At 34.3% G+C, this 72,089-nt stretch overlaps 4 protein-coding genes, 1 non-coding gene and 1 pseudogene across 6 annotated transcripts; 3 read left to right on the forward strand and 3 right to left on the reverse strand.

The window, feature by feature from the left end:
* Nucleotides 1-2,460: 2,460 nt before the first annotated feature.
* LOC126673735 (fimbrin-1-like) lies at nt 2,461-8,644 on the forward strand. The gene is made up of 15 exons (XM_050367980.2): nt 2,461-2,729; nt 3,011-3,286; nt 3,378-3,548; nt 3,697-3,935; nt 4,035-4,206; nt 4,288-4,326; nt 4,520-4,588; nt 4,694-4,810; nt 5,160-5,371; nt 5,867-6,022; nt 6,649-6,848; nt 7,351-7,508; nt 7,603-7,699; nt 7,854-7,945; nt 8,106-8,644. Exons 2-15 carry the CDS (start codon nt 3,200-3,202, stop codon nt 8,385-8,387), a joined length of 2,091 nt encoding a protein of 696 aa, XP_050223937.1. The 5' UTR covers nt 2,461-2,729; nt 3,011-3,199; the 3' UTR covers nt 8,388-8,644.
* An 814-nt stretch (nt 8,645-9,458) lies between these two features.
* Nucleotides 9,459-10,795, reverse strand: LOC126675426 (protein ALP1-like; annotated as a pseudogene).
* Nucleotides 10,796-11,181: 386 nt separating this feature from the next.
* On the reverse strand, nt 11,182-12,256 carry LOC126672636 (glutathione S-transferase T3-like). The gene is made up of 2 exons (XM_050366589.1): nt 11,414-12,256; nt 11,182-11,298 (listed from the first exon to the last, which is right to left on the reverse strand). The coding sequence occupies exons 1-2, from the start codon at nt 12,254-12,256 to the stop codon at nt 11,182-11,184; spliced, it is 960 nt and encodes a 319-aa protein (XP_050222546.1).
* A 13,707-nt stretch (nt 12,257-25,963) lies between these two features.
* LOC126675979 (small nucleolar RNA R71) lies at nt 25,964-26,070 on the forward strand. The gene has a single exon (XR_007640158.1). It is a non-coding gene; the product is annotated as a small nucleolar RNA R71 (small nucleolar RNA).
* Nucleotides 26,071-30,040: 3,970 nt separating this feature from the next.
* On the forward strand, nt 30,041-40,632 carry LOC126673744 (protein IQ-DOMAIN 5). Of its 2 annotated transcripts, none has more exons than XM_050367995.2 (8): nt 30,041-30,155; nt 30,490-30,595; nt 31,286-31,405; nt 31,766-32,011; nt 34,038-34,262; nt 38,896-39,009; nt 39,708-40,182; nt 40,374-40,632. In XM_050367995.2, exons 3-8 carry the CDS (start codon nt 31,322-31,324, stop codon nt 40,484-40,486), a joined length of 1,257 nt encoding a protein of 418 aa, XP_050223952.1. In that variant the 5' UTR covers nt 30,041-30,155; nt 30,490-30,595; nt 31,286-31,321; the 3' UTR covers nt 40,487-40,632. The 2 variants fall into 2 exon arrangements, with proteins under 2 accessions (XP_050223952.1, XP_050223953.1); XM_050367996.2 differs by having other exon boundaries at nt 30,042-30,155; nt 40,377-40,632.
* A 2,997-nt stretch (nt 40,633-43,629) lies between these two features.
* LOC126673079 (uncharacterized) lies at nt 43,630-58,129 on the reverse strand. The gene is made up of 25 exons (XM_050367045.2): nt 57,950-58,129; nt 57,738-57,858; nt 57,594-57,656; nt 57,269-57,370; nt 56,988-57,156; nt 56,734-56,832; nt 55,974-56,123; nt 54,251-54,290; nt 53,708-53,765; nt 53,520-53,602; nt 52,781-52,879; nt 52,541-52,656; nt 52,333-52,451; nt 51,408-51,478; nt 49,096-49,201; nt 47,943-48,082; nt 47,020-47,178; nt 46,838-46,941; nt 46,550-46,725; nt 45,942-46,131; nt 45,484-45,583; nt 44,650-44,818; nt 44,281-44,363; nt 44,125-44,201; nt 43,630-44,039 (listed from the first exon to the last, which is right to left on the reverse strand). The coding sequence occupies exons 1-25, from the start codon at nt 58,022-58,024 to the stop codon at nt 43,868-43,870; spliced, it is 2,841 nt and encodes a 946-aa protein (XP_050223002.1). The 5' UTR covers nt 58,025-58,129; the 3' UTR covers nt 43,630-43,867.
* Between the last annotated feature and the right edge of the window lie 13,960 nt (nt 58,130-72,089).

The raw sequence follows: 72,089 nt of genomic DNA on the forward strand, positions 1-72,089 counted from the left end.
AAGTCTACTAGACAACCCGATTTTGATTATTCTTGTCTTTTCAAGTTCATTTGTTTCCTTTCTTGCTTCTATTCATTGTCTCTTTGACACTTCATGTTTCAAAGAAGCAATTCTTGATCCTCTTTGGCAGCGTGTTATGGCTAAGGAGCTAACTGCTCTTCATCAAACCCATACTTGGGATTTAGTGTCTCTTCCTATAGGAAAACATGCTATTGGTTCTCGTTGGGTCTATAAGATTAAAAGAAAGTCTGATGGGTCAATTGAAAGACATAAAGCTCGTTTGGTGGCTAAAGGTTATTCTCAGGAATATGGTATGGATTATGAGCAGACTTTTGCTCCTGTTGCTGAAATGACTACAGTTCGAATTCTTATTGTTGTTGCTTCTGTACGTCATTGGAATATAACCCAAATGGATGTTAAAAATGCGTTTCTAAATGGTGACCTTAATGAAGAAGTCTATATGGTTCCTCCTCCTGATCTTGATCATCGTCCTGTTGAAGTTTGCAAACTTAGAAAGGCTATGTATGGTCTCAAACAGGCTCCCCGTGCCTGGTTTGAGAAATTTTCTACATTCATTACTTCTTTTGGTTTTCGTCCGAGTAACCATGATTCTGCTTTGTTTGTCAAGTTTACTTCGACTGGGCGAATCTTGCTTTCCCTTTATGTTGATGATATGATTATCACGGGTGATGATGTTATTGGAATTAGTTTGTTGAAGTCTGAGTTGACTCGCAGTTTTGCTATGAAAGACTTGGGTCCCCTTCGTTACTTCTTGGGTATTGAAGTTGCATCTTCTCCAAAAGGGTATCTTCTTTCTCAATCTAAGTATATTTCTGATATTTTTGAGTGTGCTCGCCTCTCTAATAATAAGACCGTTGATACTCCGATTGAGCTCAATGCTCGGTACTCTATTTCTGATGGGTCACATCTGCCAGATCCAAGTCTTTATAGAACGGTTGTTGGGAGTTTGGTTTATCTCACTATCATTCGTCCTGATATTGCATATGTTGTTCACATTGTTAGTCAGTTTGTTACTGCTCCTACTACAGTTCATTGGGCTACTGTGATTTGTATCTTGAGATATCTCGGTGGCACTCAGTTTCAGACTCTTTTGCTTTCATCTACTTCAGCTTTAAAGTTATGTGCTTACTCCGATGTTGATTGGGCGGGTGATCCCACTGGTCACAAATCCACTACTGGCTTCTATATTTTTCTAGGCGATTCTCTTATCTCTTGGAAAAGTAAGAAGCAGGATGTTATATCTCGGTCTTCAACTGAGGCCGAATATCGTGCTATGACATCTACCTCTTGTGAAATAGTTTGGTTGCGATGGTTGCTTGCTGATATGGGCATTCTTTGCGGCGACCAACTCCTTTGCACTGTGATAATAAGAGTTATATTCAGATTGCTCAGAACTCGGTTTTTCATGAAAAGACCAAGCATATTGAGATTGATTGTCATATTACTCGCCATCATCTTCAGAATGGCACATTGACGTTGTCCTTTGTCTTTTCTTCCTTACAGCTTGCATATTTGTTTACCAAATCATTGTCCTCTTCGCGCTTTCGTTTCTTGACCGATAAACTCTCGATGCTTATTGTTGTCGCATCATGAGTTTGAGGGGGGGGGTGTTAAAATACTTATGTAAGGGTAGTATAGTCCTTTGTATAAGACTTGGAGTAGTGGTCAAGTATAAGACTTGGAGTAATGGTCAAGTATACTTGCTCATTAAGTTAGTTTGCCTATATCTATAGATGTATCTTTGTTTTAGGGATTAAGGCTTTCCCTTCTAATGTTATCCTCCATCTTCTCTTTTCTCTTATCAATGATATTTGTTATTTCTCTCATTATTCTTATCACCTTTGAGTATAAATCCATCCCTGAATGATAAGTTCGTATAGTCGTTTACTAAAAATGGGCATTATTCGGTCTAATCAGGATATCATATTGCCTCTCAATTACTCTTATCCAAGTAGTATTAATGGGTATCTTCCCCCTAATGATTTTTCTTCTCCTGTTTTAAATTTTTGGTCACGAGTATGGAGTCTAAAAGTTCCTCCAAAAGTTTGTATTTTATTTGGAAATTATTGTTAAACCGAATACATATGGGTGTCAATTTACATGTGCGATGTCCTTCTATTTCTTCTACTAACATTTTTTGTAAGAATGATGAAACCAATCCAGTTTTGCCAAATACTGGATAAAAATAATCCGATATTACGAATTTGATTTATTTGATATTTCGTGCCAAGTTGAGGGGTAAAACGATCCTTTAGTCAATAACTATTAGAAAAAAGCTCTAATATTTATGTGATAAGCGGAACATGTGAGGTGGGAGTCCAAGATGGAAACGAAAGATAGTTACAAAAAAGACAAAAACAGAAAGTACGTGTCCACAAATACGATGAATTGGAGCGAGTCCAGAAACACTATCATAGATGCGAGAGCAGCAAAACCAATATCGGTTTCAAGCCAGTATGCACTCGGTTGTCTCTTACATTACATCCTGGTTCAAAACTAAGAAAAAAACCGTCTCTCTCTCTCTCTCTCTCTGCCTTTGCCTTTGCTCTCCCACCAAGAAAATATCGATCCCTTCCGTCTCTTAACAAACAAATCAAAAACAAATATTTTTCTCCGTTTGAATATTCACTTCCGAATGCAGACACACTGTCTATGTTCCGAATGCAGACGCACAGCTCTCTGAATTGTTTTTTTGGACTTTTTAATCGGTATGCCATTCTGGGTCTCTTTGTTTTTACGTTTTCTTTATTGGTTTAACAAGTTTTTACGTTTTCTTTATTGGTTTAATATGTTTTTTTGTGATTGAATGAGATGTTTGTGATGATGGGTTCTCTGTTATTTGTTGTATAACTATTGGGTTCTGATTCATTTTTTGTTTTATTGATTAAGGATCGTGTTGTCATCGCTTTAATGGTTTCTTTCTTTGTTTGTTTGGATACATTGTGCGCCTTTTATTAATGACTTGTTATTGATTTTTATTGCTTATCAGGGATTAGATTTGATCAAGCTTTTATTGCTTAACGGGAATTATACGTAAATAGGATCTGAAACTTCAGTCTATAGATTGGCTACTTGTTTCTGTAATCTGGTTTCATAGATTTGCCCTATTGGATGTAATCTAAAACATCAAGTTTGCGATTAGTCGGAGGCTCTCTGCGTTATTCGTAAATTCGCAGAGATGTCGAGTTATATAGGTGTTCATATCTCTGATCAATGGCTTCAGAGTCAGTTCACACAGGTTGAACTTCGCAGCCTTAAATCTAAAGTGAGTTTTCTTTTACTCCCGTTGCTTTCCGGATTTGACTATTGAGTTTCTGTTTTTGTAATGAGAGTGTTACTTCTTTGGTGGGTGCTAGTTCATTTCATTAAAAAATCAAAATGGCAAAGTGACTGCCGCGGAATTGCCCTCGTTGATGGTCAAATTAAAAGCTTTTAGTTCAGCCTTTAATGAGGAGGAGATTAAAGGGATCTTGAGCGAGTCATTCTCTGACCTAACCAGTGAAATTGATTTTGACGGGTTCCTCAAGGTGATTCATTTATTTTCATTTCTTATTAGCTACCCGAATTGTGCATTGGAGTACTTGTCCTTTTTTGAGTTCTTAGTACGATGGTTTTTATGTTCGGCATTGGAATTTATTGGCGGGGTCTCATGTTTAATAATATATTGGATCACAGGCATATCTCAATTTGCAAGGTCGAGTTACTGCAAAATCAGGGGAACCAAAGCATGGTTCATCGTTCCTCAAGGCCACAGTAACTACTCTTCTACATACAGTTAATGTATCAGAAAAGGCGTCATATGTTGCTCACATAAACAGCTATCTTGGAGATGACCCATTTCTAAAGCAGTTTCTTCCCCTAGATCCATCTTCAAATGCTCTATTTGATCTCGTGAGAGATGGAGTCCTTCTATGGTATTTGAGCAGGATTTTCTTAGATTTTTTTTCTATTTGCTTCGTCAATGAAAGCTTAAACTCGCTGAGGTGTTGATTTTGTCTTTTATTTGAGTTTAGCAAGCTTATCAATGTTGCTGTGCCGGGCACAATAGATGAACGAGCTATTAACACAAAACGGGTTCTTAATACATGGGAGAGAAATGAAAATCATACACTTTGCCTCAACTCTGCCAAAGCAATTGGCTGCACTGTAGTAAACATCGGCTCTTCGGACATGGTGGAAGGAAGGGTAAGTTTTATATAATTAGGATTCTCATGTTGGCTATGTTCTTCTTGTCTCAAGTATATATTTTTCTTGTTTTTTTTGCAGCCTCATTTGGTGCTTGGATTAATTTCTCAAATTATAAAGGTAAATATTTTTACAGGCATTTAATATTCATTTGCAAAGAGGCATAATTCGTTTTTCTGATAATTAAATATGATGTTCCCAGAAAGTTGGTAATGTATGAAAAATATGATTGAATTTTTACAGCAATACAGTGTTTTCTCATTTTGATTAATTTTGTTTATAAACTTTAACTTACTGACTGCTGTAATGTCAGATTCAACTGTTGGCAGATCTTAGCCTTAAGAAGACGCCTCAGCTTGTTGAACTAGTGGAGGATAACAATGTAATGAATATTTAATCTTAGCATTTCTCATTAAAATTTAGTAGTTTATTTATGTAGTGATTTGATTAGAATCAGTAACGGCATCATCTTGAATGGGTTGTTCAGGATGTTGAGGAACTTATGGGATTGGCTCCTGAAAAGCTTCTGTTGAAATGGATGAATTTCAATCTGAAGAAAGGAGGCTATGAGAAACAAGTCACAAATTATTCATCTGATCTGAAGGTTTCCGCTTTTTTAATTATTTATCCAGTAGCAATTAGAGATTAGTTGTACTTGCATATACATTTCTCTTCTTCTTTTTCCTTGGGGGCTTGAGTTTAAGGCTTGACTGTTATGTACAATTATCAATAAAATCTTATATTACAAGCTTACCTTATTTGATTGGCATGGGAGGTTGTATTTAATTTTCTTTTAAGTAGCACGATTCGTTGTACTTGTACTCTTCAGCAACCATTGATTTCCACGTTAGATTCAGCACTGCAACTGTACTACTTATAGCTTAGTAGTTTAACTAGTTTTTCTTGGGATGTATGTAATGATATTTTTTCTTTTATGGGTTACATATGTATAGGACGGAAAGGCTTATGCATACCTGCTGAATGTGCTTGCGCCAGAACACTGCAATCCAGCTACATTAGATGCCAAGGACCTAACTGAAAGGGCTAAGCTTGTACTTGATCATGCAGAGAGGATGAACTGTAAAAGCTATTTAAGACCAGAAGATATAGTTGAAGGTTCACCAAATCTGAATCTTGCATTCGTGGCACAGATATTTCATCATAGGTAATAGATGAACGAATATTGTCATGTTTCTCTTTTTCTATTGGAAGTTCCACTGAAGACTCTTTCCATTTTCCTTTAATTTGGAAATTTAAATTGAAGTTGTTCAATATAGATTGAGTATGTTTAGACTATGATGAAACATCTGGATAATGCTATTGGGTCGAGATCAGTTCCTTTCATGACCAAGTGTATATATTTCTTTTAGCTATTAATACCTCTCAAAATAGTTTCCTGAAATTCTGATGATTGTATAAGCAAAATCTTGACTGTTAAATGTTATGTTGGTTGTATTATAAGATAATCCGCAGTGGACAGAACAAACTGAAAACGAAATCAATATATGGTCAAGAAGTAGCATTTGGATTTTTTTTGTTCCTTGAAGCATATATCAAATTTACCTTTCTAGTACATGGCAATGGTGTAGCCAGTCATCAATATTTCCCCCCTTCCATGTTGCTGTCTTGTTTTGCAACTGAGAGCAATATATTCTTGCAGGAATGGTCTTTCTACAGACAACAAAAAGATATCCTTCGCGGAGAGAATGACAGATGATGTGCAAACATCTAGAGAAGAAAGATGCTTCCGACTGTGGATCAACAGCCTTGGGATTGCTACTTATGTTAATAATGTATTTGAAGATGTTAGAAATGGGTGAGTGTTCTTTGTCTATGCAACTAGCCCTTCGTTTTCTTCACAAATGCTGCAAAGGAAAAGGAAAAAAAATGAAATAGGAAAAATTAAAGTAGAGGATTTTTTTTTTATTCATATCCATTGCTTTGATTATCTTAAGAAATCACCAAGTAAGAGAACAAAATGATTTTGCAAAGATGTGCTTTTACTAGTATGTCCTTAATGCTATGTGAGAATGCACTTAGGATATATTGGTCAAATAACTTTATGCAATTCAAATTCCACCATTTCCATTGAGTTTTGTTCCTTTCGCGTTTTTTTTTTCATATCTTCTTTTGTTATTGAATAAAAGAAATTACATAATACGCATACATTTCATATTGTTTTCTTTCCCTCGCTTTCTCTTTTTGGGGTAAAATTTGTTGAATTAACTCTGATATCTATGTTGTCAGTTGAAATAGGATAACTGATGAAGTTCAAGCTAATCTGACTTTTTTTTTCTTTTGCATTTCATCTGACCTTTCTGACATATGTATTTTTTTTTATTTTTATAACAATGCATCATTTAGTAGAGAAGTGGGCTTAAGTTTTATCCTCATTGGAGGTATTGAAATTATAAATTGACCATCAAATGATTATGCATTCAGATGGATATTTTTGGAAGTGCTTGACAAGGTTTCTCCCGGATCAGTTAACTGGAAGCAGGCATCAAAGCCGCCAATAAAGATGCCATTTAGAAAATTGGAGAACTGTAATCAAGTTGTAAAGATTGGAAGACAATTGAAGTTATCTCTTGTCAATGTAGGGGGAAATGATATTGTGCAAGGGAATAAGAAGCTAATTCTTGGTAAGTCCTTTTTTTCCCAACCTCTGACTTTATTTTGGTTTGATTGTCTGATTTGTTGCATATAGCTTACCTCGATTTCTTGTCTCTTATCCGAACTAGAAATGCCATAGTTAAAGCTATGAAATTGAATGTCATGAACGCAATTATATGCTCTGTTGTTTTCAGTATGATCATCCGCATCTCAAATCTCAATGCCATCTTCTCAAAATGTAGGAAAATGAATTCTTCATGCATATGTAGATGGATACTGCAAAGCCGTTAATTATTGATTTTTTTAGAACTTTCATTTTTGGACCGACAAAATAAATGAGCTAGAAATTAGATGTAAAAAGAAAATGATCTTTACCATTTAACACACTGAGGCGTAGATTTCACTCCATAATCTAGTCTTTTTCTTTGGCGCATGTTCTTTGCATTCTCTTCTACTTAGTTTTTTGTCCTTAGTATATAATGTCTTTTGCCATTGCAGCAAAATTTCATAGACTAATCACATCTCTGTCAGCTTTCTTATGGCAGTTAATGCGCAATAATATGCTTCAACTGCTGAAGAACTTGAGAGCTCACTCTCAAGGGAAGGAAGTCACTGATGCAGATATTTTAAAATGGGCAAATAGGAAGGTTCTAAGTAGTGGCAGAACTTCTCAAATTGCGAACTTCAAGGTCAGCAAATTTTGGCATTCAAAGATGTTAACCATTTACTCACAAATCTGCATATTATAAGTATTACTTGGCATTACTGCCTCTGAATTATCAGGATAAGAGTCTGTCAACCGGGATATTCTTCCTTGAGCTTCTTAGTTCTGTGGAACCAAGGGTGGTCAATTGGAACCTTGTTACCAAGGGTGAAACTGGTATGTGAGTTTGCTAATAGTTATTTGGTTTCCTGGATGTGAAACGAGTTTGTGCTCTTATTTTTTTTGTCATTACTTACCAAACTCGTGTATGACTTGTTTAAAATACTGATGGTAAATTTTTCTTGTCCTGTCTTTCTTGTTTAAAATATAGATGAAGAAAAGAGATTGAACGCTACATATATAATCAGCGTGGCAAGGAAACTTGGCTGTGCCATTTTCTTGTTGCCCGAGGATATTATGGAGGTATGTATGAATGCTGTTTGTTTTCTGTAACTTGCAACTGTCCATGTAGAGTAGCAATTTCTTTCCATCTCTCAAATTTTTATTTTCTTTTGGCTAGAGATAGAAATTGTGCAATTCATTAGTTATTCATTAAATGAATGTTTTAATGATATGGTGGCAGGTTAACCAAAAGATGATTCTCACATTAGCTGCAAGCATAATGTACTGGAAGCTGCAAAAGGCGGTAGAAGAGGGAGAATCATCTCCATCGGGTGCTAATGGGAGTACTCCTGATGCATCCCCGGCTCCATCTATTAGCGGGGAAGATGATACCTCTTCGGTTGGGGGTGATGTTTCACAACTAAATATAGATGATGCTGCCTCTGATACTACCGTCTCGTCACATGTTGAAAATGAAGAAGCTCCTAGTTTGGTGGAAGCAGAAGAGAATATACATGTGTAGTTAGTTTGCTCAACATGAAAGTAAAGAGTAGAATTTTGGGAAATTAAATACAACTATATTCTGGCTTTCTGCGGTTGAATTAACCAAAAGCTGGCAATTTTTGTTGCAATCTTGTCCTTTCAGATACGTTAAATTTGTTCATTTGTCCAAGATCTTGTTGGCCATCAGTACTACATTCTGAAACTCAAATATACTGAAGCAATGACAGCTTGCAAAGCACTCATCATCTATATAAATTCTGCACCTGTCCACTTGAATTATTGTACTACAGATTTAATGTTATGTTTGATTACAATTCTATGAAATAGAATAGCTATTTGATGAAGAATGTAATAGAGTAACTATTTTTTATTTTTTTAAGAAGCTTAGTTATTTCACAAATTAAGAAATAGCAATTCCGTAGAGTTATTATTTTATGAAATAAATTGAAGAAGTTATTTTTTTACGGAATAGCTATTTTATTTCGGATTTGTTTTATGAATCAGATAAATATCTGAAACAGGTTTGAGACCTCACTAGGAAATGTTATCAAGAATTCTATGTGTCAGACATGTTATCCTTATATGATGTCGCATGCTTTAAATGTCGGTTAATGAACTCGGAAGTAGTAGCAGACTAAGAACATCCACAATGGTCAGACTGTTTTTGAGTCTGATGAGATGCCACGTCAGCTTTCCATTAAACTTAATCCTATTATGCAATCTTGTACAATGGTTAGACTTTAAAAAGCAAACTGATAAGGGACCCACCCTAATTACATACTACTTTCTTCATTAAAAATATATTCTACTCATAATTTTTTAATTATGTACAAATAATTACGTATGAATTAATTTTTTTTTTAAAATACGTTATAAATTATTAAAAATAATACACCAAACATAATAAATAATATATTTTAAATATAATAATATATTATAATAATAAATAAAGTAATTGATAATTAATGATAAAAAAACATATTAATTCAAGAAAAAAATACATAAATCATTAATTGTTTTAATAAAACAATACATAAAATACTTCAAATAAAAAAAATATAAAATACTTCAATTAAAAACACTAACTTAAAATAAAATTACTACAGATTTTCATTTTCTCCGAAATGTTGCCAAATATGTTCGACCAAGTCCGATCAGAGACGATGGTGTACTTCACGATCGCGTAATTCCGCATCCCTCTAAAGATGATGTTGAAAGTCTTGGATAGATCCTTGGCTTACAGGTATCGGTGGTGCTACTTCGACGTCATTCCAATTTCTTATTGTATCTTCTTCATCCTCCACAATCATACTATGCAATAAAATGCATGTATACATTATATCTTTCAACTTTTTTCTATCCCAAAAACGGGCAGAACCACGTACTATTGCCCATCGAGATTGGAGTACACCAAAAGCTCTCTCAACATCCTTTCTTGCAGACTCTTGCATTTGTTTGAATTTAATCCTTTTTGAGTCTTCCTGATATGCAAAACTCTTAACAAATGTTGCCTATTCTGGATAGATTCCATCCTCCATATAATACGCCTTTGAATACTGTGTTCCATTTACTGCGAAATGAACGTCTGGAGCATATCCTTTTAAAACGTCATTAAATAATGGAGATTGATTGAGCACGTTGATGTCATTATTAGATCCTGCAACACCAAAAAATGCATGCCATATCCAGAGATCTACTGATGCAACTGCTTCCAGCATAATTGTTGGAGATCCTTATCACCTCGAGTAAATTGGCCTTTCCATGCAGCTGGGCAATTTTTCCATTTCCAGTGCATACAATCAACACTCCCAAGCATCCCAAGAAAGCCGTGGCGCTCAGAATGCAAATGCAATAAGCGTTCAACATCCTCGACATTAGGCTTTCTCAAATATCTAGATGAGAAAAGCTCCATCATGCACCTACAAAAATTGAATAAACATTCGATTGCAGTCGTTTCAGCAATTCTTATGTACTCATCATAACTGTCAGCTGGAGCGCCATAAGCTAATTGACGAATAGCAGGAGCGCATTTTTAAAGCGGAGAAAGTCCGCTTTTGCCGGTTGCATCAACCCTCATTTGGAAGTACTCTGAATGATTTTGAAGAGATTCAACTATACGAAGGAATAACTCTTTTCGCATTCGAAATCTTCGACGGAATATATTTGACGGGTAAACTGGATTGTCGGCAAAATAATCATTGAAGAGTCGATCATATCCCATTTCACGTTCTCGATTATAATACCTTCGACTCCGCCTACGGCTGTCGGATGCCTCACTTTGTTGCTGATCCCATTCTTCCAACATTTTAAACATTTCTTCATCACTATAATCCATCATTTCGTCTTCTAAAAGCTTTGTTATTTGTTCTAGATCATAAGGATCCATTTCGTAGGCTATTATTTGGGAATTCCAGGATATGTATGGAAAATATGGTGTGGTGGATGATTATGTGAAATATCTCATTTGTATAGTTATATATATATGTTCTTAAAACGGCTACTTTTAAAACGGCTACTTTTACAACGGCTACTTTTAAAACGGCTACTTTTAAAACGGCTACTTTTACAACGGCTACTTTTACAACGGCTATTTTTATAAATTTCATGATATTAAAATTACAAAAACTTGAAATTACATAAAGTTAAAGTTTAAGGTATTTAAAAATAAAATTTCATAATACTAAAATTAAAGAAACTTGAAATTACATAAAATTAAAATTACATAATATTAAAATTAAAGAAACTTGAAATTACAAAAAGTTAAAGTTACATAAAAATAAAATTACGTTACATGAAAATATAAATTATAACTATCATGTTTTATATTTAGCTTTAATAGCATCCACAATCATATAATGATTTTCAAGTTGCTCCAGATTCATATTACTCGTATTCATGGTTAGTATACGATGTTCATGAATCCTTGCTAACTCTTGCATGACCGTTATTTTGTCTTGTTGAGCTTTATTGTATTTCTCCCACCTTTCTTCGTTAGTTTCTTCGTTTTGTTTGCTCGTTGCCTTATCCTTTTTTTTTACCCCTTACCTTTGCCGCCTTTGCCGCCTTTTGACCAATCGGACGAATTTCAACCTCACTATCATCGATGTCGATATTTATATCCGGATTTGATGAAGATGTGTATGCGCCGAATTCATCAAGTCTTGTCTTCTTGGAAGCATGTTGAGGAGGGCAATTTGCTTTCCATTTTGGATCATCTTTCAACATAACCCACACATGTTCAAGAATAAAATGTTTTTTACGAATTTGAAAATAAAGCTCGCGGGCACGTTGCTTTAGTTGATCATCGCTCCATCCGCTATGATGTTCCGCCGCTAATTTGTTGTAATGTTGGTTGAATTCATTCACCATCGGAATCATCCAATACCGATGTTGCTTAACCGAATTACATGCTCTTGATGGCCTTGATTTTCGATTGTTGTTGAAGTACTCGGTGATCCTTTTCCAAAATTGCTTGTTATTTTGGGCATTTCCGGTAATGCTATTTGTTGAAATTGTAAGCCAAGCAAGAAGTCGGTCATCCTCGATGTTCCACGGAACACGCTTTTCTTGTTCAACCGAATCATTCGTGAGATCAATATTTTCAAGCCCTTGTTGGGTAGAATATGGCGGAAATTGTGCATCGGAAGAAGAATTTTTTGGTGTTTCTTGATTGGTACTGGAGGCGCCATCAAAATCTTTTATTTCTTCACTCGGTGGTGTTGAAATATCAACTCTCATGCCCGGATTATAGTATTGATTTGCTATAGCCGGATTGTAATAATTTGAGTTTGGAAACATTGGAAATGGGTATGAAAAAATTGGTGGATTTTGAAAATTTGGTGGAGAACTAGAATTGGGTATTTGTGGTGGATATCCAAAATTTGACATATTTGGATTAGGAAAAGGAAATGGAAAATGAGACAAGTTTTGAAAATTAAATTAATTTGAATTTTGAGGGGGTGAAGAATTTTCTAAATTTGGAGGATTGTAAATATTTTTAAAATATAAATGACAATTATTTTTTAAGATATAAAAAAATAAAAAGATGATTTTTTTTGTAGAGAATAATAATGCAAAATTTTAGTGGAGAGTGAAATTGAACAAATAAAATAACACATTACATATTTATAAGAAAATTTTAAAAGAACAACGATAATATTAATGTTGCTCCAAATTCAATTCAACCCTTTATAATTAAAGTTGCAGTTTTTTAATTTAAAAAAACAAAAAAAAAATAGAAGTGGCCCATCATTGAGCACTTCCCTTATGCTCACAATAGGAAGTGCTCAATGTTGAGCACTCAATAACCTTTGAGCATCCATCATTGTGGATGTTCTAAAAAAATTTCCAATAATGCTCTTTATTTTAAACGTTAATCACTCAAACCCTTTCCTCTTTAACACCTTTTGCAATTACACCCTAATATAGGAGTTTCTTTAATTTTACCCCTTTGTATTTCAATTGTATTTCTAAATTGAATTTTTTGATAATTTAATTACTTTAAGGATGAAAAAATTAAAAACAGTTAAATGGAAAGATAATATCATATATTTTTCTATATAAAAAAATTCAAAAAATTCTTAATCTTTAAAAACTTTCAATTAAATCTTAATTGAATAATTAATTAATTTTTATTAAAATATTAAATAAATTGAATAAATTAAAAATCAAATTTTTACTAAAATCGGTATTGTCTCTACTGATTGCACCGAATCGTAGAAGGAGCTGCTGCTCCACCTCAAATCTGAGAATGAGCAGCAACTCTTTCTCTAGATCTGAGCTCCTTCTTAGATATATGAGAAGAAACTGTTTCCTTCATTCCACAGAATTAAAAATTGATGGAGGGAAGACGATACACACGAATTCGCATGAATCATATCTCTCCCTAATAAAATATTATAAATAGCAGATTTATGGACAACAAATAAAGTGGTAAGAGAAAATTTGTTAACAACACAAAGTTTCCATAGGTAAAACACCCAATGTTCTTGTACTTTCTCCTGTAAATCCGGTGAGTGTAACTTCTGTTTCTATAAGATCTTTCTCTGTTCTCCCAAGCGCTCTAAGCATCCGAGCAGGTAAAATATTCGCAGCCGATCCATGTCCACCAAGACCCTTTGAATCAACTTACCCTCATGTAAACTTTGATTTGCAATGGTTTGATGTGTTTTGACACTTGAGGAGATGATGTCTCCAAAATCACCTTCTTATGCAAATATGGATCAGTAACCTGAATGGTTAATCCCGTATCCTGAGAATGATCTTCTCCTCTATTTGCCCCCGCAAATCTTTTAAGCTCAATTAAGTCTTCTTCTCCTGCTTCATTCTTAGACAGAAAGATAAAGGGCAGAGATAGTGAAGAAGTACTACAGTCAAGAGTAATAGGAATTTCACCTAAAAATAATCCTTTCTTCTTGTCAGTTTTTGGACTAGAAGGTGTCAAGAGATCATCTAAGTCTTCATCAATTTCTACATCTTCCAAGGCTCTACGTCTGAACTTTTTCTTCGCAGGTGATCTAGGTGCCACAAGTATTTCTCTTCTCTCTACTGCTCTTTGCCTTTGAAATCTTCTTTTTTGTGTTTTGGTGAGCCTTTGAAGAAACTTCTTGTGTTCCACCCTATGCCATTACAAGTTGTTGGAAAGGCACGTGGGCGTACAAAACGCAGATGGATTCCTTAAAAGTTCAATCTCCTCTCTCCCTTTTGATATACGTAAGGGTGAGCGCATTGCCCCATGTTGGTGGACCATTGATCTTCTGCATCTCTGTCTTCTTTTTTCACATGATCTCGGAATCTCATATTTCCAACTCTATTATTTTGTATTCTGGGCTAAACTTTTGGAACCCAATTCCTCTTAACTTTAAGACTCCTCTCTTTTTGCTCAAGTGCATCCTCCAATTTTTTAATCCTTCTCTTAAGATCTGGGAGTTTTCAAAGATCAAAAGAAGCTGTATTCACATATGCTACAAGTGGGACTGGATCTTCATCAATCAACATGGCTTTCTTCTTCTCAGGGAACTTTAGAACTCCCTTGTTGATTCTATCCTGGACAACATTCCTGAAACTCCAACAACCATTAGTAGCATGATTCCAATAATTTTTCTTTCACTGGAAAATCAAAGATCTCTCCTGTCTTTATCACATCAAATGTATACTAAGGCTTTGCGCTCGATGCATGGGGTTTCTTCCATGTATCTGGTAGTTTTTTCACCAACATTGGACATACTCAAGAACTTGAGGAATTTAAGTCTGACACAACAACGTCATGGCTCATCTCTTGAAAATACATACCCATAGAAGTTCTCCTCCTATGATTTTTCTCTCTCAAGAGATCTTCATACTCTGTGACCTTTGCAACAAGTTCGAAAAAATCACAAAACTCCATCCCTTAGAACTTTTTCCTCAATTTTATATCCAGACCCATTTGAGCCAACTTCACAAATTCAGTCTCTGGAAAATAAATTTTGCAGCAATTTTTCAACTTCTTAAACCTTGTTATGAATAAGTCTGTAGGTTCTCCAGCCCTCAGAGTTATTCTTAAAATTTTAGCAATTGAGACTTCAGGCTCAACACGGAAGAATTGAGTATGGAATTGCCTTTTCATTTCCTGCCACGCATAAATAGAATTTCTAGGAAGAGTGTCATACCAAGTGAATGCCACTCCTGTAAATGAGTTAGGAAATAATCTCAATTTAAGATTTACAAAATTAAAAACATTTTCCAACTCTCCATAAATCTTGCTACATGTTCAAGCGTTGATTGGCCTTCATCTCCTGAGAACAAAGGAAAGTCTGGAACTCTATATCCTCTTGGATATGGATTATCTTTGTCAATCACTTCAGGATATGGTTTGTGGAACTCTAGCCTTCCAACTTTCCTTAAGTCGGGGCTATAAAGTTCTTAAACCATTTCCCTCACACCATCAATATCCATCTGGTTTGGAACTACAAGAGGTGGCAAAACAGGAATTGAGTGATGTTTGCTCTTGGGATTCCATCACAATTATTCCCGACATGGTTAAAACCTTCATCATACACATTAGGTTGTGTATTAACATTAGTATGTACAAGATATTGTGGTTTTGTTCCTTGATGGCAAGCTCCCTTGTAAGGAGTACCTATCGCCTCATTTTACGATGATTAGGAGGAACGTATCTTTCCTAAAAAACAAGATTGATAATAGGAGAAGATTGAGATGCCTTACTTGACTCTACTACCTCATGAGCATGATTGTTAGAAGCATTGCCCCCCGAGTTATGCTTGTTTTGAACTCTTATTCGCACCTTCTTCCTTTTGAGCCAAGTTCTTTTGCCAATCTTGTACTGTTCATTACTTTCTTTAGAGTACTCTCGATTGCTCTTCGATCTTCTTACAATTCTCCTTAGATATTTCCTCTATCATTTTTGCATTTCCCTTAGCTTGTTCTTTAAACCGTTCCTCTATCTCGTGCCTTATTTCCATCTTTTTGAAATGATCTATCATTTGAGCCATGATATTTTTTGGAGTATTGTTGGCAATTAATCGCAAGTGTACGATATCGCTCAAGTAATATAACTTGGAAGACCAAGTATCGATCCCACAAGGAACAATGAACTAAACAACTAATTTCTAATATTCTTTAATTGGCTAGTAAGAAAATAAATGGATTTGTGTGAACTAATTATAATCTAAAGTGAATTAACTCAAGTAATTAGACTAAAAATCTGAAATTAAACAAATAAATCGAAGTTTAAACAATAATGGTAAAAAGCTCAAGGATTGATAATTCCAAATAAACTAGTAGAAGAATGGATCAAAATTTATCTAGTGATTTTATTATGAATCGAGCTATTCTATTGCACCGAATCCCGCTCTCTCAAGCCTCAAAGATTCAAATAAAATCACAACCTAATTAGCTAATCAATTATTAACTTGCTCTCATAATATTAAAACTGAATTAAATAACTAAATTGTAATTATGAAGCAAACTCAACGACTACCTAAATTCCAACCCGCTCTCACGGTGTTTTCCTCTAAGTTTTTAATTACCTATGTCTATTTAATTAACAATCTCTCAATTAATTAATTAAACACAAAATCATGAACTAAGTGATCAAATTAATTCAAGCCTTAATCTTAGTAATTAAAACACAATTTTACTCACTTAATAAATCCTAATCCAATTCGAAAACTAATCTAAGTGTTCATATCAATCCCCGAACAAAGGATTTAGTTACACATGCTTAAGCTTAAATTAAACAAAGAAGAAGATGAAGAATTAAACATAATTAGAGAAATAAATACCGGAGTTGTCAATTTCGGAAGAATCGTCTAGATTAAACTTGAAATCTTCACAATAGTTCTTTGCAGAAACTAATAATAAACTACTTATAAACTGCTGAGAAATAGAAGCTAAAACGCTATTTTAAGAGAATGAAAATAAAACTAATGTAGTCTAAATTATTCTACGTATTAAATTGAGTCTAGTACAAGGTCTTTATATAGTAGGAGAAGTTCCGGAGTCTTCTAATTCGTATTACAAATCAATTTGTAATAGGAATTGTAATTGTAATTGGAGGAGGAATTTTAGTCCAATTCAAAGTCTGCTGCACGCCAAATTCTCTTCTTTCCCGTTCGGGAAACCATAGTTCCGTTCGTGACATGCCCAATTTTCTTCTTTCCCGAACGGAAGCCTCTTTCACGTTCGAAAAAACTGTAGACCGAAGGCTTTGAGATCAGATTCCTTCTTGAGTCCCGAACGGAACAAGGCTTTTTCGTTCGGGACTCATGCTCACTCTGCATGTGTTCCGTTCGTGAAACTTCTTTTTCGAACGGGAACAACCCCTTTTTTCCTCAATCTCGTTCGTGAACTTCAATTCCTTCGTCCGCAAGCTACGCTTTTTACTCGTACACGCAATCCACCATAATTTTGCCCCAAATAGTCGGTTTTCACCTAATTTCCACTGAAACACTAACAAACACTATTAACCTTTGCTTGTCCTCAAGCAAGAAATAAATCTTACTCTACAAAATATGTTAGAAATCATTAGCATATAACTTAACAATAAATCAATCAAAGAAATCCCCGACCCTATGAATAATATGAAAAACAACCTTCTAAAACCGACAACTAAATAATGATGCAATCGAATAACAATAATAATTCTATGACGTAATTCAATATAACAACGGTTACTAACTCATTAGTACAAGGTCAAATTGAATCACACTTCAAGCTTCACTATCACTTGCGGGACATGGAAAATAATCAATTTTTCACTTAGGCAAATCATAGCACAATTTAGTAAAAACTAAGCTAATGGCATCAATATTTCAACAAGTAGGGTATATAACAAAGAAAGCTCACAATTGAAAACATGAATACTCACCATAAGCTTGCTCATAGTCCCGGACTCCGCTACTTGATTCGGTAATCAACAAAAATCATATGGTCTTTTATTGGGTTGTAATGTGGCTAAGGTAAAGGGTAGGTAAAAAGGATAAAACAAAGGCTAATTATCAACTTAATACACTATTTATTACTACCATTAACTTCTAGGTTGATCTAACTCCGGTTTTTCGTTTATGTGAACTTATAACTTTCTTTTATTTTTGAATTACGCTTTACTCATTGCTTTTTGCAATCTCAGAATTTTTCCTCTTTTTTTTTCTTTTGAAGCTTTTGCTTGCAAATTTCTATCTCTTTTTTTTTCTTTCAATCTTTTTCAAGGCGCAAACTTAATCTTTTAAGCACAATGTAGTTCACTTTCTCTTTTTACTAATCTCGAGTTTTGAATCACCTATATTCATCATAGTCATAACAAATAATATATAAAGTCGATAAGGTAAACAAAAGAGGTAAAGCATAGAACGGTAAAATGTGTAAAATATGGTAAAAACAATAAAAAGGTTTAAGGCTCAAATTGGTGTAATCTAGGGGATAAAGGGTAGTCTATTTAAGTGGTCTAAAAGAAAGGTTATACCTAATTGCCATAATCATCTAATTGTTGAAAACTCAATCGTGTAACTTTAAACGGACACCGAGCAAGTTCTAGGAATAAAACATGAAATCAACACTCACAACAAGGAAATTAGGCTCAAAACGCTCAAAAGTGTGTAGTGTTATGCCATAAACTCAATTCCTACATAAATTAAGCTACTTATGCCAAAAGTTTAAAAACGATTATACAAATAAACAATCGACATGTCATGAATCCGCATCAAGTTATTCAATTATGTTTCAACGATTTGAACAAGTCTAAATTTTGAATTCACCCTTATTTCATCGGATTATGTCAACGAATTATTAAGTCATTAAGCAAGCATCGCTTATCAATTGTCGAATTAAGAAGTCGCGTTCATACATTCATTGATTCGGGGAAATCTAAGATTGACAAATTAATTAAGATACACACCAAATCAACTAACACTTTCATATTTAAAAGACAAAGATTTAAAGCGATACAAGACCTTGAAATAAACTAATTTAACACCTAATACAATCTACTAAAAAGAAAATCACATCCTAATAAAAATAAACTAAAACTGAAAATAAAGATAAATCACCGAAAAATAACCCAAACGAAAAATAAATTTTTCTTCCCCCCTCCTCACACTATTTCTAGCTATGTCCCCAAAGCTAAGAAATAAGAAATAAAAATAGAAAAAATTGGAAAGAGTTTGGGTTTAGAAAAACAAATCTCGCTCTAGTCAAAGGCCGGTGGATCCGGTGATGGTTCCGGTGATGGATAACGCTCTCCGCCGGCGGCATTAAAATAACCCCGAAGAAAATCCTCTTGCCGATTAAGTCGAGCTCGCATTCGATCTTGCCTCCATTGTAGTTGTGCAAGACCAACATGTTGTTCACGTCGGATATCTTCAAGTAATTTTTGGTTAGTTTCCCAACCAACCCGGTTTTGCTCCCATCCGGTCCGGTTTTGCTCAACCAACTCAGAAAACCGTTGGTCAAACCCGGAAACATGAGTCGCTTCTCCGGCTTGAGAAGTTCCCGCGGGTTCCTTCCCCGCTCTTCTTCCTTCTCCTCCTTCTTCTTCCCGTGCTACCTCTTCTCGTCGTGTTCGTGCCACCAATCGTACCCTTCTATTATAGGGAATAACTCTCCCCTTCTTCACAAACCCGGCAACATCCAAATGGTTAATATTAAGAGACCGTGCTAGAATGGTCTCAAAAGTCGCCAAAGTAGACGCCGTAGGCATACAATTGTATTTCTCGGCCAAAGCACGAATAATGAAACCATAGCCAATCTTGGATAATTCGGATGGAACTTCCCTCAATCGCTTCAAAAGACGATACGCCGTGTTGACTTGGTAGGCTTCTATCTCCGGATGCAAAATAGCATTCAAAGCTAAAAGATCACTCTTGGCCACCTTCGTATATTCACCACGCCCGCCAAACGAGTGCCCAAACCACTTCACAAACACCACAATAGCGATGTCTTTGATTTCATTAATTTTGGACCCCCTTGTCCGATAATCATCACGATCCGTCAATTCCCTCCATATCTCCACTTGATCAAAATTTTGATCCCAATCTATCAACCCCGTTCCCCTCATTCCAAACATTTCCACCAAATCTTCAACACTAAGTGTATGGCTAGTGTTGTTGATGCGGAAAGAAATAGATGAAGGAGAACCGCTAACCGGTTTGAGAGTAGAGAAGAATTCACGAGTAAGTTCATCGTAAGAGTGATGACTAACCTTTGATAATGCCGATGATAACCCCAAAATATCCAAATAGCGCTCCACATCATCCTTGATGCCAAGGTTCTCCATATCATCAAAATCGATTTGAAATGGAATTACCATTTCCCTTTCTTTGATACTCAAATATAAATCACCTTCCTCCTCCGTATGGATTTGGAAAGGTGCGTTATAGCGAGTAGTCAATATCGCCGAGGTGTTAACCCGAGATGAGGATGGAGCGGTTGATTTAGTACGTCCCCTTCCCACGGCCGGTAAGGGTGGATTCGCCGCCTCTTGATTTCTCGTGCTTGAACGACGGATTGGTTGATTTTCGGCATTCTTGCTTCGCACCATGATTGCGGAATGAGAATGTTTCTAAGCAAAAAAAATTTGGAGAATAAGAAAAGAAGAATATTAGAAGAAGAATATGTGTGAAATAAAAAGTAGAAAAATGCAAGGTATTTATAGGAAAAAAAAATATAACAAATCTCAAGATTTCCCACCACTAAATTCAAACTCTCCATTTAATAACTTAGATTTGATTCAACGGTTTAGATTGAAACCATGTATCAATCCAAGTGAAATTTAAACACTAATGAATGGTTTGGATTTGCCAACTCATCAATCCAAGTGAAAAATTCAAATTTTTGCAAGCACAAATCTTAAAGAAACACAAGTTTCAAAAGAAACACAAGTCTCAAAAGAAACACAAGTCCCAAGAAATCTACTACACTTTAATTCAAAATTCAAAATTCAAATTTTTCAAAATTTTTGATGCTTCCCGAACGGGAATAATTTAGTCCCGAACGGGATTAGGCTTATTCCCCGGTTTTACATTTTTGTCCCGAACGGGAATAGTGTGTCCCGTACGGGACAAAGGCAAAATTTGCCTAGTCCCGAACGGGACAACCATTCACGTTCGAAATAAATGGCAGCTGGGGGCTGGGTTTCGAACGGGAATAGCCTGTCCCGAACGGGACAAAGGCAAATTTTGCCTAGTCCCGTTCGGAAAAGGCTCTGTTCCGAACGAGAACCTCCTGAAATCTGTTATATACCTGCAGAAACACAAAAACTTACCCCGGAATTAAACGGAAATAAATAAACAAATTGAAAATTAAATACGCATAAAAGGAAAATAAAATAAATAAAACAAAACACGTAACCTCTCGAGATTGCCTCTCGAGTGCGCTTTATTTTCGGTCAAAAGCTAGACCGTGGCCCGGATTTTATGTAGGAGTGGTGAACGTGATTTGTTCCACTACTTGATCCGTCAAAGGTCCAAGATACGGCTTGCACCGTTGTCCATTTACTTTGAAGATTTCACCACTAGAATTCTCCAATTCCAAAGCTCCATGACTTGCCACCGTTCGAATTTTGAAAGGACCGCTCCAACGGGATTTTAATTTCCCGGGAAATAATTTGAGGCGTGAGTTGTAGAGCAAGACAAAAGAGCCCTCCACAAACGTTTTAGGCACGATATGAGCGTCATGCCATCGTTTCGTCTTTTCTTTGTAAAGCTTGGCGTTTTCATACGCATTTAACCGAAATTCGTCCAACTCATTGAGTTGAAGCATACGTTTCTCCCCCGCCGCTTTAAGGTCAAAATTGAGCTTTTTAATGGCCCAATACGCTCTATGTTCAAGTTCCACCGGAAGATGGCATGCTTTCCCAAAAACAATACGATATGGAGACATTCCGAGGGGCGTTTTAAAAGCCGTACGATATGCCCATAATGCATCATCTAGTTTCAGTGACCAATCTTTCCTTGTGTTATTAACCGTTTTCTCTAGAATTCTCTTTAGCTCACGGTTAGAAACTTCAACTTGCCCGCTTGTTTGAGGATGTTACGGAGTAGCGACCCGATGATAGACTTTATATTTCCGCATCAAGGCATCGAATTGCCTATTGCAAAAGTGAGATCCACCGTCGCTTATTATTGCTCTAGGAGTCCCGTATCGATTCATCAAACGTTTGAGAGAATCCAACACTACTTTGGCATCGTTAGTGGGTAATGCTTCCGCCTCTACCCATTTTGAAACGTAATCTACGCACACCAAAATGTATTGCTTTCCAAACGACATAGGAAAAGGACCCATGAAGTCTATTCCCCACACATCAAAAAGTTCCACCTCTTGAATGTTGGTAAGCGGCATTTCATCTCTCTTAGATATGTTCCCCACTCTTTGGCATCGATCGCAATGACTAACAAAGTCTTTTGCATCGCGAAATAGCGTAGGCCAAAAGAATCCGCACTCTAGCACACGAGCGGCGGTCCTTGATGTACCATAGTGGCCCGCATAGTCCGAGGAATGGCATTGACTAAGTATAGGCATCATCTCTTGTAGTGGTACACATCTCCTCAAAATCCCATCTCCACACACCTTGAAGAGGTACGGTTCCTCCCATAGAAACCGTTTAGCATCGCTCAAGAACTTCTTCCTTTGGTGGTAAGTCAAATCCGGTGGCATTATTTCGGAAGATAGATAGTTTGCGATATCCGCATACCATGGCGTTTCCACTTCCGAAAGTACCATCAACATCTCATCCGGAAACGTTTCATTAATCTCTACGCCACTTATAATTGGTTCCGGAATCTCTAGCCTTGACAAGTGGTCGGCGACGACGTTCTCCGTTCCTTTCTTGTCGCGAATTTCGATGTCAAACTCTTGCATAAGAAGCACCCATCGGATTAGTCTCGGTTTAGCATCTTGCTTTGCAAAAAGGTATCGAAGGGCCGCATGGTCCGTGTAGATGATAACCTTAGAGCAAAGTAAGTACGACCGAAATTTATCCAATGCGAACACCACCGCAAGCATCTCTTTTTCGGTGGTGGTGTAATTGAGTTGAGCACCCGCCAATGTTCGGCTCGCATAGTATATCACGTGAAGCTTTTTCTCCCTCCGTTGCCCCAATACGCACCCAAGTGCTATATCGCTTGCATCACACATGAGTTCGAAAGGAAGAGTCCAATCGGGTGATGAAATAATTGGGGCCGATATAAGGGCTTCCTTCAACCTAGAAAAAGCAACAAGGCAATCATTAGTAAATTCATAAGGAATATCTTTAACAAGCAAATTAGTTAAAGGACGAGCAATGGAAGAGAAATTTTTGATGAATCGTCGATAAAACCCGGCGTGCCCTAAGAAGGCACGAACTCCTTTTACGGTAGTTGGTGGTGGTAATTTCTCGATGATTTCCGTTTTTGCTCTATCTACTTCAATGCCGTCCTTGGAGATTTTATGTCCCAAGACAATTCCCTCTTCTACCATGATATGGCACTTCTCCCAATTCAAGACTAGATTGGTCTCCTCACACCGGGCCAACACTCGTTCAAGATTATTTAAGCACATCTCAAAAGAGTCCCCGAATACCGAAAAATCATCCATGAAGACTTCCATAATATCTTCGATCATATCGGCGAAGATGGAAGTCATACATCGTTGAAATGTTGCCGGTGCATTACAAAGACCAAAAGGCATCCTCCGATAAGCAAACGTTCCATAAGGACATGTGAAAGTTGTTTTCTCTTGGTCATCCGGGAAGATAAGAATTTGATTGTACCCGGAATATCCATCGAGAAAACAATAATAAGCGTGGCCCGCTACCCGCTCCAACATTTGATCGATAAATGGTAACGGAAAATGGTCCTTCCTCGTCTCCGTATTCAACTTGCGGTAGTCAATACAAACACGCCATCCCGTTACCGTCCTAGTGGAAATTTGCTCACCCTTCTCGTTCTCAATCACCGTCATCCCCCCTTTCTTTGGAACGCATTGAATGGGACTAACCCATGCACTATCGGATATGGGGTATATAATTCCGGCGTCGAGAAGTTTTACTATCTCCTTGTGCACGACCTCCTTCATATTTGGATTCAAACGCCGTTGTCTTTGAGCCGATGCTCTTGACTCATTTTCTAGGTGGATCTTGTGCATGACCACCGAGGGACTAATTCCTCGGATGTCCGAAATTTGCCAACCGATCGCCAATATATGTTGCTTCACCACTTTGACAACTCTCGCTTCTTGTGTTTCCGACAAGTTGTTTGAGATGATGATGGGAAGAGTCATGTTGTCGCCCAAAAACGCATACCGTAAGTGAGATGGTAACGTTTTAAGCTCAACCTTTGGTGGAGAGATAGAAGAAGGTGGTGTCACGCTCTCTCTTCTAATCAAATTTTCGGCTTTCGGCTCATCTTCTTTGGAATATTCTTCCCCGGAAGTTGCTTGTGTCTCCTCGGAATGGAATATGACTTTTGAAACCGGGAAAAGTTCTTCCACGAATTCATCAATCATATCCAATTTCATGCATTCCACCTCTTCAAAAGTGTTGCGCATAATCCTTTTCATATCAAACTCTACTTTGTCATCATCGATACGCAAAGTGAGTCGTCCGGCGTGCACATCTATCAATGCCCTCCCCGTGTTCATGAAAGGACGCCCAAGAATCATAGGGCATGTTTTATCCGCCGCATAGTCAAGTACGACAAAATCCACCGGAAAGATGAATTTGTCTACTTTGACTAGAACATCTTCTACCACTCCGTATGGCTTTTTTAGGGAGTGGTCCGCCAATTGAAGCATCATTGATGTTTGCTTCAAAGTTTGATCACCAAAAATATCCCTGAAAAGAAACAAAGGCATTAGATTGATACTTGCCCCTAAATCACATAGACAATTAATTGAATTTAAATCGCCTATTTTGCATGGAATTGTAAAACTCCCTGGGTCCTTAAGCTTGGTGGGCAAGTCACTAAGGATGAGTGAGCTACAATTTTCCGTTAGGGAAATTGTGCCTTTGTCGTCCCAACTCCTTTTCTTCGTTATGATTTCTTTGAGGAACTTCGCGTATTGAGGCATCTCACGCAAAGCATCCGCAAAGCTTATATTGATTTGGAGTTTCTTGAAAATTTCCAGAAATTTATGGAATTTTTGGTTATCCGGCGTCTTCTTCAATCGTCCCGGGAAGGGGACCTTTGGCACAAATGGAGGAGGAGGTGGCGGTTTTACATATGGAAGTTCGGTTACTTCCTCCTCATTTGTTCCCGTTGTTAGATCGATCGCTTTCTCTTTACTTGCATGTGGATCATCAAGTTCTTTCCCGCTTCGGAGTTCAATGGCTTTTACTTGCTCCCTTGGATTCGACTCCGTTGTAGACGGTAAACCCCCTTGAGCTCTATTTTGAAGCGAGATGGCAAGTTGAGAAATTTGAGTCTCGAGATGGTGATTGACGGAAGCTTGGTTCTTAAAACCGGTTCTAACTTCCTCAATAAGCTTGTCAATCTTGCTCCCCTCATCCGTATTCCGATTTTGAAAACCGGGTGGGGGTTGTGGTCGGTAGTTGTTGAAGTTGCCTTGGTTTTGTGGACCACGGTTTCCTCCTTGAAAATTTGCTCCTCCCATATTTGGGTTGGCATTGGCTTGACCCGCATTTTCCCTCCACGAAAAATTAGGATGATTCCTCCACCCCGGATTATAGGTGTTGGAATATGGGTCATTGCCTTGCCTTTGCCCATTGACATAGTTGACTTGCTCATTTGAGTTTTGATGTAGGACGGGGCAATCGAATGATCGTGCCCATCACAAGTCTCGCAACCCATTTGAACTACCGCAAGTTGAGCATTCCTTTGATTTGCTTGTTGTTTGTACATCTCGAGTTGTGCTAGAAGTGTCGCATTCTTCGCTTTCATTGCTTCAAATTCTTGGGTTTGCTCGAGGGTCATGATACCCTTTTGAGGTGGTTGCCTCAACCGCTCGGTTGACCAAGAACAACTATTTGTAGCGAGTTCCTCTAGCAAGTTATTGGCCTCATCATAAGTTTTCTTCATAAGTGATCCTCCCGATGCCGCATCAATCGTTGCCCGTGTAGCCTCATTGGTACCATTGTAGAAAATAGAGACAAGATGCTCCCTCCCTAGATGATGATGCGGACAATTTCTTTGAAGCTCTTTGAAGCGTTCCCAAGCTTGGTATAAAGATTCACCATGTAATTGGAGAAAATCTATAATTTCCTTGGTCATCCTCGCGGTCTTACCCATAGAGAAATACTTATTGAGAAAAGCTTGTGCCAATTGCTTCCATGTTGTGATTGAGGTGCTTGGAAGTGATTGAATCCAATTCCTCGCCTTATCCCTCAAAGAGAAAGGAAAAAGACGAAGCTTGATTTGATCCTCCGTCACATTATGGATTTTGAATGTGTTGCATACCTCCGTGAATTTTGAAAGATGGGCGTTTGGATCCTCGCGTTCCAACCCATAAAATTGGCAACGACTCTCAAGTAGTTGGATCGTTCCCGGCTTGATTTCAAAATTGTTAGCGAGTATAGGAGGTGCAAAGCATCCATAGTTGGCGTTGTCTACGTTGGGTAAGAAGAATTCACCCAAGGTACGTCTTGCGGGAAGAGGGGCGACCCTCTCGTTTGGCCTATTAAGAGCTAGGCCATCATGTAGTGGTGGTGGAACAATCCCCTCGTGATTCAACGGAGGATTACGGTCGTCCTCCATTGTTTTGGATTTCTGCGCTGTTTTTCGGATACTTCTTTCGAAGGATGTTAAATCTGACTGAAACGGTTCTAGCGGTTTTCTGGCACGTCGTGTATTAGGCATACACTAACCAAAACTCCTGCGCAAACACAAACAAGAAAACCAACGTAAAATCCAAGAATCACAAAGTATATAAAAATAACCAAAATTAAATAGAACTAACTCAATCTAAGAATAAGATACTTTTAATTGATTTAATTGCAATTGCTCCCCGGCAACGGCGCCAAAAACTTGTTGGCAATTAATCGCAAGTGTACGATATCGCTCAAGTAATATAACTTGGAAGACCAAGTATCGATCCCACAAGGAACAATGAACTAAACAACTAATTTCTAATATTCTTTAATTGGCTAGTAAGAAAATAAATGGATTTGTGTGAACTAATTATAATCTAAAGTGAATTAACTCAAGTAAGTAGACTAAAAATCTGAAATTAAACAAATAAATCGAAGTTTAAACAATAATGGTAAAAAGCTCAAGGATTGATAATTCCAAATAAACTAGTAGAAGAATGGATCAAAATTTATCTAGTGATTTTATTATGAATCGAGCTATTCTATTGCACCGAATCCCGCTCTCTCAAGCCTCAAAGATTCAAATAAAATCACAACCTAATTAGCTAATCAATTATTAACTTGCTCTCATAATATTAAAACTGAATTAAATAACTAAATTGTAATTATGAAGCAAACTCAACGACTACCTAAATTCCAACCCGCTCTCACGGTGTTTTCCTCTAAGTTTTTAATTACCTATGTCTATTTAATTAACAATCTCTCAATTAATTAATTAAACACAAAATCATGAACTAAGTGATCAAATTAATTCAAGCCTTCTTAATCTTAGTAATTAAAACACAATTTTACTCACTTAATAAATCCTAATCCAATTCGAAAACTAATCTAAGTGTTCATATCAATCCCCGAACAAAGGATTTAGTTACACATGCTTAAGCTTAAATTAAACAAAGAAGAAGATGAAGAATTAAACATAATTAGAGAAATAAATACCGGAGTTGTCAATTTCGGAAGAATCGTCTAGATTAAACTTGAAATCTTCACAATCGTTCTTTGCAGAAACTAATAATAAACTACTTATAAACTGCTGAGAAATAGAAGCTAAAACGCTATTTTAAGAGAATGAAAATAAAACTAATGTAGTCTAAATTATTCTACGTATTAAATTGAGTCTAGTACAAGGTCTTTATATAGTAGGAGAAGTTCCGGAGTCTTCTAATTCGTATTACAAATCAATTTGTAATAAGAATTGTAATTGTAATTGGAGGAGGAATTTTAGTCCAATTCAAAGTCTGCTGCACGCCAAATTCTCTTCTTTCCCGTTCGGGAAACCATAGTTCCGTTCGTGACATGCCCAATTTTCTTCTTTCCCGAACGGAAGCCTCTTTCACGTTCGAAAAAACTGTAGACCGAAGGCTTTGAGATCAGATTCCTTCTTGAGTCCCGAACGGAACAAGGCTTTTTCGTTCGGGACTCATGCTCACTCTGCATGTGTTCCGTTCGTGAAACTTCTTTTTCGAACGGGAACAACCCCTTTTTTCCTCAATCTCGTTCGTGAACTTCAATTCCTTCGTCCGCAAGCTACGCTTTTTACTCGTACACGCAATCCACCATAATTTTGCCCCAAATAGTCGGTTTTCACCTAATTTCCACTGAAACACTAACAAACACTATTAAACGTAAAAACGCCAAATAATGTATAAAAACAATACTACACATGATGAAAACCGAGTAAAATCGACCCTAAATATAGGAGTAAAATACTCCTATCAAGTATCACTAACCATATTCTCACTTTCTTTTTCTTCTGCAGGTTCTACTACAGGAATGACATTATGTGGCGCCTCTTGATTTTTATGATTTAGAGGCACAAGTGATTTTTTGAACTATTCAACCACAGTGTAAATGATTCCTTCTGGCCCTGCTGTTGCAGGCGCACTATCCTCCTCTTGAGAGTCGGCTACATCTTTTTTCAAAATATTGCGAGTTCTTGGAGCCATCTTTATGATAGTCCCACTAGCGTGCCAAATTATTTCCTGTAATTTTTTAAAAGAAAATGGTTGATGCCTTTGAGTATGTGAGCGTGTTAGAGGGTTATACCTCAAATTATGATTTTAAAAATAAATCAAACGATTGTGGAAAGTTTTCAAAGGACATAAAAAACCTAAAATAATTCGTAAATCTCTTGAAGGCGTTTGAAAACTAAAGAAATCTTCCGTAAATAAGAAACAACAATTCATATAATGCGTATGAAATAATGTTGAAAAACTATATTAAAAAAACGTAGTGTGTGATTTTATAAAATTGAAGTGTCTGACATTGAGATCTCTTGAGAGTATTTGAGTTTTTGTTGAATTTGGCTGGGGTTCAAATCGTTGCATTCCTTTTTTTTATAACGTCTGCAGAAACTGTAAGGTGATGACCGCTTTTTAATTGCCCACGTTCTCACTCCAACTTCTCCACTTCTATAAAAAAAAACTGCTGACTTTTTCCACTCATTTGAACTGCCGTTTTAAAAAAAATTGTCAGCACGTGCTTCAATGGGAGACCCTGGACTTTTGGCATTTTGAACTTCTAACAAATTCTTTCTAGACTTCTGGCCTATTAATTATATGCTTCTGGCCAATTTGATTACGGACTAAATCTCATGAGAATTTTTTTGGCTTTTAGACGTTGGGCTATTTTAATGTTGGTAAAAACAACTATTAATTTTTTTTGGCAGAAGGTACAAAAAAGTTCTCGATTTTTTAAAAAAAGTATAGATCAGTCATTTTACTTTATCTGGGCACAATTAAGCCCCCATATTTTTAAAATTAAACAATTAAACCCTTATTATATTAAAATCGAACAAATAAATCCTTTTAGTTTATTTTTGAGACACTTACCCCCTCAAATTTTTGGTAAATATTTTAAATATTAAAAATATTTTTGAACTTTTTTCCTATAGAATTATGAGAGACATGTCTAACGAGTGTTTCTAATAATGTTGGATAAAAGGGGTTATTTGTTCTATTTGAAAACAAAAAGGGCTCAATTATACCCTAAAAAAGTAAAAGGGCTGATTTGTATTTTTGTAAAAACTACGAGGGTTTTTTTTGTATGTTTTGCCTTTTTTTTTATAAAGGAAAAACGTTCGTGGGAGAATTTAATACAACCTTTGCAGCATTATGCTTAATGTTTATACCGTTTGAATTATAGCTCATTAGTTATCTTAAATTTATTAAACAATTTTTTTTACATAAAATTGAAAATCAAATCGAGCCAAATCTAAGTCTATATTTCGGTTTAAGTTCTATTTTTCCGAAAGCCGCCCGACCAGACCCGGCGCAAAGTGACAATGACTCAGCCCGAGACAGTGTTGTCGCTATTAAACGACAGCGTTTTATTTTCGAGCATGAGAAACAGCATTATCTTAAACAAAGTCACACACAGTGTTGTAGTCTGTGCAGTATCCAGTTCTGCTTCAACTCAGATAGTAAATTGTTTGTTTGCTTCTAAATCCAATTATGTGTGAGTGATTCATAGATCCAACCTCCAGAAAATAAGAGGGTATGTCTCTCTCTTCTCGTTGCCCTTCATTTTGTAGTTTAATGTTTTGTTTTTGAGCTTGTTCTTTATGGATCTATATTGTTCAGGGTGTTGAATTTTATGTATGTTCTCCACATTTAATTTCTCCGATGTCCTTCTAATTTTAGAATTTGAATAATTTAGCTGAATTTCACTTGATTTTGGACTTAGTTTGGTAATTTATGGAGTTTGGATTTCCATATACTGATATACATATGGTTAGATCTTGGAACTTGTAGTTTGAAGTAATCATTGCCTTAGATTATGACTTGTTCGTGTCAATTTGTTTTGTTGACTTTTGAGTTTTATTTTGTAGGTTAGCTATCCGGGATGCAAGGTTTAGCGGCGCATTTTGGTCTAAACTTGGTTATTACTATCTAATTGTGGTTTTCGCCTTTCACTTTGACGATTACTTCTGCAAGGTTTGTTACTATTTAGTGATGAAGTGGATTTGTTATATTTGGCTTTCACATACATTTTGTTATTCTGTGTTTTATTTGAAGTTATTTCCATGCTTAATTGTTTAATTTCTTTTGAATTTGCGTCATGAAATTATGTAATTTTAATGTTTGTCAATAAGAACTTAGTGATACTGATGCATTGATGCTCGGTTTTTGTTTTAGCTAAATTTGCAAGAATAGTAGTGAACTATTATGATTCATTTATTAGTTACTAGCCTTTGGTCCAACGTGCATTTCAAAAGTGGAGTCATTTAGGATGACAGCTCTAATTTCACTGTAGAATATTGTTTGTCTAACCGTATGGAGGATCATACCAAAATCGAATTTCGAATATAGATGCTATTTTATCATGATTGCCATTTCTACTATGGCACAATCCTAGAGTTTCACTTTTTATCATTTTGAATCATAATTTTTGATATCAGTCTTGAGATGAATTCACCAGCATTAGTGATAGGCTTTTTTCTGATGGATTCCCATTTCACTTAGAAGCTCTCCACATGAATGACTAGTCAGATGAGGCTGGCTGACCTACAATGCACAAAATAAACACATTTAGAGGTCATAGGAACAAACATTAACTATAGGTAGGGAAGGTCATGAGAATAAAAGTTTAACTTCATTTGTGTTTCTATGGCTATTTTCCTGTAGGATACAGGCATTTGTTTGAACTAGAGTGAAGCTGCTATGGGTGTTTCCAGCAAATGGATTAGAGCTTTGGTTGGTTTAAAGAAACCAGAAAAATCGCAGTCTTTAGAGAAGGATGACAATGTGGGTATATATCACCTCAAGTTCATTTTTAAAGTATGCTGTTTAGGTTCGAAATATGGTTATGATATGTGGCCATTTTTCTGATCTGTCAGTAAAACTTATTGCTATGCTTGCATTGTGACATTAGAGTTATATTTGACTGCTCAGTCATTTGATTTTATCTGGAAGTATGATCGCCGTCATTATTCTTATACGAAATTCGCCAATTTTTTTTGGTTCTATTGTTGATAATTGATATAAAGATCAACGGAAACTGAAATAGCTCTTAAAGCTCCTGCCAAACTCCAAGAAAGAGACATGTATTAGAGAGTTACATATATTTGATTGTATTTGCACGTCTTTTTTCTCCAATCATTGTAGAGGACAGCTACTAGCAAGCTCCAAAATAGGAGAAAGCACTCAGTTGAGTTTGATGCTGATAAACTTCAAGAAGAGTTCCATGGCAATGTTGCTAACCCAGTTGGTGATGCCACTGCCAATTCTGTCTCAGAGGCTTCAGAATCTTTTTCTGCTTCACTTCAAGTACAGGATGTAGCTCACAATCAACAAATTTGTAGAGAAGAATTGGCTGCTACTCGTATTCAAACAGCTTTTCGTGGATTTCTGGTAGGAATCTTTGTGTCAGACCATACCCTAACTTTAACTGTATTTCAATTAGTAAATTTTGATTGGTTATTACTTAGAAAGTTGTCTGTGAATTCATGTATTCTACATGTTTTTACATAATTACATTGTGTTGAAGTCAGCTGATTGTTGCATATTCACATGTCTCATTTTGTTTTTTTACATCTTACTGACACTACATCATTATTTGTGTTCCTGGATGTATTCTGAGACACTATTTAAACCTATTTTCTATGAGATAGCCTTCATAAAAATTAGACATGAAAGGTGCAAGTTTTCCACATGTGGAGAAATTAGAAACAAATTGATTTTTGACCGGCACGCTTGATTAACTCTTTTTTCAGGAGGGCTTTCTAGGTTACAGTTTATCAAGTTAACTTTGAGCAGTAAGAATAAAAATAAAGGAAAGAGGTTCTTGAATACTAGACTTGTGTCGATACAGTAGCTGTTATAAGACCTGAGTTAATAACTCCATCCTTAGTTGTCCGTCCATGCTGTGGCACAGAGCAGTTTGACCACCAAAACGTTATTTTTCTTTTTGCCACGGTACACAAGGTTCGTTTCGAGCAGTCTATTAAGAGCTGAGAATCTTAGTACCGGAAGTTAGGCGTAGTAGTTTAAATGTTTAAGTGCTTAAAACTTTATTCTATTTCTATTTTCATGCCCATCTTTGAAATTGTAAAACTGCTACAATCAGTTTTTAAATTATTTTTCTATTTGGTGATCTTGTAAATTTTAATTGTTAAGATAGGGTAAAGTTTGGTTTTGTTTGTTTCACATAAATATTCCATTTTTTTCAATGTTTGGGAGGCTAAAGAAAATGTCCAAGCAAAATAATGACCGGTCAATGGAAAACAACTCCATTTTCATGGATATCAGCTTCTAGTTCCAAGAAGCAGAAGTCATTTTCTGTGCCTTTTTGTCTTGATGCATTCGATGTTGCTACATATAGAACAATGATTTGCAACTTTTTCCCCTTTTTTCAGCTAAAATCTTTTTCTTACGTATCTTTCCTTTTATTGTCATTGTTGTTGTTGTCATCGTTGTTCTCTCTCTGTAGATGAATGAAAAGTTCCACATATTTATACTTAAGTAACTTAACTATTAATAATGTACACCAAATGCTGGAATATTTTCCAGTTGATTCTTAAAGTAAGACAAACAACAGAAAATAATTTATTTTTGGAAACAAAAATTCTAAATTTGTTTTTCCAGAAGTAAAATATATTCCTCTAAGAAACGGAGTTTAAGGCTGTCAAATTGCTTTCACACCTTGAATTATAGAATATATAATGCCAGTTTTGCATTTTACTATTATTGATACAAAAGCACAATGAAACGTTCCTCATTCTTATTTTGTTATTCTCAAAATTCTGCAAGTGATTAGCTTTTTTTCTTTATAAAAACATGTAATCTTTTTAGTTATAGAAAATCTCGGCCTTAGTAACATTTTTCTCTAGAGTTTTGGTTCAAGGTAACTATTGCATGCAAGCAGTATTTCTAACTGTTTATTGTGTAAGTTATTAAAACATGAGAGCTTATTTTACCCGATAATTTTGATAAGAATAATTGGAAAAAGTAGTTTAATTTGTTTTTTGACTGCATTGGTTGGTTAGATTGACATTATGAGGATTTAAACATGAGTTTCTAGTTTGAATTGACTGTTAAAGGCTAAGAAGTAAAGTGCACTTTATTCTAGAACATAAGACAGATTAAAGATTGTAATTTCAGGTTTCGTTATTGAGCTTGGAATAATTAAAACCCACTCGCAGTCATCTGTCTGCAATGCTTGACATTGCCAGAGAGAGAAGTTGATTCCATTTTTTATTTCAAAACAAGCCCTTGATTATCTCTGCCTTTACTTTATCTTCATTTGCAATTCATTATGACAATACCAGCTACTTCTTTAACCTCATTTTTTTCTGATTTATTATGTTTACTTTTGAGATGATTATTATTTCAAGTACATTGAGCCTTATATTCTTTGACAATTTTGGAATATTATCAGGCTAGGAGAGCTCTGCGAGCTTTAAAAGGATTGGTAAGACTTCAAGCTCTTGTAAGGGGTCATGCTGTGAGAAAGCAGGCTGCAATAACTCTTCGCTGCATGCAAGCTTTAGTTAGAGTTCAGGCTCGTGTTCGTGCAAGGCGTGTTCGTATAGCATTAGAAAGTGAAACATCTCAACAAAAACATCAACAACTTGCAAATGATTCTTGGGTACGAGAAATAGAGGTAAACACCATCAGTTTATCTTAACAAGATATGCATGCTTGATGTGCACTATTGTCTGCTCATAGAGCATCTTCTCCTCCCCTTGTTTGGTTGAACAATGCTTCCGTGAAAGCTTGTCAAATCAACACCATGTTAAACCATATGCTTCTTTCATTCAATATCGTAGTGATTTAATCTATTGAGTGAATCATAATTAATCTCCACTTGGATTGATCTAGCAATTGGCTGGTGAATTGGCAAATCACAGTGATTCAGTCAGTCAAGTAAAAAAAGATTTTTTAAATTTTTATCTATATTTTATTAATATGTAAAGATTATAAAGTTTATTTAATAATTAATTAATAAAAAAAAACAGCTTAATATTTTCAGTAGAAATTTTAAATTAAAGATTTGGCGCAACATTTTAAGTGGTTTTTTACTTAATTGAATGAATTAAGCTAGATATAATGTGCTGTCAAACACTACTTGATTAAAATAAATGCTGAAAGCTTTAAATTAAATGATTAGCTGTGTTATCAAACACCTACTAAGTCAATCAGAGGTGTCCTTGGTTAGAAAGATGCTCACTCTTGTGCTATCAATTTGGAAACCAAAGATTATAGGTTCTATGCTAAATCCTTTATCCCTTTAGATATATTATGTATCTCTAATTTGAATCCTTTAACGCAAATAACTTCAATTTCTTTCAATCAAAGAGACTAACTCTTATTACGAATCTTCAACTTAGGTGCTATATATGGAGATACGCAACATAGTAATCAAGTGCCGAATTGAAATTAAACAAACATTCATTCATAGAAATAGATAGAAAACATCAATTCGTTATAAATTCATTCATTAAAACCTAACACACACAAAAGTTTGAGCCTAGGATCATGATAACTATGTTAAAACAAAATAAGAAGTTCATGTTGTGGAAGATGTATATGATGTATGAGACAATGCCTCCCTCAATCTTAAGGCAGAGGTTTTTGTAGGTGTAAGGATCAAAGAAATCCTATGCAGTCCTCTTATTCATTGCCCTTGAATACATTTAACCATCATTAACTCTTGTCCATAAATGCATTTAACCATCTGTAACTATTTGCCCTTAAATGCATTTAACCATGTGTAATTATTTGTCCTTGAATGCAATTAAACATTTGTTATTCCTTGTCCTTTAATGTATTTGGCTTCAACTCTTTTCATTGCTATGTGACTCCCATTTTGCTCATTAATTCATCTTCTTGGATGCTCTTTAGCCATCTATTTGTGCGTTGGATGCTCTTTTGTCATAAATATTCTTTTGGATGCTTCTTGGTCATCCGGGATACTTGACTCTCCATTCGGCTTGTGCCTACTTGGCAACTGCCTGCCAACTCATGACAGGCTATGCTTTGTCACGAGTTGGAAAGTTTGTGCCGAGTCGGCACATTGCTTCTTTTCTATATCTTTTCTTTCATTTTCTTTTCTTTCCTTTCTTCCCATCTCATTTTAATTTGACATTTTACTATGTAAAATACATGAAGCAAACAACATAAATAAAAGGCTTAATCACTCAAAAACCCCCCACCTTTAATTTTTTTTTTCAATTACACCCTGACGTTGGAAAATTCTCCCAGAATCCCCCCACCATTAGATTCTTTTTCAATTGTACCCCAAAGTATTAAATTGACCTCTTATCACATGATTTTTTTTTAAATAATATTTTTTTTAATCTATATTCTAATTAAACACAAAAATTATTAATAATATAAAAAATCATTTTTTCTAAAATTATATTCAATAACTTTTTAAAATCAAAACCATAAAAATTTCCAATTTAGGGTGCAATTGAAAAAAAATATAAAGGTGGGGGGATTTTGAGAGGATTTTCCTACGTCAGGGTGCAATTGCAATGGAATTTAAAGGTGGGAGGGTGTTGAGAGAATTTTCCAACGTCAGGGTGAATTGAAAAAAAATTTAAAGATGGAGGGCTTTTGAGTGATTAAGCCTAAATAAAATGACCATAAAACTTCCTAAAAAAAAATGATCATAAAACTACATCTAAAAACAAGCCTAAACTATCTAAAAGGCATGAAATATATATGTAATTTATACTACACCAGATACTATCCCATATTCTTAGATATTTTTGGAATTTGTAGCCTAATAAAACATTTTTTTAATATGGCCGAATGACCAAAATAATTCAAACTATTAGCAAATTCTCTGTTCTAACCCAACATTTGAAATTTTTTGATTTTAGCCAAAATTACATTTTTTTTTTCAATTTTGTCCACTCCTGAGATGCGGGTATCGATGCTTAGGTGGTGTTGATGTGGCATGTTGTCGGTGCTTACCACGCATGAAAAAAAAAAATCTAAGACATGTAAATTGAAAACCTAAACTAACCTAACCTTATTAACGGAAAACAAAATAAAAACAAATCAATAATATGGTTCAATAATAAAAAAATAAAACCAAATCCACTCCCCTTCTTCTTCCTATGTTCTTGTTTCTTCCTCTCTTCTATTTTATTTAACAAACACATGGAGGACATTAGATCATTTCATGCAGTAATTGAAACTAGATCCAATAAACTTCTCAGTAATTAATTATAGATTATGCAATAACAGAAGATTCAAGAAATGTGTCATTTGAGGTATTTAAAAACAATAAGCATCCGAGTTCTTGTAATAGAAATATAGCTAACAGCTAATTCATATCTGCAAATGCTTGAAAACATTCTTACAATATAACATTCTTCATGAAACCACATCATATGTAGAAGCTAAGTTTGACTATTATAATTCTCCATGGAAGTAGTTTCTGAGAACAGCAACACCCCATCGATCATGGACGCATTCAACACGAATGACTCTTGAACCTCTAGACATCCTTACTCCTGCAGCAGCAAGACCAACATTACCCAGTCCAAAAATTGCAACAGATTGACCCAGTTTTGGTTTCACAGTATTCAGAGTAGCACGAAGACCCATGCAGCTACCACAACTGAGAACACGAACTTTGTCCAGAGGAGCTGTCAGATTAATCTTTGCTACAGAACCAACATGAACAACAGATGGGATTCTTGCCTTAGCTGACCTCCGATGCTTATTCTCCAACTCGATGTTCAGTATAAAATGCAAATGGAGACTAAAGTTGAACCATAAATATGGTTACTAAAAAATTAAAGCCGGGTCAAAGAGAATATTAAAAAAGAAAGAAAGAGATTTAAGAGACCTAATTCAATCTAATTCGTTTTGGTGCAAACCAAGATGCATATACAATAGTAAAACATGAAACAAAAATGGAAAAGAGAAAGGTGTAGCAGCAGCATGGTGATGGGAATAGGATGAAAATGGTAGGGGAAGAGAGCAAGGGATGTAGAAATTAGGGATTTTTGTTAGTTTATTTGAGTTAGAAGGGTTAGGTAAGTTTTAAGGTTATTTACCTCTATGTTACACAGACTCGGATATGGGTGTCCAAAATGGATACGTATCCGCATATCCGACTCGCTAATTTTCTTAATTGAAGATACGGGGATATGGATCCGATATAGGACTCGGGTACTTAGATACAGATATATATGTATAAACTAGACATAAGTTTTCATATGTTAGTTTTAAAAAATAAAAAAATAACTCAAATAAAAGTTTATAACAAGAAATACAGTCTTTGCTCTTAAGAACCGAAACATGACACCAAATAAGATACATGATATGGTCTTTTTACCACATGATATGGTAACTTTTCATGAATTCTATCATTAGAAGTGTCCACCTGTCAGTTAAAGAGTCGGACCCATATCATGTGTCGTGTCGGTGCCATGTCATGTCCGACACGGGTATGGCAGGGCAAAATGAAGAGTCCGGGTAACATAGGTTTACCTTGGGTTAGAAGAATTAGTCAAAAAAAAATTTATGCGTGGCAAGCATCGATACACTTCACCAGCGCCACCTAAGCATCGACATGCTCTTTTCAGGAAATAGACAAAATTGAAACTTGAAAGTACAGTTTTTGCTAAAATCTTGACGTATTAAACGTTGGGTTAGAACGAGAACTTTTGCTAAAGGTTTGGAATTTTTTAATCATTTGGTTTTTTAAAATTAACTTAATATGAGATATGTGGTCGATGTTATTTGATTTACAGCATTTGTATACTATAAAAAATGATCAAGGTGAGGTCTTTGACCTGGATTTCATTATTTATGGGCAAGCATGTTTGAAACTGGCTAATATGATCCTTTATGATACTCCAAATTCTTCATAATTTCATATTGCTTTTGCTTAGCATGGATGTTCATTATATGTGATTCATTTTAGAATTCTACACTGAATCTTATGTTTTAATTCAATTCTCGATCTGCTTTCAAAATTAAGGATTTTAATTATTAATTCGAATCTTGATGTAAGAACTATGCTTATAATATGGAAATATGCATTCTTGTTTAGAACCTAAGTGGAACATGAAACCTAAGTGTGCAGATTGTTAGTTAGCTAGTTTTGCCTTATCTAGAATTTTGTTTGTTTAGCACTCAGTAATAAGTTCCCCAACCATCTTTGTGTGAGTCCCAGAAACACACACTTGAATTTCGAAGACTTAGGTTTTATTTATATGCATATGCATGAAATCTATCTGCTAAATGTTTCATCACTTTCAATGGCACAGGAAGGGTGGTGCGACAGTGTAGGATCTGTTGAAGAAATTCAAGCAAAGTTGCTAAAGAGGCAGGAGGCTGCAGCCAAGCGCGAGAGAGCCATGGCATATGCTTTGGCTCATCAGGTGAACAACCAGAACTTTTTTTTTTACTTTTAGGGAGTGGAATATAATTTTTTTTAATGAATATGGTAAAGTTGCTTAACAAAAATTGCTTAATATCTAGATGTCAGGATTGAGATCAGAGAGTGAAATTGATGAAGTCAAAGTTAAGTTCAGAGCAAATGCATCTGAAGTTGACCGTTGTATGTGTATCTGATTATTGATTTTACAGATTGATTAGAGGTTTAATCCCTTTTTAAAATTAGCGCTTCAAGGTTAACAACATCAGTTGCTAAATCATTGACAGCTTTCTAGAGAAGAACATAAGTTCAGTACACCTTCAACTGTAGTCTGTAACCTCCATTGTTTATTATAAGCTTCATTTCTGTAACTGATACGCAATTGTTACACATACACTTCTTAAATATTCTGTAAAATCAGTTCTGATCATTTGATTCTGGTAGCTATATGTGTTTTGTGTATGATTTTTGTGCCTTTCTTTCAATCTCTTTCAACGAGTACCTTTCTAATTTTATAATACTTGAATGACTACCGGTCATACCACAAAATTTGGAATAGAAACTAAAGAAGAGTTGAAAAGGTCACAATATAATTTTGTCCTGATATATACAGTTCTTTTTTTAATTATAATTTAAAGTACTGTAGAGTCACATGGCATATTTTCTTTATCCTGTTATAGACAAATATTGTTTTGGCTACAGTGGCAGGCAGGATCAAGACAGCAGGCTGTTCTTTCTGGGTTTGAACCAGATAAAAGCAGCTGGGGATGGAATTGGTTGGAGAGATGGATGGCTGTCCGTCCTTGGGAGAACCGATTTCTTGACATAAATCTTAGAGATGGGGTTATGATTGGTGAAAATGGAAATTCTGAAGGTAAGAACGGCACCAAACCCCAGTTAAAGTCTTCTGGTAAGAAGCCGGCTCTATCAAGTCATCAATCAAACCTTTTGAATCAGAAAACAGGTCTATCCCATTCGGATGGTAGCAATTCTCCTACTAAGTCAGTTGGCATGTTAGAGGTATCCAGTACTGTTTTTGCAAAACCAAAGCCAAAGCCAGTTCTAGAAGATCGTTCTGAAGAAACCAACACTGTTCAAAGATCTCATAGCAACCCGAAAGAGAGAGCAATAAAGTCAGATAAACAAGCAAAGAAGAGATTGTCTCTACCTAATAGTGGTTAGTTCTTTTGATCCCGGTTTTCAAAATTTCTTATTAATGAGTAGGCTTTACTTGTACGAGTAGTTGATGAAGATTTTTGTTTGTCCGCGAAAGTTAGTTGCATGCCAAAAGGTTTATGTTTTTGCAGAATAGGTAAAAAATGGTATGTTTGTTAGGGAAGTTGTAAAAAGATGTGTGGTTGGTTTAAGCAGGTGGAAGCAGCGGGGCTCAGGCAGCCAGGCATGGCAGAGTAGCTCTGAGGGATAAACCAAAGTTGAAAGCAAAAGGGGAACCAGTCAGTAGAAAGGCTGTCGATATGTAGCATTTAGGAATTGGACGAGTTCTTGTATATAGGCACTTTGATTTCATTGCTCTCATAAAATCTTCTAGGTTGAGTGGTTCCAGGGAATAAGTTGGTGTGTTGTTTTTTGTTCAATATTTAATTTATAATATATGTTTTCCAGCGCAGTTGGTGTTCATATTTAGAGCTATTGTAAGTTTCTCTGTTCTCCCACGGCTGAACGATTCTGTGCTTTTTGTGAACTATGCTATATATGAGTTGTAAATCTCAGTAAAATCTTTCCTATATCTTTAGTTTTATTGTGATTTTTATTCCCAGCATGCCATTCCCAGAAATATTGCTTAAAATGCATTTTTTATCTGAACTCTTAAGTTGCACTTCTTTTTTAATTTTACATAAAATATCTATAGTTTCTAATCCCATCTTATAATTTGAAAATCCTATCTTGTGCGCATAGAGGTGTAAATGAACTGTGCTAAGCCGAGTTTTGGAGTGTTCCTGTTCAACTCGTTTAGCAAATAAGGTGTTCATATTTGGTTCATGTTCGTTCGATCTTCGAACGGGGATGTTAATGTTCGGTTCGTTTAAATTTTGTAGTGTTCATGTTCGGCTTATACTCAGCTCGTGCTTGTTCGTTTCACTGCTAAGCGAATGAGCTCGCGAACAAGTTCGATAAGTATCAAATGAGCTCGTTCATTTAACTGCTAAAACATATAAAACTTGTGAGCACAAACTGTTTGAAAGCTTTAATCATAATTACCTGTTATATATTAGTTTCTTATATCAAAACTATCATATCAAAACTGTAGTTTTGTTAAACCTATATAATTTTAGAATTATATAAGATACCTATATAAATTCATTCAAATACGAGTTAGTTCGCGAACACGTAATCGAATGTCTAAATGAGTTTGTTCATGAATTCTTATTAGACCTCGTTCATGAACTCTTATTCGAGCTCGTTCACAAAACTTGTTCACGAACACTTATTCGAGGTCGTTCATGAATCACGAATCACTTTCTAAAAACAGTTTCCGACATAGTTTCGAACTGTTTTTATAATATTTTTCAGCGATTTCATTGCTTTTTTATTTTATTTTTTGCAACAGTTTTTAAAAACTATTTCTTATCAAACTGTTTTCTTAAAAAAAAAAATTCAATGGTTTCTAAATGTGTGTTTAAGCAGAGCAGCAAAAACGTATTATTTTTCTGAACTTTAAAAAACTAAAAGAAGGTAATAATACATTCGAAAAGGTGAATAAATAATCAAATCTCACAGTATATTTTAGAGTTATTGTCATAAGAGCAAAATTCTCACCTTTCACGCTTTTTCAATTCAAGTACATTTTACCAAACGTGGCACTCCACATCTCAACCTTTCCGAACTCATCATTTTATAGCCTAATACACCTTTAGGCATTTTTTTTGCAAAAAAAGATGTCATTTTGACTGTTTTGAAAGACTAAAACGACATCAGATAAAATATTTGAACTTTAAAATGTCAAAAATGGAAGGTTCGGCTTTATTATGCTAAAAAGTGAAAAATTGGAATGTGGGTGACGTTTGGTAAAATGTCCTTAAATCAAACTAAAACACTAAAGGTTTTTAATGACAATCATCCTATATTTTATAGGGTTAATTTCATAAAAACTCATTAGCTTTACACGAAATTTTATTTTAATCATGACTTTTAAAAGTTGTCACCATGAACTTTTATTTTGTTTCATATTTATCACCGATTGTTTTCCGGTACACCAAAATTTCATTTGGTGATAGATTTAAAAAAAAATCATGATTTTATATGACAACTTTTAAAAGTCGTGATTAAAATGAAATTTCGTGTAAAGTTCATAACTTTTTATATAATTAACCCTTAAAATAACATAGGAGAAACCTAAGATGCAGATGAGTTGGTAAGCGCTCTCCTAATTAAAGTGAGATCGCGAGTTCGATATACAGCCGTTTAAAACTTGAAGGCAGAGTCTGCCTTCCGAACCTACACTATTCCAGTAGAAATTAGTCTGAATGTAGAAGGTTTAAAAAGTTTCGTTTCATAACTGCGACTCGTTCAGTAAATCTTACGAACTTGTACCAAAAAAATAGGGAAAAGGGTCATTTATACCCTTATGGTTTGTCTACAGGATCAAATGAGCCCTTAACGTCCGAAAAGGTCCAAATATGCCCCTATCGTCTTACAAAGTGAACAATCAGGCCCCTATTTTAACTTATAAATGAGACGTTAGGGGCTTGGTTGTCAACATCGGAGGGCCTGAATGTTCATTTCTAAGACGTTAGGGGCATATTTGAACCTTTCTAGACGTTAAGGGGTCACTTGATCTTTGTGTCGAACCATAGGGGCATAACTGACCCTTTTCCCAAAAAAATAACATAGAAAAAAATTTGAAATTTTTTATTTTTTATTTATAGCGAACAAAATGTTAATTAAACATAGAAGAAAATATCAATTACACAAATGTAATAAAATTAAATGCAATTAGTCAATGCATTAACACATAGTATGTTAAATAGCATTGGAAAAATTCCAAGACGCAGGTGAGTTGGTAAACGCTCACCTAGTTTAAGTGAGGTCGCGAGTTCGATATGCAACTGTTTAAAATTTAAAGTCGTAGTATGCCTCCCGCAATAAACCTACACTACTCAAATGAGAATTAGTTTGAATGTAGAAAGTTTAAAAATATTTTCTCATTCTTGAGACCCGTTCAAAAAAATTTAAACTTTTTGTACCAAATATAAATAGCATAGAAGAAAGAATTGGTATTTTTTACTTTATATGAGATAAAATATTAATAAAACATACATTGAAGGATTATATTACGAGCAACGCGATAAAAATGTTTGGTATCAAAATTATGTATTATACCAAACTAAAAATAACTTCTTAAAATATTATCCTAAGAGGTGTTTTTTAAGTTGATTGTTGTGCATCAGAAATGAAAATCATGGTCTACAAAAATGATAGTCATTTTAGGACAAGAAATAAAATTATCATAAATTTGCCTACATTTCTTCCGGGTGATGGAGAAAATGATAGCTTAAACTAAGAAATAGGAATGTACAATTTTTTTTTTTTGAATTAATACATTCATTTTCATTTAACTAAGGGTACAATTAAATTGGTTTAATTTAATTTTTGCACACTCATATTGAGAAGATAAAGCAAACGAAGCAAATTAAAGTGTAATATCTGTGCTGCAGCTCAGTGTAAACCCCAAAGAAGCAGAAAATGAATGTACATTACAGTGATGAAGTGTTGTAAGCTAAAATGAAGTGGCTCTTGCTACCTAAAATGGGGACTATATCTTTCCCTAATTCCTCTACCATTTGAGTTTCTAAACAAGAAAACAAAATTGAACAGAATTGTGTATGGGGAAGAAAATGTTGTCAATTAATTTTAGGTTTTGGTCGGCTCGGCTTCAACACAAAATAAAGAAGACCCATTACAATTACGAAAGCAGGAATTGTTGTCATATCAAATACCACATGCACTTTCCGCTCTCTCGTGCACTGAACTGGGTGCAGAAGCGCAATTGTCGCATTTACTTCCTCACACAACCTGCATAATTAACCATCTTCTCAAAAATATTGACCTGAGGTGATACTAATTTTCTCTAAAATAAATGGCAAGGTAAGTGCCTAACCCATTCGAAGCATCCTCCAAGGTATAAAGTAGCTTCATAGCGTCCGCATGAAGCAAATCTCCGTTTATGGTTGAGATCTGAATATAAAATACACTTATTAAACAGGCTCCGCAAAACTCGGGACATATAATAATCATATAGAGAAAGGATGCTCACTCTTCTCCACAGGCTAACAACATAATTATACTTATTCACAAGCTCTTTCTCTTTGGACTGAAAAAGTGTGAACGTCTTTTCAGCTGCCACTGGTTAAGTCTTCAAATAGCAGTAAAAAGAATGCAGGAAATAATAGAGCTACATGCAGACGCACGTATTCATTTAACAATTGGAAAATGGCATCTCAGCTTATAGACGGTTCTGTTTGAGCAATAAGCAGGCAGATATGCAGGCTAAGATGTGACTAGCAAATACCCAAGTGATTGTGACGTTGGCATTATCCCAAATTTTCAACTACCCAGATGACACTTACTCTTCAAATGTTGAACTGCAATTACTCATTTGGTTGAAACTAATAAAAAAGGATACATGTACGCTCCATGAGTAGACGACGAATGGCTGAATTAACTAATTGTATAGACTCTTCAAGAGTTGTGATAATGTAGCTCCGAGCAATCGTATCAGACTGAAACTGTGATATGTGCCAGCCACGAGAAGTTATGGAGAAAGGATTGCATCCAACAGACCATATCCAGTCCTGTCAAATTTTGCAAGCACCATCGCTATTAAATTTATAGAAAATGCAAATTCAATCAACTAGTGACTAGGCATAAAAGTTCAACAAAAAAATGCGAGTTCACAAATTTTAGGCGGTAAGAGATGCATGCACGTATACGCTTGTGAGTTTGAGAGAGTGAGTCAATGCCAATGACATGCACAAAATTAATAATCAAAGCACACAGAACTTCATATTTTTTAAAGCTTAACATCATCTGAAATACATGACCTGTAATATATTATGAGCCATCCAATAATCATCTTTCAAGAGACCAAAATATTTATAGTTTAAATAATCGATTCATATATGTGGCACAACATTGTCTACATTAGCACTGCTGCAATTCAAAACGATTAGGATACTAAATATAAAGATACCGAGTATAAATTCACAGCTACAATTGGGAAATTAATACATTTCTATATTTTTAAGGAATAAATTCAGAATATCTAAACCCCCATGAGAACTTGCAGTTGAAAAGATGGAGCTGCCTTCTCAAATATCTGACATCAAACATTGCCAATAAAACATATGTGGGTTTTATGAACACATTTGTTTGGATCAGCACCTTAGCAAATCATTAATAAGACATCAAGCAGAAATTAAAATGAATCGAAATAAACATCTGCTACATATGCTAATACCTCAATTGCAGTTTCATGGGCATGGCTGTAGACAATATGAAGGGGAAGTAAACCAGCCAAATGTTCAGAAACAGCAGCAAGTGCAGCTTTTATGGGCCTCCTGATAGGGGGGGAAGGGAGAAAATAACTTCTAATTTATCTCATTTGTAAATTTCAAGTAAAATTAAAACAAAAATAGATTAAATAAAACTGTTTAACTGCACAATTGCAAGCACACAAGTATTCTGCAGGAATTTAAAATAAAAAGAAAAATTTAATTAAAAAAGAAAAGCATTCAGAAGCTAGAGATGCAAACAAAATGTTAAAGAACGTCTACGTAACGAAACTCAAATTTAGCCGCCCCAAATTTCATATCTTCTGATATATCAGAAAGAATCTGGTAAAGGTCAACTAAACTAAAATGGGAATGCTAGAAGCCAAGTAAACCCTCAAAATTATAAATGGAATAACATTCTGACCTCAAATCCCACAAAAGTGACTGGCCATTACATTGAAGATGGCTTTCCCATGATGACGGCTCTGACTGGACAACAATAACCATGTCGGAAAGAGCCTTTGCTTGATAGTGCTTGTCAACCATTAATGGTTCTCCATAAATGAACCAAAAGATAGGAACTTCAAGAGTAGACCTACTATGGGCATGTCCCCCTGTATCATTATAAATATAGAAAAAAAGAAATTAACTAGGATTGACATCTCAAAAGATTATCAGTTGACACGAGATGAACATAGAAAACCTAACATGGCTGTAAACATTAATGGTGTTAGTACTACATGGTTATCTTAGTAGATTAAATGACCCTTGCAAGGGTCTTCTATCGTAAACTTGAGCTCGACCTTCTGATCACTTAAGAGTAAATTTATATATGGCACATGAGATATAAAGTTACTGAATGAAAACTTTATACCAATTTAAACAAATTTAGAAAGTATAAGTGCACAAAGTAAATTTATAAATGTCAGATAACACATGTGCAATTGCTGAATGAAGACTTCATTTTGTCTTGAACAAAATTAGAGATAAAAAAAAGATAGAAAAAGTGGGCAAAGTAAGCTGGTAGATGACCTTTCAGAGAAGCATGGTCATTCAACCTCTGCAACTGATATTGGAGGATGGAGGAATCTAGATAGGACCGAATGGTTTTCCTATACGTTCCATTAACAAGCAATAATGGAACAGCTGCAGCTCGTCGTGCCACTGAGAAGGCCATTGCCAGTGCTGGATCTTCTGAAAGCGGTAATCTACAGCATAAAATGGCAATAAGTAATAAATAATTAAAATAACATCAATTTTCAAAAAAACATTTTATCAATACTGCAAGATAAAAAGACAACAAATAATTAAAATACGTACAGGTTTTGGCTGAAAATAGCTTTTTGCGAAGGCAATAATAAGGAGGAAAGCGCACCCTTGAGAGCCTCAAGATCCACCGGTAGTTTTTTAGCATTCCTTACTTTCTGCAGATATAAACTATGAGTAATAACTAATTTTGAAACCAGAAAAGCGCCTACAGAAGTGTAATTCATATACTATACCTCCTGTGTGATGAAAAACAACTGGAAGGATATCTTCTCATAATAGTGGAAAGCACCATCAGCAATTGAAGGTGAAATTATATGTCTCATGGACCCCCACAGTGTTGCTCCTAGATGTGCCAGAAAAGTATCTCGTGCAACCGTGTAGTTTTGAAATTCCTACAGAACAGTAAATACGATGAAGATCATACATTCTAAATTGAAGAGTGACCTTACTGTTATCTATTATATGAGGACCATTTCAGGCAATCAATCTTGCCAATATATAAACACAACGTTCTATTGTTTCTTTCTGAATAAAGGTTCAAAATTAGCTTTTTGTTTTTTAAAATTAAATTTATCATGCCTATAAATCATAAATTTAACAATTATATCGAATTAAATATGTATACTTTTTTGTCAAAGATAGTTGAAAGAATTTAATAAACAGAAATGGCTAATACTAACATACCCACTCCAATAAAAATTTGTTTACATTTTTGCCTTTGAAAATTAATTCTACAAAACCTAAAGGAACTTGTTAGGAGAACAGCATCATCAACAGCTTCAAAACTTGAAACTGGTGCACACTTTCAAACTCGCTTAAACCAATATACTCAAGGACAAGAACTCAAACAGCACAGAAACATATTCATAATATTGTAACCAGTTTCTGGTAAATTTCAAGAGCCAAAACAATACCCAGGGAATTAAAATTAAAAGACACAAATTTTACAGGAGATAATTAGGGCACTCTCAATGAAAAAAGATCTTCACCGATTTGGCAGAATACTTTAGTGGTTCTCTTGTGATCAGACAAGAGTCTTCTAGTATAAAACAGATATAATTATTTAACATTGTTTTTATTAGATTTTACACATGGATTGGTTCTTTTAAGAAATTATAAAGTAATATGAAAGTTATTGTCATAGAAAGAACACTACCTCATAAGTATCACTGAAAAGATTCCAATTCTCCATTCGTTTTAATGCCTCTAGGGCCTTCTTTTTATGATTTTCATCATACTCATCTCCTTCAAATGATTGGAGCTCATTTTTCAAATCCTGCATTCTCTCATCAAGTTCTGACATAATAGAAAATAAATTAGAGGAATATTCACCAACCAAGGGTTCATGTCAAGTATCGTCAAATAAGTAAATGTGATCCACTCTAAGTCTTCTCTTTGTAAAAGAAACATTTAAATCTATGATAAAAATGAAGCTTTTTTTTTGAACCATGCACCCAATGTCATCTAAATGTCTATGAACAAAAATGTAGCCACCTTGAAGTAGGGGTGTGCATCGGTCGGTGACCGAACCAAACCGAAACCAAATTAACCAAACCCGAAATATTAAAAATTTCCATAGCCGAAACCGAATTATATTATAAATAAACCAAACCGAAATAATATTTTGGTTCGGTCGGTTATTTCGATTAACCAAAATAACCGAATTTTACTAAAATTAGTTATTAAAAAATAAAATAAAAAATAATAATTTTAATATTAATTTACAATTTCCTTAAAAATTACAAAATAACCTTAACTTTTTTTAATAATTACTCCCTCCGTCCTGTAAAGATAGAAAAAGTAGTTCTTTCACAAGAATTAAGAGAGTAGTTAATTATAGGCAATTTGTGATAATTGTTCTAAATTATCCTTTTAATTTCTTGAAGTAAATTATAATAAAAGAGTGATTCACACAACCCAAAGCCACTATATAAATATTAGCCAATAGAATTTTAGATATATAAAAAGCATACATTGGAACTATAAATCAATTAATGTTGATATAAGGGTATTTTAATAATTTTATATTTAACTAAGACTACATTTTCTATTTTTGTGGGACAAAAAAAGTAGCTACTTTTACTATCTTTACGGGACGGAGGAGGGAGTACAAAAATAACATTATAAATATATATAATTCAGTTATTTCGGCCAGTTCGGTTAATTCGGACATTCCATATCCAAAACCGAACCGAATTAAAATTTCGGTTTCGGTTTCGGTTTCAAACAAATACTGCACACCCCTACCTTGAAGTTGCAAATCATGAAATGCAGAACCATTAGATGAATAGAAGCATATAGGAAATTACCATCACAGAGAGCCAGCTTAACTTTTCTTCCCTTGCAGTGCTTGAAAGCAAAAAGCTCATATATATCAATCTCTGCTAGAAGAATGTCAATGGCTTGATGATCTTTCTGTAGTTTCAAATCCATTATCAATTATAAGAAAGAGCAGTAGCATCTAACTACCATAAACATATCCAATATAATTCATAATTCCATTCTTTAGTTTTACCAACAAAGCAAAAAGAAATTTACTGAAAGACATTGGTACATGATACATCCATTATCCATCCTAAAATGTTATTCAAGTCAGCTTGATTAAGGCTTAGTTCTAAGCTAGATGGGAATCGATCCTACAATGCTCTGTAACAATATCATAGTTCTTCGGCTATAGAGTGTTTCACAAATACTTCAATCAACAATCTAGCATCTCAGTGACAATTCACCATTTTGCAAATGCACACTGGACACAGAAAGCAAGAAAATGATCGTGATTCCTCCACATACTGAGCACATAAAGAGGTAACTGTGCGAAAACTTCCTATTTAAAGATTTGTTAGTATATAAATTTCATAGGGATCTAGTTTTTTCAATTCAGACTAGGAGCCTAATTTCTACCTTTCTAATTCAGTATTCAGACTTTTATATAATCATTCATATTGTATTCTTGATGTTAATTATCATTGGAAAAAAAAACTGCCAAAATTGTCAATAACTAATCTCAACGAAATGCTATAATCAAACAAAGCCATCATAATATATCATTTGGTTACTCTCATAGGAATTTCCTAACTATAATTGGTGTTGGTAATTGTATTTTGGGAGGGAGGGTGTGGATATGCTTCTGCACAGATTATAATACTTTAAGCTCCTCATAAAAAGTGGCAGCTAACCTCAACTAGCCACACATTTGAACACAACAATCATAAAAGATAATTCAGTTATTCTTAGAGGCATTTCCTGACTATTGATGATGTAGATAATTGTGAAATCGAAGAGAAATAAGCTTATGCGCATATATCACAACTTTAAGGCCTTCATGTACATACACAGCATGTATACATGATTGTATACGAGGACCTTTAAGTTTGTGATAATCTATACATATATTGACTCTAGCAACTGATAACAAATGAATCTTTAAGAAAGCATAATTTTCTTCTCTATTCTCAAGAACATATCAATCAAAAAAATTAATTTACTGGACAACACTTGATGGACTGACAAACCACCTTTTGTAGTTGTTTCTTTTGGCATCATGTTAGCACCATTTTGGTGCTCCTTTATAATATCTGTCTTTTGGGGCAAAAAAAGAAAGGAAAACTAAAACCCTGTACGTATAGGAAGGATTATAGTCCAAATAACTGCTGTTAAACTCCTATTTAGTAAAAAAATAAGCAATAATTTAGCAAACTTAAACAAAGAGAGACTGACATCCATATTGTGTCCCAAAACTTAAAAACTAGTTTCTATACATAATGCATGTAATATGGACATTAATTTTTTTATAATGGCACAGTTCTACACATCAATTTTGGAAATAGAGAAATCCGATGCCTGAAAATATTTATGTTTGAGAAACATTCAATCCTAGTAACATAGTATATGGTTTTGTGCCAGCAAATCCTCATGCTGACAGCATAGATACAAATAGAAAGTCGGTATTTTTTATTTTTTTTTGATACTTGGGAGAAAGTCGGTATTAATTGCACATGGAGTCAAACTCTGCCATAAGAAATGGAAATTAGAATTTCCTGCCAACTGCAAATAACTATATGCCTAATTAATCAGATAACATATGACAAGGAATCTCACCACTGCCTCGACAACCAAGAATGTCCACCAAAATAATAACACAAGTGAATAATCCGTTTAAGCAAATTTATAGACAAAAAACTGATCGATGTCTTTTCGCCGACTTCAGGCATGAAATTACTAATAAGAAAAGTTTAGGAATCACTTTGGAAGAAACTATAATGTCTGACAGTGAAATATATAATTAATCCCTAAATCATTTAAATTATAAAAATAATTTATTGGCTTTAAACTATCAATAACCAATTCAGCTAAAAGTTTAGGCGGTTAGGTGAGCCTCCAACTATGGTTTTATTATCTTAACACACCTTCTCATGTAAATGTCCATTGGACTTAAAGCCCGAAAAAGTACATACAAACCTGACCTTAGCTTGTGCTCAAATATTATAATTAATATTAAATGAGGACCATCAAGGATCGAACATGATTTTATAACTTTAACACAAACAATCTCATCAACGTTTTTTTTGACCTGAAATGAATTGAAAGCAAGTATAATAGTTCTTTACTCTTTGACACATACATTACCAAATACTGCAAATTTTTCCTGAATGGCCTCTTGTAAGCGATCTTCAGCTTCATCTTCTGAAATCTCTGGATGCCACAAAGAAAGAGAAGTATGATTGGAGAGACTGATGATTAGGAAACTGGGTAAAACAACCATCATTTACAGACAAAAAAAGATTTTATGAAATAAAAAAAACATAAATCACATGTTACAAATCTATTAAATATCAAAATCAAACTTTTTTGCTTTTTATCAAAACCATACAAGTAAAAAATACAAAAAGATAGAGTAATTTACTTCCAAAAATGGGTCCACATTATTCTACAAGAAATAAAATCCACCTCATACAGTAAAATTACAAGCAAGCATCATGACCAGACATAGAAAATCCGACATTGTTATGCAGCATTCCAGCATCCACAAGTGCCAAAAGTTGAGCACATTCTAGACATAATTCCTTTCATTAGGAAATAAAATTTGAAATTTTATTAGTGCCTTAAATATTTACATCTGTATTTCAACATTTGAGAGGAAATTAAATGCACCCAAAGTTGTCCTACCTTTAAATAACATTTGAATAGAAATATACACCTCCATGTTCATTAAATTAAGGCCAATCTTTAATTTGTTGTAGAATGGTGGTTTTTGAGTCCTAAAATCCCTCATGTTTTAGAGGCGTCTAAAGGACTGAATTTAAGCATAATTTCACTGGAGGGAACTTCTACAGTATAGTTCAATGTTTGTGCTAACTAGAAGGATACTTATCCATCACTTCGTAAATTTTGTTCTTTCCTCTTAACACAAGTTTCTTTTCATATTAAAAGTAGAATAAATTGGAACCACATATGAATCATGCACTTTTACGTTTATAGTAGAACATCATATCTAATAATTTAACACGATCAATAACGGTACCCCACTAAATAGCTATGAGCACTACCTGCAACTGCACCAATGGTTTTGGTCACATTAGGAAAACTTAGTTCTGTTCGCACTCCTTCCCCCCCAACAGCTGGGCCCCAAGAGAAAGGACCTGCAGTTAAATCAATAAATGCCCACCTGAAAGGGACCATGTTAGTACAGAAAACATCACTATGTGCATGTGCATGTGTTTGTCTCTTAGATATGAAGAGATAAGAGATGTAGACCTGGCCCTTCCAATCCACGTATCTGTAAGACATTCTGTATGAAGATCATTGAAGTCCCCAGATTTTAACGCCTTTTCAAGAAGTAGTTTCATATCTTCATTCTTGCCATTCAATAACTAGACATGAACAGGGATATCAAAAACATTAAATAAAAGTTGAATTTGACCTTCAAATTCTTCATTCTGCTTGCAATAAAAAGCAAAGCCACAGAGCAAGAAACATAAAGGAGAGATTTTATACCTGTAGAACTTTATTCTGAATGATATCAGAAGTGTCCTTCCCTTGATACAACTTCTCCACATTATTGAGTGCATTTAAATAACTATTATACCATTCCGCCTGAGATTATTTAAAAAAATAGAAAACTATAATTTAATGATATGTCTTTAAATTCTATTATTCCATGTCTTAAATTGCACATATCAAAGGATAAAACTTAACCCCCAATTTTAACATTTGCAAATCAGAAGCCAGAACTTACAAGCATAAATGTGATTTATAAATTTTAACACCAGGTAAAACAAATCCAGGCAGAACGTAGTAATATTACTAGGAAAAGTAAAATGCATGTGTCTGCTATGAATATCATTTGGATTTGATTTGCTTCTATGAAAGATATATACACATTTGTCCATTAAAAATATGCTTTGAATGAGTTATGACTTGAAGTAAAACCTTTCAATGCCTTGACATACTGGCTAAGAGTTGGAAGCCCACACTAGATATATGAAAGGAAAAAATTCAATGGACAGGCAGAGCAAATAACTAACAAGCACAATAACAAAACAAAACCTACCCATAAATCTTCAGATATCAACATACTATGTTTCCATCACTGATAATATATCTTTATAGATTATTTATATTATTAACCACTCTTAATATCCATATAGTAAGAAAAGATGTATGGATAAAAAGTTGCTGCATATGTGCACAAATTAGACAGGACTTAGGACTATAAACTGAGAGAATATTTTACTGTATCAGTGTCTTCAGTTATTGTCCAGGCAAATTTAGTCATTGGATGCTTTTCATATAAAGGCCTTTTGATCTTCTCAAGTTCTGCAAATTATTTTCAAAATAATTTACGGTCAGAAGAACAATGAGATATATAGGATTCACAATATTCAAGGTGCAACAGGTGGAAATATTAGAGGGATATCATACCAAGGACACTTTCAGGAATGCTTCCTGATTGAAGAATTTTTGTTTGCAAGCTCTTATTCTGAACAATCGATGAAAGCAAATCAAAGAAAAAACATCAATCTCAGAGCTGGATTTATACATGTTATAAATGTGCCAGGAAATATCCTGCAAAGTTTTTGTAGAACTAGCTGCAATCAAACTTCAGTGACTTACTACTCAAAATTGAGAATTGAACCATATATATTGTATTACTCCCTCCATCCCATTTAGAAAGTCCCTTTGTTGTTTTTCAAACATAAAACAGAGTTTTTTTCTTGTTTTATCCTTATTAATTGTGCTTTGGAATTGTACTTGTCATTAATTTCCTTGCAAGTGTGTTTAATTATCAAGATAAAACAAGGGGTAAAAAAGGAAGCTAAAGCTAAAAATGTACAATGAGACTTCTTAAGAGGGACACACAAAAAATGACAAAGGGACTTCCTAAATGGGACGGAGGGAGTACTTGTTTAAAGATAACGCCATTATGGGTAAATAGAAGCAAATTAAAACAGGTAAAAAGAATACCTCCTTTAGAAAATTAATTTCAGATTCCGATAAGCCTCTCCTGCCATTTCAAATGAAATAGTTGAATGAAAGATAAGGGATGTCATAAGAAATTTAAACTGTTAATGAGACATTTCAAAATATAAATTGTGCCAAATCATTGTAATCAGCAAGACACCACACAACATGCATAAAGCAAGTGTATAGAACTTGAGTTTTATCACTCTGAATATTCATTAAATATGATCATGTATGTTTCAAGATATTGTTAATGAAAGGAAATAGAAAGTACAATTGTTTAAATGAAGGCCATAAAAAGGAGTACTATAAATGTATGCTAAGGTATTATGGCAAATCATAACATGATTACACACTTAAGATCAGGTTCTTAACATTTACTTGTTTGCCTTTAATAATTTGCTTTCATCAATTTCTGTTGAATTTTGATGAGTTTTTAAATGCACTATTGGGATGTTTAAGCGAAGACTATATTGTTGATCAGGAACAGACTGCATGCAATCAGTATCACATGACACTAAGTGATAAGTTGTGCTAGCACTTTGCACTGTTTCCGCAATTAACTTAAGGAAAACTATATATAAAAATTCTCGTTGACGCTGTGTGATCCTACATTTGAGGGGATATCTATATCAGAACCTTTTTTGTAGTATTATTCCATTATTTTTTATTCTTCCAATTTTAGAAATTCCTGCATATATAAATAATATATGAGCTAATTTTTCTCTTCCATCTTCTTTACTATTTCATCATGGTATCAGAACTTATCCTCTATATCATTGTCGCTTGAGAGAAATTGATCCTCATACCGAAAGACGAATGCAGCATTGCTGCCTCTCTTTTTTGGCTGATAAAAGAGGAATTATTTTGAGATGGCAGAAGGAAAAACTCTTAAGGCTGCTACTGAGAGCAGAGGAGTTAAAATTGGGTTGCTATGTAAAACTTGTTCTCTGAAAATCAGTACAATAAAGCTGAACAGAACCAATTACCTTGCTTGGTCAAGGTCATGTGTATTGTTTATTCAAGCAAGAGGATTGCAGGGATATGTTACAGGAGATAAACCAAAACAAACTGCTGCTGATCCAACACTCTATGGGAATTAGAAAACTCTCTTGTCCTGTCTTGGCCGATTAACTCAATGCAACCACAAATTGCTAGAGGATATCGGCTATTCAACACAGCACAAAAGATTTGGAATGCAACCTCTCTTATGGTAAAGAAATTTTTAAGTGGAACAAGATGTGTCTTCAAATTAATTGAATTCGGCGATATGAATTCTTCTCATTCAAACTGCAAAACCTAGGATGCTTCTTTGACCAAGTTGTCAAAAAGGGAAAATATTACTTGTACTTTTTAAATCAGGTGAAGCCTGCCCATTTGAAAGGAAAGGCTCTTTATGTTTACAAGGTTGTGAAATTTATCCCATGCATGGGATATTGACAAGCTTCTCTTCCCTCTAAAAAATATAAAGAAAGATTGGGATAGGAAAGGATGAATGATGTGCTGTCTCATACGCATGCCACTTAATAGAGTCACCTTACCCCATCTAATCCATTAACTGCTACCATATACAAAATCCAAATTTCCCTCATATCTGAAATGCACTAAGGCAGCAGAAATAAAAAAAAAAGTAGTATAAGTGCTTCTAGAGATATAAAAATTCTGCAATATCTAGCATCCATGCAATGACAAAGGAAAATAAAAATAAGGACAAAAAGATACACACCGGTAGCCATATTTTGCCCTCTTGAAGTCATGCTTAGGATTCATAATAAAAATATTATATGCATTTTCAAGTTGAAGATAATCAACAAGGCTACTGAAAAGAATATCCATTATATCAACATCCACTTGCCAGAGGACCTCCCCGTCATCCCTGCCAACAACAAAACAAAATTAAAGATATTTCAAATTCAACAAGGTATATAAACAATCAATCAAATAAAAGTGATATCTACTAAATTTCACTTAACATTTATGGAAAAGATCTCCATAGATCCCAAATAGCCTTAACCAACATATGCCACTCAAGCAAACTTAAAGTTCACATAATTAGTTATTTACTATGATTTGGGTTGTGGAGTCATTGATCACTTTTCATAAGGAATCGCATGTATAACAACAGCAACAACCAAGAAAATATTCCATGCAGAGGCATTTACAAGTTGTTGCTTCATGTAACTAAACATATTTAAAGTATGTTATATGCAATTGACTGATTAAAATATATTTTTTTTAAAATCAAATTATTCCATAAAAGAAAAAACAGTATTCTCTAACTATCCTTGTAAGCAAAATGTGTTCATTGTCTCACTCTTGCCAAAAACCAAGATATTTTTCAGTTGACTGCAACTTTACCATCATCTTCCACAATAATGCAGCATGTATAATGTGTGTAAAAGGTTATTAAGTTGTTTTATGCCCAATTTGGACAGGCAGGAATAAGAGCAGGAAATATGGAGAATTTGAGACTGCCTGTAATTCACCTGTCAGTAGATACATCGTCCTTGCGAGCCAAAACATTAATGGCATGCTCAAAAATAGAAGTAACTTTTTCTCCCATTTGAATTGCATGAACGGAAAAACTACATATGCAAGATAACTATCATTAGAGAAGTAGAAAATTAAAATTACTAGGCAAATAAAGTCATCACATCCTTCATTGAACAAGCATATAAAGAATGGGAAAAAAAAAACAGATGATATGAAAAGAGTTGAACACTTCTTTTCAAACCGTTACTTGTAACTTATGTGACTGACAACTGGTAGATGGTGGCGTTGCTCCTTCTCCACACTAATCTTGTAAAATGGGGTAAGAACCTCTCCAATTTGTGGAACTCGTGTATGTTCAAAGATGTGATCAATTTTTGTGAACCAACGCTCAAGTTCTTCTAGATGAAGTTTGAACTCTACATAATAGACAAGCAGATGATATCAGACAAGACATCCAATCATCAAAACAAAGGAAAAGAAGGCAAGACCAAGCAGTTGAGATGGTGGTATGTAAAAGCGGTGGTATACCATGGTTTCCTTTTCCTTCAAATCCTATGAAAATGAAATTCACGGGAATCGGAAGGTACATAGAATCCACTTCCTGAAGCATTAGATAATTTGCAATATTGCCTGAAATACAGAAGAAGACAATTGGAATGGTTTGATATCATTATATGAATCATAACAAATACTATGTTATAATAAATCCCTATCTATAACCAATGTTAATCGCGCACCACTAAAATCAATTCGCATCTTATTTTATCAAACAAATGATCATCAACAAACATAATAACTAGAAAGAATTAAAATGAAATCCTAAATTAATGAGAGAGGGTTAAGAAAGAATTACCAGCCTTGGTGTAATTGATGGCTCCTGCTTTGCCAGGACTTGAAGATTTGAAATCATCAAAATCTGCTCCAACAAAAATGAAAAGTTAGGAAGAAACAAAGCAAATAATGAAAAAGAATAGGGCTAAAGAGAGTGAAAATATACCAGCACCGCCATGAATAACATTCTCACTCCAAAACGTACTCTTCTCTTTGAGATTGAACAGAGAAAACACCGACGACGAACTTCCTGTTTGACGAGCTCCATTTGATCCACTGGCTGTCAACTGATACACGCATTACATTACATTCCAAATCAATCAAACTCGGTGAAACTCAGTGAAACTCAGTGAAACTCGGTGAAATCTTCTTACTCACCACTAAAACAACGAAGCTTAAGATGATGAAACTACAAACACGATTCCAATTACAAGCGAATCGAGCTTCCCCCATACTCGATGCCTCTTGCTCCTTCAATTCCAATTTCTTTTCCTGGTTTTCATATACACGATTTTTACTTCCTTTTCACAAAAATGGGCTAATTTAAACCCTTCTTTTTAGGCTTCAACCTTAAAAATACCCATATTTTTTACTTTTTTGTTTTAGAGAAAATTTGGACTACCTCAATAAGCCCTCTGATAATTAATACTCTATAAATTAATAATTTTAATAATTAATAAAATTTTAGAGAACCAATTTAGATATTATGTTTTATTAAATATTCAATAAATTAATAATTTTAATAATTAATAAATTTTTAGTACACCATGTATATTAATTATCAGAGGATCGACTGTACTATATTTTTTTACTTTAATACATGTTTATATTATAATTATACCTAATTTTTATTATTATATTATTCTACTCATATTTTCTTTACTCTCAAGAGACAACTAATGACAACTGTCATTTTTTTTTCTCTCTCTCTTTTCTCTCTTCTCTTTCTTCTTCTTCTTCTCTTCTTCTCTGTTTGGTTTTTTTCGCCATTTCTTTTCTTCTTCTTGTTTATTTCTTCTCTTCTTTTTCGACGTTCCTTCATCGGTCGTCGTCGCTCCGCCATCATTCAATCTTCGCTCCGCCGTTCTTTCTATATTTGATTTTAGTTTTTTTTAAATTCGTGGTTATTAATACGATTTATATTAACTTCCATATCTGAATAAATTACTCTTTGATTTATTCAATTTTAGATCTAAAAATCTGCATGAAAAACGATTTTCTGCACAAAAAACAGCAGCTGATTATTATATGAGTATCACTGCATTATCATAACATTATCATAACACTGCAGAAAAAATGATTTTTTTTAAAAGATAACGTCTGATTATCATATGAGTATCACTATATAATCATGTTGTTATCATAACACTGCAAGGAAAAAATGATTTTTTTTGTTTGATTATCATATCGTTATCATACTATTATCATGTCGTTATCATAATATTATCATATGATACCGAGATGATAATATTTATGGTACATAGATGATAATGTTATGATAATATCTATGGTTATGTTATGATAAAACAATGTCTAATTATCATGTTAGTATCACTATATTATCATGTCGTTATTATAACACTGCAGTATGATAACTAGATGATAATGAAGTATGGTAAGGTTATGATAATTATGATAACCTACGAAAAAATAAATTACAGAAGTGTTTATGATAACTAGATGATAACGGAGTAAAATCATAAATATTTTAATACCCAGAGTAAAAATATAAATCTGGAAAAAACATAAGGTATTTTCTATAACTTTTCCGTGTTGAGGTATAAAGTGCAAATATTTTCTTTTTTAGAGTAAATACCTAAACTTCCTTTTTTATATATGGTTTAGATTTTTAAAATTGTCAATTTTAACTTATTTTTCAATTGTAGCCTTTTTTGCAGTGTTTTCTCCAAATTTGTACTTCTCAATTTTTTTAAGTCCTAGCAAAAGAGCGGGTCGTACAATAGACAGAGGTGTATCTGTTTCAAACCGAACCAAATCAATTTTTTTTACTTTTTAAAAGATGTTTGTTGGATATAAATTCAAACTCTAATTTTTGAATTATTTAATGGATTGTTTACGGTTTGATGTTTTAATCGGGCCACGCACGAGTAATAATCACAGGGTGTGATTAAAGTAACCTTCTAATCCTATGCTATCAGGATCAATTCTGAGAATCACAAAGGTTTAAGCTAGAATGATATCAAAAACTACTCTTAAGTTAAAATCAATCAGAAGATTGGGATAAAAAAGCTGATCTTCTTGTTTATTTGATAAAAATGATTGTGTAACTTGATTACAATAATAGCTCAGTTATTTCTAACTAAACTAACATTCCTCAGCTAACTAAGAGTATAACTCTTTATTGATAAACATAATAAAAATATATTCTAACCCATCTTTTTCTAATGAGTCTTCTACTCAAATATGGGCCTTCTAGAAGCTCCTTCTTTTTCTTTAAAATGGGCTCGTTCAACTTATGTAATGGACCCACGATCTGGAATAGGCCGGCTTTTGGGCCAGTGCAAATAATGCCCTTAACAAATGTATTATGATAATATTGGGTTTGTTTCTCCTCATGGCCCACTGACTGAATCTCTTGCTCTTAGTCTACTCAAGACACGTTTATAACCCGACATTCTAACTCTTGGACTTCCCTCTTTTGGATATTATAAATACTCGTCCATTTCTTCATTTAGTCTATTTGCAACCTGAATCTCCAAAAGCTTGAATCTCCAAAAGCTCTGCATTTTCAAACTATCAAAGTCTGCAACCCCCAAGATAATATTTTCTTTATGTTCATTGTTCTCGTTTTCGGCAATACGTCTTGGTTATGACATTTCCTTCAGGACGAACTAATTCTGCCTCTAACCATGCAGCTTCTAATGTCGCACCAAGACTGCGAAATCAACAAATCCGTTCGAGATAGACTCAAGGATCTCAAGTCCTCCAACACTTCTGCTAATTTCGAGGTACTCATACCCACAAAATCTAGCACATGTTGCCTTGGGTCGATCATCACGTCGCCATCCGAGTTACCTAAACTTGTCGTTCCTTTCAACGAACATTGCCCCCCTCGATTCTCTCGCCCTAATCAAGCTTCCTTCTGGATCAAAGGACCGCTCAGAAATTGGCTTCTATCGAATGACGACTTCAAGCTTTGGGTTAACCGATTGGAGCCTTTTTACAAAAGCACACGGGAAGCCATAGGAATTTACGACTTAATTCATATATGCAAAGTCGGACAACCCATCAAGAAACATTATCCACAGTTATTAAATCGAGATTCGATTCGAGAATCGAAATTGTAATTTTGTGAATCGAATCGAATCGAATCGTAAGATTCGGCTATTATAAATAAAAATAATATTAAAAAATAATATATATAACTATAAATATAAAATATTATAATTAAATAAAATAAAACACTCTAAAATAAAGTAATATCATCTAATAAAAAAAATTAAATAAACTAAACTAAACTATCAATAAAGTTAGTTCTTATCGTCTTAAAGTTCGAGATCGTCATCATCCTCGTCACTATTGTTATTTTCTAAGATTATCAAGTCTTCTATCTCACTTCCCTCCTTAATTCCTTCTTCGCCATTAGAAAAAATCTAAATCCAATTCTTTCGTTACCTCATCTTCAACCGCCTTTTTTTCCGTTTCTATCATGCCTCAAGTTTCTTGGTCCTCATTTTTTTGGCCAGTAGATCCTAGTCCTTCATCATCATCAAAACATTCATTGACATCCATCCATGAGTTGTCTTTGGATAGGCAACTCTCTTCAATTTCGGTGATCCATTCATCATCGGATTTCATATCACTCAAACAAATTGGATCATATGTCTCACCACGTTTCTCCTTCTTTCCTTGCCTTAATTCAAGTTGAATGTTATACTTAACAAATACGAGAGCATTCAATCTTTGTTGTTCTAGACGATTTCTCTTTTTAGAAAGTACATGCTCAAATGTGCTCCAATTTTGCTCACATCCTGTAGCACTACATGTTAAGCTTAAAACTCTAATAGCAAGACTTTGAAGCTCTTTACATTTTTCTCCATAACTTTCCCACCATAAACCTTGTTGTTTTTTTATCTCTAGTCGAAATGGACATGCTTATCCCGAACATTCCTTCTCCTCTTTTGAACTTTTTTAATTGTTGATCAACTTTTTTACTTCCATATCGGCATTGAATGACTCGTCATACTGAAACCTAAAAACAAATAAAGTTAATCATAGAAGCTTATCATCTAAATATAAAATTATTTATTTTAACAAATAAAATTCTTAATTGGAATTAAAAAAATAACCAGTTGCATGAAGTGGCCGATGAAGTTGCAAATCCCATCTTGTATCAATAAGTTTCCAAATTCGCTCATATTTTGGCAGTTGCTTATTGAAATTGTTTGTAATTTGCTCCTTTGCCCTACCCATTGCTTCATAAATATACCCCATAGTTGGTTTAGCATCCCCATCAACGAGTCTTAAAAACTTTGACAATGGGACTCACACATTTTAGATAATACTTAATTGATTTCCAAAATCGAACATCGGATAACATAATTAGGCCACCTTTTTTTGCTTCTGGCTTAGAAGCATATTGACTCTTTGCCCATTCCTCTAATGCAAACATCTCTCTAAATGAATGTTTATTTTTCTCAAAATTCTTCAATGTGAGAAAAGTTGTAGCAAATCTTGTAACTCCGACTCTTTTTAACTCCTTCTTGTTAGAAAACTTTTTAAATAAGCTAAGAACCCAATCATGCCTATAAATACGAACGCAAACTTCCCTCACTTTCTTTATTGTATCTTTAAGGCTTAATTGTATAAAAAATCACCAACTTTCGTGTGTTTTTGGTTTTTAATTTAATTTTTTTTCTTGGTATAAAAAATCACCAACTTTGATTTTATGGCATATTTGTTCACGGGAAGTGAAATGACGTCATTTTAAATGTAAAACGGCGCCATTTTACGCTAAAACGGCATCATTTTGCGCTTATTTTTCAAATAAAACAGTTATACAGACGAATATGCAAAAAAATTAACTTGATGATTTTTTATGCCAAGAAAAAAAGATTATGTTAAATACCAAAAACACACGAAAATTGGTAATTTTTGGTGCAATTAAGCCTATCTTTAAACATCGACAATTCACCTATATCATCTAATATATAGTCAATACAGTGAGCCGCACAAAGAGACCAAAATAATTTCTTTCTCTTTTTTATCAATATATCCCCAGCTTTTACACAAGCTGAAGCACTATCAGTCACAACCTGGACGACATTTTCCTCTCAAATTTCCTCCACTAATCCATTAAGCAATTCAAATAATTTCTCAGCATGTTTGATTACATCAGATGTGTCTATTGATTTAAGAAAAACAGTCCCATTTGGACTATTTACTAAAAATTTAGTGAGAGATCTAGATTTTTTATCTGTCCACCTGTCAGACATCAAAGTACAGCCTATTTTTTCATTCTTTTTTATATTTCTCTAACATTGAATTCACACTTTCCACTTCTTTTTTCAAAAAAGTGACTCTAACTTTATGATAATTAGGAGGTTTTGACCCCCTACCATATTCACAAATTGTATCCAACATAGAAAAAAATAATGGACTCTTCATTAAATCAAAAGGTAATGCGTGTCCATATAGAAATCTACAAATACTTTGAATTATGAGTTTTTTTTACCATTGCATTTAAAATATATTGTTTGATTCTTTTACCTTTAGTTACAAATGCATCCATATTTTTCCGTTTTTCACCTAATTTTAGATCTCTTTGAACTCCTTCATCTGCATCAAAACACTCCCTCTCATGTTGAGATTTTTGAATTTCGAAGTCTCCTAAAATTTTAATACAAGATCTCTCACTTCCCGTGGACATTGAGCACAAGAAGCAACATTATCATGATCTCTTGCTAAATGATGTTTCATTCGATTTATACCCCCCCCCCCCCACACGCACACGCACACCCACCTTTGCAATCCACAATTATTATACTTTAAATTGATTCCATTGTCGTAAACTCGAGAACAATGGTTCCAAATAGGATCGCTAGTTGAAGATCCCTTTTTTGATTTTGAAGCCATATTTAATAAATTAAATTAAATAATATTCTACAAAAAATAAATTAAAGTGAAAACATTAAAATTTTATTATGTACTAAATTTATTTTTATAATTATATAAAAAAAAAATTATAACCACATAATATGTAATTCCTAAAATCAATACATCAACATAATATTATAACATATGGTAAAATGGCTATTTTTATGTTAAAAAGAAGAGATTGATATGTAAAGTTAATAAAATATTAAATAAGTAGAAAAGAAGTTGATTCTAGAAAATCGTACCTGGTAGAAAATATAAATGCTTAAAATCAAAAGATGAGAGAAAATTAACTTTTCAAGTTATGTCAAAATTAATATAATACTTCTATATGTAAGAAAATAAGTTTAATAGTATTTGAAAAGTAATATTTTTTCTATTTGAATAGGATTGTAATATTAGAAAAATAATAGGATGTTATATTAGAAAAATAATAGAATTTAATGTCCAAAAGAAGAGTATTTTAGTATATTTATAACCATTATATTTATAAATTACATAACTCTTACTCTAAGATGAAAAACTTCTAGAAAAAAAAGACTTGATTTGACAAGTCAATGTAAAATACAAAAAATATTCATATTTTCTTTCTCCCATTCAAAAAGTATTTCTATTCTCTTTCTCACACGTTTTCCTTTTTTACTAATACTAATGAAACTCTAGTACAATACTATATTCTAACTTCTAAAACTGAAGTTAGAAGTCTTGTATATTATACAGTGTTTGATGAGTTTTATAGATATCCATAATTTGAAATATTTGTCTGTTGAGGGTTTCCGTGAGAAATGCAAGGTGTGCATAAAATTGGCAATTTCATTTGTTGTATTGCTTTTCTATTATACAAAAATAGTATATATAATATTCATGAGGCCAATATTGAAATACCCACATGCGGAGTTCTTTGGCAATTGAACATATTTTTCCACTTCTTACGTCTTGTCATTGGCACATTGTATAAATGTAGTTATAAAGTTGGGTCCCTATATTCTACTCATTTGTCAAAGATGTCTTTCCTTGAGCCACTCACTCAACACAAGCAAAGGCTTACTCTAATAAATTTGCACAATTATAATAGCGTAGCAGTCGTGCATTCAATTTTCCAAAGTAATAAAATTCACCAGTCAGGTTGTATTAAAAACAAATCAACAATAATAGACGCCCTCTCCATCCCTACGAAACTAGATAGACCTACAAAAAATATACTCTCAAAATATATTTTTAACCACCGTGAATCACAAACAACATTTCATTTGTTAAGTTTCTACATATCCTTTCTCTGTCTTATTTTTCGAGGAAAGAAAAAAGGGCTTTTTTTTGCAATCCAACTTGCCCTGTCATTCAATATAAATTGGTTAGTATCGTATTGTGCCTCACACAACTTGACAAACTGAGGTTAGTTTTTTTAGCTCTTTCAATTTCAACATGTTCGCACATTATTTCCATTCTCACATTTTCTCCAGGTTTGCCCATCAACACACGCATATATCATACAAGGTAATAAAATTTTAAAATTGTCAATCAATACACATGTGCATGCTTTGTGTTTGTAAGAAAGTGCGGCAAATGTTTATTTACAAGAAACTAAATTGATTATCTACCAAAAAACATGAAGGGGCTACAAGAGTCTGAGTTACCTAATGATAGGGTCATTTTTATTTTTTTTAAAATGATCTCTTTTAAAATGATATGAATTTCTCCACTGACATTTGGCCTAATTATTTATTGTTGGTATTCTATGTTGGTGTTTGAATTTTATCAAAATTGTTTACGTAAAAGATATATAAACACTTTATAATTATATTATAATAGAAATTTGCGTTTTTTGTCGACAAATTATTTATTTGTATTTGTAATTTACATATTAAGCTACAAAATAACTTTATTATATTTATTTACAATTAAAAATATTATTTATTATTATACAATTTAATAGTTTAAATTTTTTGATGTATAAATCAAAAAACATCATATTTTCCTTTAGATTTGTGAAATGATGTGTATTTGATGAGACATAAGAATTGAAAAACATTTTAAATTAAAATAATCATGAAAGAAATAAATAATATATGCGACATTCAAATTGGGTTTTTTGTTACCTAGATGCCGCAACTTATCATGACGTCTGACTACTTGCTTACGTTTACGTTATCTCATTTGCACTGTCCGCCACATTTTTACAAAGTAACTAAACAGTCCGGAACATTCCTATGGGATGCCACTGTGGTTTTAACATTTACAGACTGTGTTATGGGTTTGACATGCCGAATTCCATGGGCAAAACAATATTTTCGAAGACAGTGCCAAAGATTTGGCTGCCCAATGCGGACTTGAATTCTTAAGAGACAAATTTGATGTTCAAATAAATTATTACCACACACATCGGTTGAAAGTTTTAACTAAATCCATAGACACCATTCTCTAACATTGTGGTGGAGATAATATATTATACATAGAGCTCATGGTTAAGTACAAGACCACAAGGTAGAAATATGAAAAATTTAAATCATAATTATTGCAGCATGACATTTCTTTTGTTTTGGAGTAGTTTAAGGGCATATGGATAATTTTTGTAGTTTATTGTTTTAACTTTGTTTGGTTGTATACTGTATTTGTATTATATTAGAGAATTTTTTTCCAGTTATCTATTATTTAAATAATTGTCAAAAGTATGGCTGCTACATATCACGGCACATAGTAGCATATTACTATCAAGTATAAAAGCAATTATGATAATTAATACTTTTAGTTGTACATTATACTTAGCTTTTGGTTGGAATAGATTGCAGTTTTACCAGTCTGAGCAGTTCCATCTGTTTTTTTTTTGCCAAAACTGTAGGTTTTTGCTGGATTTCGTACACTCTGCTAAGTTAGCAGATTGTTCAAAACAAACCAGTAAGTTAATTTAATAACTGTATCGCATGATATTTCTTTTATCATTGTGTATTACCTATAAATTTTGTTAGCTCTTAGATTTGTAAAAAATGAACTGTTCGTAATTCACATAATTACATAACTAACAAACTTTAAATTAATACCAAACGCATTAAATATAATTTTTTGGGTAAAAATATATGAGATTAGATACTAGGTGAAATTTAAAACATCTTAAAAAAACACTTTATAACAGAATGCTAAGCTCCTTTTACCAAGGTTTAGTAAAAAAACGAAACGGCGCGGCTTTATAGCAACACCATTACTTTCGTCACCTAAGCGTGGGCAAACATAACATTTGGTTGACAATGATTCAACACGTATATATAGTTGTTTAAACGTATCTGAACTCGTTGTTATCGGGACATTTGGTTTTAGATCGTCGTACCCATGTCAACCCGACACGAGGCGGGATATGATAGTAGATTTGGGCGGAACCCTTAATACATCGTGCAGACTCAATAAAAAAACAAAAATTTGCAAAAAAGACGAGGTAGTTGCAGGTTTTGTGAGGAAATTTGAAAAAAAAATGAAACATAACAGGGAATATGAATATATTTTTAGATATTAGGTTCGACTGACATTTTTATTTTATTTTGAGTATTGTAATTAATGTTAAAAAGGAATCTGACATACGTTTGGCAATAAGAGATGCATAGTTATTTAGATTAGGGGCGGTTACTTTTCTTTTACTGCAGTTGTTTTTGTCTTTTACCCAATTAACTTTTAACATTTTCAGAGTATTTTTTATTTCCTGTAATTGATAAACATTAATTTGATATGTGACTTTGTATTTACATAGGAGAGTAGCAAGGCTTTCAATATAGTCCCACTTCTAATTAATAATTAATGTTATTATAGAAATAAAATACCAATTTACGGAAACATTATCTATATATATATATACTGCTGAACACCAATTTTTTTATTTTTTTAAACCAGTCGGGTCCCAACAACCTGTGTCTAATTTGGATCCGCACCCCTATCTTCAAATTAAAAGGTTACCGAGACGGACATTGCGGGCATGTGGCTGACTCGGGTACCCGTACCCGAGGCCGTGTAACATAGAGTTGAACTTATGAACTCATAACTTTAGTTTTAGCATAAAAAGTTCACAGCCAATGGTTAGCATAATAGATTTGGTTTGGACTTTTTAGGCATCCATTCAAGTCGGAAAATCAGTTTTCTTCCTCTACTCTCCCGAGTACGTTGAGTACGCGGGGTATGTTTGATACGGCTAGCAAATCACACTTCTCGCGTGCAAAGCGTTGTGTATCACTGTTGCAGCGCGATGATTGGTCTTTTGATTATTCCATACCTATTTTTGATAGCGTTGAATTGTAACCCAAAGGTTTTTTTTATTCTAGCACTGTCTCCAAATAATTTTGGCATTATAAAAAATGAAAATTATTTAGGCCGCCAAATTCTCGATAATGATTCTGCAAAACGCGCCGTTATTTTTTCGATCGCGATTTTTCTAAGTTGAACTCTGTGATGTGCAGACGCCTGTGTTGTCGTTAAATTGTGAATCCCTGCTGCTTGGTGCCTTAAAAACCTTATCCATGCCAGCCCTGAATTATGATACAGACCATATAATGAGAGGTTGGTTTTTTTTTTTCTGGGTGACATTCACATATAGACACCAAAAAAGATTTGGTCGATAAAGTTTTAATTGCGCACTGTGACAATGCAAAAGATGCAAACGAAACGGGATCTAGATTGGCTCTAGAATTCTTGGAAGAGGCTTGCGAATTGCGAATTATTGATCCCAGTTTCACGGACCTGAGCCAAATTGAGTTTTTTTTTGGTATTTTTGGCGAATAATTTCCAGGTTAACGTAAGCCTGATTATGGAGAACTTTGCGCTCTTTATGAAGCATTACGCAAAGAATGTGAATTGCTTGAATCGACTATGCAGGTTACCATGCAGGGCGACTGCATTGATTTTACCTTTCCGACTCTAAAATCATTCTAGCTATTTAATGTTTTTGGCCTCACGACATTTGGTCTACATATTTTATATGTATACTTTTTCAGGTGATTATTATAGTCATGCGCTGTAAGCGATGCTATTAGAGTTTTGATTACACTGTCCTAAGTGCTTTACTGTGGTTGTTTTTCTATTGAATGACATTATAATATACAATGTTACCTTTAAATAGGTGAATTTCATAATTTCAAGAGTCGCCTGGCTACATGTATAGATGTCTAAGCATTTTCTTTCGCGGCGGCGCAAGCCTCGACATGATTTGATGCTGAATTCCTAATTCACAGAACCCGCTAATTTGACAGAGCCACATAACACGATTGTTAATGTATACAAAGGACCTGAATGTGAATGCCCAAATTGCGGGGCCCTTTTTTAGTGCGCTGAAGCAAAAAAAAATTATGGACCGTAAATTGCCAGAGTTCAACATGTGTTGTAAAAAGAGCATGGTTCGCTTGCCAGCTTTGCAAAAACCACCAGATTTTCTTAATGCGCTACTAAATGACACAATATATAGAGAATTTAAGAAATTTCATGAATGTATTCGCTTATACAATTCAATGTTTGCATTTACTTCGACATGTGGAAGGATTGACTACAACATTAACAAAAAACCAAAACCGTATGTATTTCGTATTAGTAGGCAAAATTATCATGCAATATGATCTTTTTTGCCAACATTTCGGGGCAAGCAGATCATTTATAATGAAGAGGATGAGCTTCGATAGAATGATTCGAAGTTCTTGCAAATGGAGAGAAGTCTAAATTTTCCCAATTGTACGTTTTTTACACAATAAATGAAGTTAAAAATAGAATATCATGCTTTGACCAAAACAGTTCCACAAATTTGATTGATGAAACAATTGTCAATAGACTTATCGCAATGTTTAATGAATGCAACGAAATTGCTAAATTATTTAGAATGGCGCGAGATAGATTTATCGAAGATTCTTTGATGCCAATAAAATTGAAATTAGTTTGTCAAAGAGAATACGACACTGATCAATACTCTGCTCCAGTAGCAAATGAAATTGTTGGACTTTTAGTTGGCAATTTTGGTTATTATGATAAGAAACGTGATATTGTGGTCGAATATAAAACCGAGGATTTACAAAGAATTAGTTGCTTGCATCCCAATTTCATGGCGACGCAATTTCCCATATTATTCCCTTACGGCGAAGGGGTTATAAAATAGACATTGCGTACGCACCTACCACTAAAAATAGACGTGTTAAGCAGACTCATATTATAATGCGAGAATATTATGCTTATTTCATCCAGCAACGCAGAACCGATCAGTCGCATTTGTTGCGAGGTGGTCGTCTATTTCAGCAATTTATTATGGATGCTTTCACATTTATAGAGCAAGAACGTTTAAATAATATCAAACATAATGAGAAGGCTCTTTGCTCAGATATATATATAGTGGTATACGTGATGCATTTTTTCGCGGTGATACCGAAAGTAATAACATAGGCAAACATGTCATATTGCCCGCCTCTTACACAGGGAGCCCACAATATATGATGGAACATTACCATGATGCTATGGCTATTTGTCGTGTCTTCAGTCATCCTGATTTATTTGTTACATTCACATGCAATCCTGTTTGGTCCGAAATTTCTGATATGCTGGCGGTTATGGATGGAGAAACGAAAGAAAATCGGCCTGACATCGTGTCTCGTATTATTAAATTTAAGGTTGACATGCTTAGCAAAGATATAAAGAATGGCAAGTACTTTGGTCTAGTCAGTGCTTTTTTATATATAGTGGAATTTTAAAAAAGAGGTATTTCACACATTAATTGTTTAATTTGGCTGGCTTTATCGCAGAAATCGCTGATCACAGCCCAAATAGATAACTTTATATGTGTAGAATTACCAAATCCCGAAGTTGATTTACAATGCAGCAAGTTGGTGGTTAAATATATGATTCACGGCCCATGTGGTGTTGTAAATGACAAAAGTCCTTGCATGCGCAATGGAAAATTTTCTAAGCACTTTCCTAAAAAATTTAGAGATGAAACTTTCATGGACGAAAAAGTTTTGGTATATACAAACGGCGGGACAATGAAATGCATGTTGAAAAAATAGTATTAAAATTGACAATAGGTTTGTAGTGCCGTATAATCCAAAATTGTTAAAGGATTTTGAAGCGCATTTAAGTATAGAGTTTTGCTGTTATTCATCATTAGTTAGTCATTTATTCAAGTACATTATCAAAGGTTCTGATAGAGTACGTGCCGTTCTTGAAAATGCTAGTGATACCATAGGCGAAAAATCGGGTCATCGAGATGAGGTTAAGAATTATTTAGATTTTCGCTACATATCTCCATGTGAGGCAGCTTGGAGAATATTTAAATTTCCAATTCAACATCGAGAACCTGCCGTTGAGAAGTTAGTTGTGCACTTACCAAACATGAACTCTGTTTACTTTAGTGAACACGTAGGTATTAGTCGCATGTATTATAATGACAATATTAGAAAAACTATGTTTACAAAATGCTTTTCCATAAATGCTCGGTTTGAGGAGGCTCGTGATCTTACTTATTCAAAACCTCAAAGTGGGTTTGAAATTCTAAGGATAAAATTTGGTAATTGTGAAAACGTGGACGTAGCAAAGGCCGAGCGACGTTTGTACATCGAAATGCAGGTGAACTATATTATTTGTGAATGTTATTAAATATAGTTAAAGGGCCACACTGTTTTGAAGAAGTATGGACGATATGTGAAGTTCAATATCCAACTTTCCAAGTGACTTGCATGGCTTATGGATTATTAGGCGATGATAAAGAATAGATTTAAGTTTTGGAGGAATCTACAGCATGGGCTTCATAGCAACAATTACATCGACATTTTGTCATATTACTTATTTTCTGCGATGTTGGTGATCCTGTGAGGTTATTCAATACTTTTTGGCGTACTTTTGCGGACGATGTTGAATACAATATGCATCACATTTTTGGTATTGCGTCTATCACTATATCAGAAAAATTACTGAAAAATCACGTGCCCTTCGAACTGGAAAAGTTATTGAATCGTAATGGGAATTCGCTTCCAGATTACAATCTTCCTTTGCCTACAGGCTCCGTATTTGCTAATTCCGCAAACAAGCCTATTGTTGAGGAATTATCATTTGACCCATTTGATTTAAAAATAAAATATGAATCGATGGTAGACACTCTAAATATTGAACAAAAGACAATTCATGATGATATTATTAACTCAGTTTAGTCTAGGGATGGTAGGCATTTTTCATTTATGGCCATGGCAGAACTAGGAAAACTTATTTATATGAAACAATTATATACAAGTTCAGGTCAGAAAGCAAAATAGTTTAATTTGTTGCATCATCTGGTATTGCGTCGCTGCTATTACCGGGTGGCCGAACTGCACATTCAAAATTTAAATAACAATCAACATGGAAGACTGTTCTTCTTGTGACATTAAAAAAAGTACACAATTAGCCGAGCTAATCAAACATA

The sequence above is a fragment of the Mercurialis annua genome, linkage group LG3 (genome assembly GCF_937616625.2).
Source record: "Mercurialis annua linkage group LG3, ddMerAnnu1.2, whole genome shotgun sequence".
Taxonomy (NCBI): Eukaryota; Viridiplantae; Streptophyta; class Magnoliopsida; order Malpighiales; family Euphorbiaceae; genus Mercurialis; species Mercurialis annua.

What these genes read in the sequence shown, in the direction of transcription:
- LOC126673079 (XM_050367045.2), bottom strand. Translation starts at nt 58,024, where the DNA reads ATGGGGGAAGCTCGATTCGCTTGTAATTGGAATCGTGTTTGTAGTTTC. An exon ending in TGAAGGAAAAGGAAACCATG is followed by an intron (nt 57,157 to 57,268) that starts GTATACCACCGC and finishes TCTATTATGTAG; the next exon opens with AGTTCAAACTTCATCTAGAA. An exon ending in TTGGAGGATGCTTCGAATGG is followed by an intron (nt 44,040 to 44,124) that starts GTTAGGCACTTA and finishes TTAATTATGCAG; the next exon opens with GTTGTGTGAGGAAGTAAATG.
- LOC126673735 (XM_050367980.2), top strand. Translation starts at nt 3,200, where the DNA reads ATGTCGAGTTATATAGGTGTTCATATCTCTGATCAATGGCTTCAGAGT. An exon ending in TTCGCAGCCTTAAATCTAAA is followed by an intron (nt 3,287 to 3,377) that starts GTGAGTTTTCTT and finishes GGTGGGTGCTAG; the next exon opens with TTCATTTCATTAAAAAATCA. An exon ending in GCACAGATATTTCATCATAG is followed by an intron (nt 5,372 to 5,866) that starts GTAATAGATGAA and finishes ATATTCTTGCAG; the next exon opens with GAATGGTCTTTCTACAGACA.
- LOC126672636 (XM_050366589.1), bottom strand. Translation starts at nt 12,256, where the DNA reads ATGTCAAATTTTGGATATCCACCACAAATACCCAATTCTAGTTCTCCA. An exon ending in AGGCGGCAAAGGCGGCAAAG is followed by an intron (nt 11,299 to 11,413) that starts GTAAGGGGTAAA and finishes GTCATGCAAGAG; the next exon opens with TTAGCAAGGATTCATGAACA.
- LOC126673744 (XM_050367995.2), top strand. Translation starts at nt 31,322, where the DNA reads ATGGGTGTTTCCAGCAAATGGATTAGAGCTTTGGTTGGTTTAAAGAAA. An exon ending in CTTTAGAGAAGGATGACAAT is followed by an intron (nt 31,406 to 31,765) that starts GTGGGTATATAT and finishes CAATCATTGTAG; the next exon opens with AGGACAGCTACTAGCAAGCT. An exon ending in CTTGGGTACGAGAAATAGAG is followed by an intron (nt 34,263 to 38,895) that starts GTAAACACCATC and finishes TCAATGGCACAG; the next exon opens with GAAGGGTGGTGCGACAGTGT.